Source organism: Rosa rugosa, chromosome 7, assembly GCF_958449725.1.
Source record: "Rosa rugosa chromosome 7, drRosRugo1.1, whole genome shotgun sequence".
NCBI classification, from domain to species: Eukaryota; Viridiplantae; Streptophyta; class Magnoliopsida; order Rosales; family Rosaceae; genus Rosa; species Rosa rugosa.
The window spans coordinates 35,312,225-35,384,313 of NC_084826.1; the positions used below are offsets into that span (position 1 = coordinate 35,312,225).

At 37.5% G+C, this 72,089-nt stretch overlaps 3 protein-coding genes and 1 long non-coding RNA gene across 8 annotated transcripts; 2 read left to right on the forward strand and 2 right to left on the reverse strand.

Moving 5' to 3' along the window:
• Nucleotides 1–4,657: 4,657 nt before the first annotated feature.
• Nucleotides 4,658–17,692, forward strand: LOC133721572 (4-alpha-glucanotransferase DPE2). Of its 4 annotated transcripts, none has more exons than XM_062148226.1 (23): nucleotides 4,658–4,678; nucleotides 5,054–5,435; nucleotides 5,768–5,885; nucleotides 5,985–6,040; nucleotides 6,145–6,272; nucleotides 6,470–6,596; nucleotides 6,737–6,933; nucleotides 7,683–7,761; nucleotides 7,926–7,964; nucleotides 8,809–8,928; nucleotides 9,104–9,205; nucleotides 9,383–9,466; nucleotides 9,559–9,801; nucleotides 9,885–10,010; nucleotides 10,313–10,387; nucleotides 10,544–10,615; nucleotides 13,628–13,744; nucleotides 13,914–14,011; nucleotides 14,402–14,561; nucleotides 14,651–14,749; nucleotides 15,096–15,293; nucleotides 15,473–15,566; nucleotides 15,670–16,254. In XM_062148226.1, the coding sequence occupies exons 2-23, from the start codon at nucleotides 5,085–5,087 to the stop codon at nucleotides 15,906–15,908; spliced, it is 2,922 nt and encodes a 973-aa protein (XP_062004210.1). In that variant the 5' UTR covers nucleotides 4,658–4,678; nucleotides 5,054–5,084; the 3' UTR covers nucleotides 15,909–16,254. The 4 variants fall into 4 exon arrangements, with proteins under 4 accessions (XP_062004210.1, XP_062004209.1, XP_062004211.1 ...); XM_062148225.1 differs by lacking the exon at nucleotides 4,658–4,678 and adding an exon at nucleotides 4,767–4,915; XM_062148227.1 differs by lacking the exon at nucleotides 4,658–4,678 and adding an exon at nucleotides 16,400–17,692 and having other exon boundaries at nucleotides 4,922–5,435; nucleotides 15,670–15,936.
• Nucleotides 17,693–28,962: 11,270 nt separating this feature from the next.
• On the reverse strand, nucleotides 28,963–30,025 carry LOC133723226 (uncharacterized). The gene is made up of 2 exons (XM_062150043.1): nucleotides 29,452–30,025; nucleotides 28,963–29,420 (listed from the first exon to the last, which is right to left on the reverse strand). Exons 1-2 carry the CDS (start codon nucleotides 30,023–30,025, stop codon nucleotides 28,963–28,965), a joined length of 1,032 nt encoding a protein of 343 aa, XP_062006027.1.
• Nucleotides 30,026–30,554: 529 nt separating this feature from the next.
• LOC133723743 (uncharacterized) lies at nucleotides 30,555–32,786 on the reverse strand. The gene is made up of 3 exons (XR_009853234.1): nucleotides 32,229–32,786; nucleotides 31,449–31,525; nucleotides 30,555–30,738 (listed from the first exon to the last, which is right to left on the reverse strand). It is a non-coding gene; the product is annotated as an uncharacterized LOC133723743 (long non-coding RNA).
• Nucleotides 32,787–51,925: 19,139 nt separating this feature from the next.
• LOC133719961 (phosphatidylinositol 4-kinase gamma 8-like) lies at nucleotides 51,926–55,625 on the forward strand. Of its 2 annotated transcripts, XM_062146158.1 has the most exons (5): nucleotides 51,926–52,171; nucleotides 52,267–52,345; nucleotides 52,424–52,534; nucleotides 53,620–55,129; nucleotides 55,232–55,625. In XM_062146158.1, exons 4-5 carry the CDS (start codon nucleotides 53,728–53,730, stop codon nucleotides 55,372–55,374), a joined length of 1,545 nt encoding a protein of 514 aa, XP_062002142.1. In that variant the 5' UTR covers nucleotides 51,926–52,171; nucleotides 52,267–52,345; nucleotides 52,424–52,534; nucleotides 53,620–53,727; the 3' UTR covers nucleotides 55,375–55,625. The 2 variants fall into 2 exon arrangements, with proteins under 2 accessions (XP_062002142.1, XP_062002141.1); XM_062146157.1 differs by having other exon boundaries at nucleotides 53,620–55,625.
• Nucleotides 55,626–72,089: the final 16,464 nt, after the last annotated feature.

Below are 72,089 nucleotides of genomic sequence, written 5' to 3' on the forward strand. Positions count from 1 at the left end.
CAAGGTGTAAGGGCCGAGAGATGGTCCTTAAGTATGCCTAGTCGGAGTGGAGATTGGGTGCTTCCAGCATTCGAATTTGGTTCGTAGGGATTCAGATGGGAAGGTGAGAAGGGCTGGCGGTGTTTCGTGGGTTGGCAAAGAAGGTTAGGGTCAGGGAGAGATCGTGCAGCCCATTGTCTCATTTTGTTATCAGTGGGGATCCATCCAGGGGACGCATTAGGAGGGAGGAGGGCTTGGGAATGGATAGCGGTTGGTCTGGCCTTGGTATAGATCATGGTGGCGCGCCGAATTTTATCTGCCCCAGTTCGGAGCTGGTTTGGTCGGCCCAGGTAGCGGAAGGCGGAGGTAAGGGTGGGGAGGGTGGAAGGTGGCGGCGAGAATCTAATCGAGCCACCGGTACGCTGGAGTATGTACATTTCGACATGGGCTTGGCCTAAGGTTTATGTGGGCTTGGGCTTTTGCTTTGGGCCCAAGCTATTTTATTTTTAATTTTATGTTATGTTCTTCTTTTGATTAGACATGACTTTATGTCAGCAATAAGTTCCTACCGATTTGTGTTAAGGCGACATGGGCTTTATCCCGGACTGCACACCTTGTGTGCCTTGTCTGCTCTAGTGAGGTTGCGAGTTTCTTGCATCGTAAATGGTCGCAACCTTCTAGTGACAGGATGAAATGGAGTGCCGTTTGATTTACTTATGTACGGCAATATAATAGGAAAGCTGTGCATTTGTAATGATGCTTCTTTGTAATGGAGTTATCTTTCCCTTATGTCACCACTTTGTTAAAGCAAATGGAGTAGCCAGTCGAGCACTCTTTGCTAATTGGTGCTTGCTAGAATACATAATTTTGATGGAGAATGTTAGTATTATTTTAGGATGTTCTCTTGATGCTTACTGTAATTTGGGGTTTAGGCTCTATGTCCCCATGTTGTATTTTGCAATTTCATTAATCAAGACTTGTGGGCAGCTGCACCAGCCCTCTTTCAAAAAAAAAAAAAAAAAATCAATCTTGAAAATTCTCCATCTCCAAACCCAAAAACAACCAACGACAACTAGAACAAACCCAGACGCAACCTTTCAATTCAAACCCAGAAACCTAGTCTGATTCATAATGTTGCGCATGATTTTGAGGCCATTAGAGCGGTGTTTTGGGTTGAGAATTGGGACTAGCGGCGTTGATGGGCTGCTTGGCATACCAACTTGAAGCCTCACGCCTCCGGTGACTACTCGATGCTATGGTTCAGGCTAATTCGAGCCTTGATGATTAGGGTAGTGTTTACCTCTCCCTCTGCCATCGACGTTGGGGTCTATGTTGGTCACGACGGACCGGAAGCTTCTACCTTCTAGATTCGTCAATTCAAAGTGACAGGACACATCATAAAATTCACTATGAAATCCAAGGTGACCATGCGTCGCCCACTGTTCGAGAAAATTCTACCAAAAATTCGGCAGAATTTCTTCTAAAAGTAGACAACCCAAAATTCAGTGAATCCTGAGGCGGGTCCTGTCACTGAGTCTTTAGATTGAACTAGGTATTCCAGCCCGCGCGATGCTACGGGTATATTATTAATATGTTCAGCTTAATAATACAACATTTACAAACATTAAATACATTACATACCTACAAATGGTATTGTTTTACATTTTCCAAAATCTGGTGTCTCAACCAATTGGTCATAGAACTGAACCAAGTTAAGTACTATGGTAAATAAGTGAGGGCTTAGGCTGGTGATTAAGCAATTGTAGGGGTCGATTCAAAAAAGAAAATCCCCATAAAAATACTAAAAATCTTGCGAATTCCATATCAATTGGTGTAGTCCTTTAAGCTCAGCCAAAGTCTGCTGGCCGGAACATCTGGAATGTAAGCCTGCAAAAGTGAAGTCAGGAGACCTTATGAGATAATTTTCATATCCAATCATAACACTATACATTATTCAAGGTTTATGTAGAACCAATAAAGAGGTCAGATACTCGTTAAAAGTTGTATAGCTAGCGGATACTTGATCAATTTTAGAGATTGAAAGAAGCTTAACATGTTATCAGTGCCATTCAATAGGGTTGCCCAAATATGTTTTCGCTCGATAACACCATTTTAAAACAACCAAAGACATTCTTAAATGTAAGAAGAAGAACCAATTAAAGACAGAACTACACTTACCAGGAGTGTCTTTTCACAATATTTTATTACTGTAAAAAACTATCCAAAACTTTTCTAAAGCACTCTGCCCTATACTTGTTAAGAAATGCTTAACAATCCATAAACCTTGAAAAAAAACTACCCAATATAAAGCTATTAGCTCTCAGTTTTCCCATCCAAAGACAAAGTCTGGATGCATATAAATTGAACCTTCACAGAAATCCTATTATATCCAAAACGATGTTCAATAAGATTTTGCTGCTACTACATACCAAATTCTTTTATTTTTGAAAGGGCCCATACATGATTAAGCTGACCATTTCTGTAAGTCGTTTTAAATAAGAACACTAAACTCCTAAACCCATAACCGTACATTCCCCAACATACTGTGAATATGTTGTACACAGCGTTATTCATGCAATCAATGCAATAACACATTTCAGTTTCAGTGTTTGTTTTGTTCTGAAGCCTAAAAGTAGAAAATGCAGGCATATGAGTTCATAAAAAAACATTGAGAAGTGAACAATTGATTTAGCTAACCACAAATTAATTGGAATAAATGCTAACACTTCCCAAGAAAGCAAAAGGCAGCAATCCAAAAATTAGAAACCAAAGTACGTAGTACTATTAGCTACGCTTGTTTGTTGAAATCCCAAGCAGATGCAGACATTGTTATATTACTAAAATCAAAACAGAAAACTGATGAGTATCTTCCTGAATCCTGATAGTACAAAGAATTAAACAAATCTGAAATGGTTATTTAATTTAGTTTTATTAAGATGCTTTCAATATTTTTCTAAACAAACCTATGTCTATTAAGCTTCCATTTGTAAACAAACCTAGAACTAATAATTTTTTATAAGACTTTCAAACTATAGTCTTAATTGCTGACCGAAAATTACATAAAACTGATCAGCAAGCTTGAACAAAGATGGGTCATTGGGTAAAGAAGTAGTTCAATGAAAGAGTAAACGACCTTGAAGAAATCAGATAGAAATAAAAGAGTAAACAGCGTTAATCCTCAATTAGAGGTAGCGATACGTGTCAGAAATATAAGAAGAGGCAGAATTGGGATAGGGGATTCAGGCCTCCCACAAATGAGAGAGCTCTTCTTTCTTTTTAGTTTTTAAATTCTTTCCATAACCTTTTAGACGAAAAGAAAAAGAAAAGTGACTTTTTCTTCGGTGATGTGATCGTAGGGGATATGCGTTTCTTTTGCTAAAAATATTGTGGCTCGTTCGTTAGTTTTTTCATGTAAATGAACATGAAAAATGAGCGGCTATAAGGATGTGTGAGAGGTTTGCCGACGTTTGTTTGGTTCCGGACAGAGATTGAGAAAGACTTGTTCCTACTCACACTCGCTCACACTTTTCTCTTCTCTCCTCTTCTGGAAATGCACAACATGGCAGGACGTGGTTCATGTGAGGTGTCACTCTTTCACCGTCTCACTCTCTCGTGATTTTGGATCTCTCTCTCCAAAATATCATGGCATGAAGGAAGTAGCAATCACGACGTTGTGTCCTTTTGCCAAAAGATCTGCTTAATAAACAAGAAAACAAACGAACAAACAAACAAATAGTGATTCTTGGAACCAAACAACACTACCCATTGATAGGTCATATCTCAATTTCTGCAGGTTGAGTTTCGTCTCTTAATTTTCTCCATAAAAAAATAATATTGATGATAAAGTGACTAGCGAATGCTTCTTCTTCACTCATCTCTCTCTCTCTCTCTCTTTGAATGTTAACAATTTCCCTTGATTGCGTTGGGCCAGACATTGATTGATCGATCGATATTGAGGAGTTAAGAGCTTGATCTTGAAAATGGTAGAATTGGGAATGAGCAAGGCCAGCAAACCGGTGAGTGTGAGCTTCAGAATACCATATTACACTCAGTGGGGCCAAAGCCTGGTGGTGTGCGGCTCCGAACCGGTGCTTGGTTCATGGAATGTGAAGAGGGGTCTGCAGTTGAGTCCTGTTCACCAGGGTGATGAGCTCATATGGTTTGGCACCATTTCTGTCCCCAAAGGGTTTGGATCCAAGAGTAAACGGTCTCGAAAAAATTAGATAAAAATAAAAGAGTAAACGGCGTTAATCCTGAGTTAAATATTGAGATACGTGTCAGAAATATAAGAATAGACAGAATTAGAGGTAGTGACACGTGTCACAAATATAAGAAGTAGGATTGGGGATTCAGAGGGACACGTGATCTCCTCCCACAAATGAGAGAGCTCTTCTTTCTTTTTAGTTTTTAAATTCTTTCCATAACTTTTTAGACGGAAAAAAAAAAAAGAAAAGTGACTTTTTATTCGGTGATGTGATCGTAGGGGATGCGTTTCTTTTGCTAAAAATATTGTGGCTCGTTCGTTAGTTTTTCAATGCAGTGAGAAGAAAAAAAAAAAAAAATGAGCGGCTATAAGGATGTGAGGATTGCCTACCTTGGTTTGGTTCCGGACATAGATTGAGAAAGACGTGACTTTTCTCTTCTCTCGTCTTCTGTAAATGCACAACACACAGACATAGCAGGAGGTGGTTCATGTGAGGTGTCACTCTTTCACTCTGTATCTCGTGATTTTGGATCTCTCTCTCTCTCTCTCTCTCTCTCTCACTCCAAAATATCAAGGCAATGAGCATCTGCCACATGAAGTTAGCAATCACGACGTTGTGTCCTTTTGCCAAAAGATCTGCTTAATAAACAAACAAACAAACAAATAGTGATTCTTGGAACCAAACAACACTACCCATTGATATTTTTCCTTCCATTTCATCATATCTTGCAGGTTGAGTTTCGTCTCTTAATTTTCTCCATAAAAAAATAATATTGTTGATAAAGTGATCAGTGAATGCTTCTTCTTCACTCATCTCTCTCTCTCTGTCTCTTTGAATGTTAACAATTTCCCTTGATTGCGTTGGGCCAGACATATCGAGGAGTTTAGTCTGATCTTGAAAATGGTAGAATTGGGAATGAGCAAGGCCAGCAAACCCGTGAGTGTGAGCTTCAGAATACCATATTACACACAGTGGGGCCAAAGCCTGGTGGTGTGCGGCTCCGAACCGGTGCTTGGTTCATGGAATGTCAAGAGGGGTCTGCTGTTGAGTCCCGTTCATCAGGGTGATGAGCTCATATGGTTCGGCACCATTTCTGTCCCCAAAGGGTTTGGATCGTGCGAGTACAGTTACTACGTTGTGGATGCTGATGATCGAAGTGTTCTTCGATGGGAGATGGGAAACAAGCGTCGGCTTCTTTTGCCTCAGGCCATTCAGGAAGGAGAGCTGCTTCACTTCCATGACTTTTGGCAGGTACTTTCTCGCTTTTTAACCTTTCCACTCAGAATCTTTCTTTTCCCATATGCTATTGCTTGCTGGTACTATGTTGCTCACTGTCGCAGAAGAAAGTAAACAGATTAAGTTTCCGAATTTGTTTCATAGTTTCGATACCCTTTTCCGCTACAATTAACAACCTAACATGTTTCCGACCTAAGCCATTGCTATTTTCTACTCACCTCTGCTTTCTTAGCTAGGCTGTCTGGTTGATTGAGTTTCTGTGGCTGGTACATACATACTCAGACTGACGACTTGTATTAGTTTTATGACAATATGATAAAAGTTCTGTTGTGGGTGGTCATATCCAGGTTGGTGCCGATGCACTTCCTTTCAGAAGTGCCTTCAAGGACGTCATCTTTCGTAGAGAGTGGAGTTTGGAGATTGAGAAACCTCTAGGAGTCATCCAAAATTCATTGCAGAATGATGGTAATTGTACTCCAATTCAACTTTGTAAGTGTAATGTTACATTCACAAATTGTCCGTCATATCTAATTCTGGTAACATGTGAATCCTGATTGTTAACAGATTCTGTTCTCGTCCATTTCAAAATTTGCTGTCCAAATATAGAAGAAGGAACATCGGTAAACACCTCATTTATCCAGTAGATTCTTCATATTCATCTGAAACTATGCTGATTAGGTAGTCACATATTGGTTCATAGTCTTGATGAAGTCTGATTCTGCAGATTTACATTATTGGTAGTACCTCAAAGTTGGGGAACTGGAAGGCACAGGATGGGCTTAAACTAAGCTATTCTGGTGAATCAACTTGGCATGCAGACTGTGTCGTGCCGAAAGGGGACTTCCCGATAAAATATCCTTTTGGAGCCTTTAATCTTTAAAAGTTTGATGCCGTCTTTTTCATTTCCATTTGATTTTTTATTAATTTTGTGTCTTGTGGCTATTGTTGTTAAGTCACCCCTACCCCTCCCCCTCCCCCTCTTTTAATCTTTTGATTTTCTGAAGATGCCCATATCTGTCTCTGCCCCTCTTCCTTAACGGGTGTTCCACATATAAGTACTGTAAATATAGCAAAGGAGGAAACATTTCTTCTGAAACTGGTCCAAACCGCGAAATTGCTCTTGACTCGTTAAGTACTGAACCAAGATACCTTTTCCGTTCAGATGGCATGTTGCGAGTAAGCTAGCGAATTTGTATTGATCAATATTTATGATTATGTAAACAATCCATTGCATCCTAGAGCAAATAGTATTAACAGAGCTGAGTAGCAAACGTTTTCTGGTGAGATTATCATAATATTCTGCTTGTATGTGTTAGGAAATGCCTTGGCGGGGGGCTGGTGTTGCAATCCCAATGTTCTCTGTTAGATCAGAAACTGATCTTGGTGTTGGAGAGTTTCTTGACCTGAAATTACTTGTTGACTGGGCTGCAGAGTCTGGCTTTCATTTAGTTCAGCTTTTACCCATTAATGATACATCTGTGTATGGAATGTGGTGGGATTCATATCCTTACAGGTACGTCAATACATCAATACTCAGACTACTAGTTATGTTCCTGGTGCTGCTGGCTATTCTTTAGTGCTCATTCAAAGTTTGAAGCATAAAGATTGCTGGAAATAATGTATGAGAATGGATTCTCGGTTCTCTGCCACTTTTGTCTGGATCATATCTGCATTCCTATTTTCATATTTTTCTGACATTAATCCATAGTCCATTACCAGAAATGGAAAAGCCGTCTTATTCTTTTTTTAATAGGATTCCTGTAAAAAACTAGATCCCGTTTGCTGGTTTTATCTTGTCTGGCTTCCTAACCGAGACAGTAATACTGTGTCTGGAAGGATGAGTGGAAGGAGATATTACAGTGCAAGGGTAAACAGGAGAAAAAAATAATACAATTATCCTTCATGTGTGAGGTGGAAGGCAATGAAAAGCAGAAAGGAAAGGAAATAAGAGCAAAAATGTTATTTTGCAGATTTGCCTAAACAGTGTTTGGTAGAGGGTAATAAGATGAAAGAATAAATTGAGATGACGTTCACATTTCCTTTCACTTATATTTGTTCCTACTACAAATAAAAAGGATCTATATTCTCCCCACTTTTGCCTCTCTGTCTTGATTATCCTCTCCCATCAGACTTGATTCAAGTAATACTGCCTTGTGCTCCGACACTTACTGTTCAAAGAATAAACCACATATCAATATTAGTCCCTTCTTGTATTTAAATGTGTTATGCCATTCATTCTTCTAAATTTTTTTCATTATGCAGCTCACTTTCTGTATATGCATTGCATCCTTTATACTTGAGAGTACAGGCACTTTCAGAAAACATCCCCAAGGATATCAAGGTGATTGATAAATGCTGTCCTATTCTTCTTTACTAAGGAAAAGCAAAATAATCCGATTCCTGTACTGTAAAAGATACTAAGTTTTCTTCCCTGAAGAATTATAGATTCATATTTCGTATTAGTTGAAGTCTTTGTTTGGATTTTGTTTTTTTTCATTCTTACAGGTAGAGATTCAGAAGGCAAAAGAAGAATTGGAGGGAAAGGTAGTTCCTTAAGAGATTATATATTTCTTCATACCATCATGGATAAGTTATACAATTCTACATTTGAAGGACAAGTCAGTAGGAAGCTCTAGCAGTTGTATAAGGTCCTCTTTTGACACAACAATTGATAGGCATATTAGTTGTTTGGCAGATCTTTTTTTTTTTTTTTAATTTTTTAATTTTTTAAACAATTGTTAGCTAAATCTTTTGGTTTTAGGTTTTTTTGGCATTATTTAATTATTTACTTTTTTTATTTTTCGCCAACTGCTTTTTATTGTTCTGATATGAAATAATGATGGTCTTTTGTAATGTGGGGAGTGATAAAGTATTGTGTGTGTGTAATTGGATTATACAATTCAACATTTGAATTACAAGTCAGTAGGTAGCTCCAGCAGTTCTATAAGGTCCTCTTTTGACACAATAGTTGTGCAAGCTTTTTTTTTTTTTTTTTGTTAACATAGGCATATCTGTTGTTATCTATGTCGAGTTAGTAGGAAGTGCTAGCAGTTGTTTAAGGTCCTCTTTTGACACAACAGTTGTAATAAGCATTTAATTTATTATCTGTCTTTTCCGCTAATATTGTTCTAAACTTCTGATATCAACTAATGATGGTCTTGTGTAATGTGGGGACGGATGACACACACACACACAATTGGGTTACTGACTGAAAGGACAAATCTAGGATAGTTTTTGTTCACCCAATTTTTGGGAATCTTTGATCACTATTTGCGGTTACAAACCGACGAATATTATTAACAATTTTCATTGGCATAGTTATGATGGTGATTGTAGTGAGTACATATGTGGTATTTAATTTAATATATTTTGATTTTGTTTTTTCTAGGATGTTGATTACGAGGCTACCTTGACCACTAAACTCTCAATTGCAAAGAAAATATTTGCCCAAGAGAAGAATAAGATTCTCAGCTCCAATTCCTTCCAGAAATTTTTCTCTGAGAATCAGGTCATACAGAGCTTGCCTCTTCTTATTATTACCTTAATATTGCAACAATCCCTAACTTTCTTTTTGCTTACAGTTGAACTGTCTTTTGCTCATTGATTTGTATTAATTTAACATATTGGTCATTCCATTTTGAACTGCAAGTGCAACTCTGAGTCTTGTTAATTATTGATCATAGGAATGGTTAAAACCCTATGCGGCCTTCTGTTTTTTGCGGGACTTCTTTGAAACATCAGATCACAGTCAATGGGGTCGGTTTTCCCAGTTTTCAATAGAAAAGGTGATCATTCTGTCAGACTTTTCTATTAAGTTGGGGTAATTGGAGGTTTTTCGTTTAAATTTGATATTTTCTTTTCAGTACATACCTGTCATATATACAGGTTAATAATCTGTTAACAGCTTATAATATTATAAATATCAAAACTTTTGACAACTTTTTTTTTTCTCTTTCTTACAGCTAGAGAAACTCATCTCTAAAGACAGCATTCACTATCGTGAAATTTGCTTCCATTATTACATCCAATTTCATTTGCATATGCAGGCAAGTACTATTCAGTCTTGTAAGAATGATCTGCACTTATGCTAAACAAATGCATCAATTGTTGAATTCTTTGATAAATTCATGAACTACAGCTGTCGGAAGCTGCAGAATATGCAAGAAAGAAGGGAGTAATATTGAAAGGAGACTTGCCTATTGGTGTTGGTAGAGACAGTGTAGATACATGGGTCTATCCAAATCTGTTTCGCATGAACACATCTACTGGAGCTCCTCCAGATTATTTTGATAAAAATGGGCAGAACTGGGGTTTCCCCACTTACAATTGGGACGAGATGGCCAAAGACAATTATGCCTGGTGGCGTGCTCGATTGACACAGGTTTTGGAGGCTTTATTCCTATTGCATCATTTTTGCTGAGTTTTATGGGAGATAAATATAACTTCTCTCTGTTTTTATGACAGATGGCAAAATACTTTACAGCTTACCGGATTGACCATATATTGGGGTTCTTTCGTATCTGGGAACTCCCAGAGCATGCCATCACTGGTCTCGTTGGAAAATTTCGTCCTTCCATTCCTCTAAGTCAGGTACACTTCTATCTCCCTTAATCAAAATATTAGTTTGCCCAGATAATAACAAAGGCTAAACCATTGTGACTGTTAATCAAGAAGCATCTTTTTATTTTATTTTAGAAATTACCAAAAATAGCACCTAAACGGCAAAATTATATTTTTATTTTTATTTTTAATTTTTTTTTGATAAGATCACTTTTGTTACCATGTCTTGTATGATTTGATTATGAAAGTGCCTATTTTGTGATCCCCCCTCATCTTTTTTTTTTTTTTTCCTTTAATTGTCTTGTCAACTTTAAATGAATGCTTCTGTGTAGGAAGAACTTGAAAAAGAGGGCATATGGGACTTTGATCGTTTAGCTCGTCCATATATCCCACAGGAAATTTTACAGGTTACTGAACTTTTACAGCTTGGGATATTTTTGCATCTTATTATGACTGCTAAGATACTAGTTTCCTTTTTTCCTTCAACCCTTATGTTATGGCGTTATGCTTCTCTATATGTGCCATAGTTTCTGTTTCTTCCAACTTTTAGTTTGCTGTTTCAGATTAAGTTTGGAGATTCATGGACTTTTATTGCTTCGAGTTTTCTGAATGAATATCAGAAGAACCACTATGAGGTGAAATTATTGTTTATTTCTTGATTTTTTTATTATTATCTGTTTTTGCATTGATTATCAGTCAGTATTGATCTTCTAGCATGTTCTGAACTTTATGTTCTATGTCATTGCACCTGAAGGAATGTGGATAAATGAATATATTGATATTATTATATAGGTACATGTTAGTGGTTCATGCTGCTACTGTAAGTATAGATAATTCAAAATCGTTGATAAAATATATTGCTCTTAGACCAAATCCTAGCATGAGCAACAATATGGTAGCTTGTACGTCACCTTGTTGCATGGAAGAGTTGCTAAGATTTCGAGGCTGAAGCTTCCTTCTCTGCTAGAAAAATATTAATAGGTTTTACAACGCTTGAGACATTTGGAAATATATGCCGCAATGTCAACATATATTATCAGCACTGGGCTTACAATGTGCATGCTCCTCCCATACTTATTTTTCATTGACCCAGAACCTTGACAAGCCTCTGCCTATATCGACATAGAGCTGATACATTCGCTGATCACATGAGCATAGACTAGTGTTAAAATTTTTCCAGTGACCAGCAACTGTATCAAAGTTAGACTATCCAATCGGAAACCAATTGGTGGGAGAGGCCCAAGATTGTAGAGTATGATGCAAAGGCTTCAAATACTTGATGTAGAATTTTTAAGTTTTCAATTATCTGCATGTGATTATTGCATTTAGCAGGATGTACTAAGAAAACACCATACCTCCCTTAGAATCAATGCATCTTCGAGACTTGTTTTATTCGCTCCAATCTTAGAAACTAATCACAGCTAATAGCCAGACAAAGAGATATGATGAGAACAGAATCTTCAAAAAGACAACAACGAGATAAGACCTAAAGAATTGCTCAGAAAAGCTCTTGGTGAAAAATGAAGAAAGCAACAGCAAGAACCAATCTAACTGGAAAACCATGGAAGAGTCCAAACAACAAGAGAACTCAAACACTGCATATATTTCTCCATCCATAAAACCCCATAGAGTTCCTAGCAGACACAACAGCAGCCATGAGGATGAAAAAGACAATCTGATTTAACCAACTTTGTAAACTTGACAGAACAAAAGTTGTCAAAATCCTGCAAGCATTCCAGAGATACAGGGACCGGAAAACTCATGACATCTTGAGAGACATGAAAGTAGTTGTCAATTGCTTAGAATGGGAAATCTAAAATAACAAATAAGGCACATCACGCCAAGAAAATACAAAAACACAGATATAACGTGGTTCAGCGAATTTGCCTACGTCCACAGGGCAGCAACCGGTCTTTCACTATACTTATAAAGGGTATACAATCCTACCAACCCTCTAATACAAGACTTGATGTACAACTAGAAAGAATAAGAAAAACACGGACTAGGATTCTCTCCTCTTCTTTACTCTCTTTTCTTCACCCTAACTCAGTCTGTCATTGAGAATGGAACACACCATTGCTCTCTCTGACTTTGTACAATCTTCATCACTTTCTTCGAGTCGTATTCTCAGGTTCTAACTCCTAGACTGTCATTCTCTCACCCCCTGCTTGGGGAGGGAGGGATTCCCTTTCACCAGCCGTTGCTCTCATTCGGAGTGAGTTCCCTGGCAGCCCGCTGAATCAATGAGCCCAATGCCTCTATGTAGGCACAATCTGTTAGCCTTCATCAATTAGGATTAGGGGATAATTATTCCGTCCTTATTGGCACCACATCCATCAAGAGGATTTCCAATTCGTATTGGTAATACACTTCTTGTCTTCTAAGGCAACAGTACTAATTGCTTTAGGAAAAACTCATGGGCTGAACCTTTGCCCGCAAAACAAAACTCACCCCTACGGAGTACAAATTTAGTTGAAAGGTTGCTTTGGGGTGACAACTAGTTTATGCTGGTTTTCTCTTTCCTTAATGTGGATGGTGACAACAGTTGTATGGAGGCAGCCATAGGATGGGGGCAGGGATTTTTGTTAGTCTTGTTCCACAGGGGGTGAGGCTCTTATACCAAATTGCTAAGTGATTTAACAATTTCATGACTCAATCTGTTATACATAGTATACACGACTGACACGATACAGAAAGTCAGGTAACCAGAAGTGATAGTAGAGGAGAATAAACAAAGTCAACTGAAAGGTGCTAAACATGGTTTCTTACATATAGACAGAAGTCATGTGCAAGCACCTTGTTTCTCTGGACATTATTTCCCATTGAAACCAACTTTGGCTCAATATGGTTGTATGCTCTATTTGGCAATAGCCAAAGTTCTTAGGCCTCGTTTGGTTCACGGAATGGATTTCTTGGGAAAATTGTTCCTTTGTATTTCCATGGGATGGGAAATCAAGATTCTTACCGATGTGTTTAGTAACACTAAGCGAATCAATTATTAACAAAATGTAGGAAGAAAATTGAATTAATATTTTTATAGGATTATTTTAGTCATGATAGTGTAATAATTGTGTAATTAATGCTAAAAGGATCGATCCCCCACCCTCTCTTTTTCTCCAATTTTCCCTTCAAGGAGGAACCATTTTCCCAACCCTGCACTTACTCATGGGAAAGGTAGCACTTTCTGTGTCCTGAGCTTCAAATCCATGATACAAACGAGGCCTTACAGCTAATGGCCCTGCACCTAGCCTTTTGTCTACTCTGTATTAGAAAAATGAAAAATAAATAAATAAATAAAAAATAAATAATAAATTCTTTTCATTGTGTACTATCTATCATCATTGATATCTTTCCTGTCATTAGATTCCTCTTTGTCTATTACTCTATTAGGTTTTGACTCTAGCATTATTTCATTTCTGACTCGTTTTAGAATTGATTTGTCAATTTAGGAAACGTGTGACATGTTATTTGTCTGTTTCCGCAGGACATTTAGTTCCAAGTGTGTTGGTGAAAATTTGAAATTCTTGAGTTGTCTGAGTTCCACTAGTTCTGTGTCATTCTTATGTGTTAATATTACTGCTAATATTTTTGTGATAGTATGATGAGGATCTGAAGTTAACTTTGATTTTTCCATTCATGATTATCAGTTTAAGGAGGACTGCAATACAGAGAAAAAAATTGCTTCCAAGCTGAAGTCATTTTCAGGAAGATCGTTGTTGCAGAATGAAGACCACATTAGGCATGAGCTCTTTGATATTTTACAGGTAGGATTTTTTAATAAAATTTCAAAATGATTAATTTTATTCTATACTAGCAAACCTTTCTTGTAATCGTGAACCTCTGCTAAAGCTTTTATTGTGTCTTAAGGGTTTTATAGAGACTGCCATTAGTAAGCCTGTGCATAGGTTTTTATATAATTAATTTGTATTGCAGAATATAGTTCTGATAAGAGATCCAGAAAATCCAAGGAACTTCTATCCTCGCTTCAATCTCGAAGAGACTTCAAGTTTTAAGGATTTGGATGATCACTGGTATGTTTGTTTTTGGTATCAGGAAAATGAGGTTTAGCTTTTTGTTTTCTTGTAAGTTTTAATGATTGGGAAAAACAATTGGTTACGGCTAAAATGTATCTCCAATGTCTCATATCTAAATGATCTGGCATGATCTTACTCGTTTTGGTATCAGGAAAATGAGTTTTAGCCTTTTGTTTTTGCTTGTCATTTTCAATGGTCAGGGAAAATACCTCGTTAGGGCTAAAAACTTTGTCCAACATTCTTGTAATTTTGAATACTCATATGATTTGCCATGCTGTTGTTCATGGTCTATAACAAAAATAAATAAATAATAATAAATAAAAAACAACAGATTTATTCCCAAAATAGAATCTTTTTTTTGTTCTGAAAGTGTTCTATGTTATACAGCAAGAATGTACTGAAACGGTTATACTATGATTACTACTTCCATCGACAAGAAAATCTTTGGCGTCAAAATGCGTTGAAGACACTGCCTGCTCTGCTGAACTCATCGGATATGCTAGCTTGTGGGGAAGATCTGGGGCTTATTCCTTCTTGTGTTTATCCTGTATGTTTGCTCAACCCAAGTAAACACTATAAATCCTATTCTTTATATATCTTCCAAAAATTGATATTGTGACTGGTTTTGTGGATCAGGTGATGCAAGAACTGGGATTAATAGGTTTACGCATTCAACGTATGCCTAGTGAACCTGATCTGGAGTTTGGTATCCCTTCTCGATACAGTTATATGACAGTAAGTATTTATTGCCTTTGGAGTTACGTTAAGATTTTTGGACCTAATCTCAAGGCATACTTGAAGGTTTCCATTCAGAGAAACCAAAACAGTGACGAAGTACTTCAATATACATTTTGTTTCTCTCTCTCCTTTTTTTTTTTTTTTGATCTGGACATTTTGTTTCTCTGCATAACATTATGAGATTATGGACATTGAATTTCAGTCATCTGGTTCACATGCATGTACTTCAACGTTAATGATTATTTCTTACTTGGTAATAATGCATGTCAGTTGGTCCCTTCGTTCGTTCTTATTTGTCATTTGAATATGTTAAAACAGGTTTAAATGCATGAATGTATTTCAGGTGTGTGCTCCATCATGCCATGACTGTTCAACATTGCGTGCTTGGTGGGAAGAAGATGAAGAAAGGAGGCAGCGATTTTTTAGCAGTATGGTGGGATCTGACTTGTTGCCACCCAGTCGCTGTGTTCCAGAGATTGCAAATTTCATAATAAGGCAACATTTTGAAGCTCCATCAATGTGGGCAATTTTCCCTCTTCAGGTACTGTGATGTACATCTTAATCTGCTCTCCTATATTCTCAACTGGAGATTGGGCGTTGACCCTTTGTTAAATGAGATGGCCTGGGAAGGACAAGATATAACATATTGAACTTTTGGCTCCTTGTCCGTTGCATCTCATACAATTAATAAATGAATCCTGCACTTTGTTTGATTGGTAGGATTTGTTGATTTTGAAAGAAGAATACACAACACGCCCTGCAAAAGAGGAGACAATCAATGACCCCACAAATCCGAAGCATTATTGGAGATACCGTATGTGAAGATTATGAGTCTTCAAGATTTGATTAAGTTTGCTAATGTTTTCAAAACTGAGAATAATTCATGTTGGAAACTGACAATTCTGTTGCATACTCAGGTGTACATGTGACATTGGAGGCTTTGATCAAGGATAAAGAGCTCACATCGATCATCAAAGACCTCGTGCGTGGAAGTGGAAGATCACATCCGGGGAAACAAGCTGAGAAACAAGTGATTGAGGAATCATCTGTTGCAACCACAGAGAAGAAGCAGATTGCCAGCAGCAAAGAAAAGGCTCAAGTGGCAACTCCACTGAACGGAGTACCGCGGAAGGAGGCTGTTGCTGTTCCTAATTAATAAATCATGCGCATTATGGCAAAATAAGGTGATTCTGGAATCCACCGCGTACTATAGTATTCAACGAAGGTCGCAATGAGAGCTGAAAATAAGCTGACTGTCAACAAGAATCTGCATGTTGCTTCGCAGAGTCATAAGCCATAGTAGACAACATATTGCATATACTTGTTGAGACATCAAATAATAATGTATTTTGCCAATTAATTGCCAATTAATTGCATATAGGAAATTCTTACGCATGACCGCCTAAGTCATATTGTGAGTGGACTTGATTTTAATTGATGCATGCATTTATATTCTTTCAAATTAGCGATTTATTTAATTATCATATCATTCATTGAGCTTATGATTTGCGTTGGAATACGGATTTGAGTTTGGATTATGATTTTGGTTTCAGATTTTATTTTAGTTTATTATTTGGATTTATGATTTATGTTGATATTCGATGAATTGTACAAGGATCTTATTGGCAAATAGGAACTGGAATGCAGGTTAGAGTATGGTCGGATCCATGGATCCCAGGCATTCCCAATTACACTCCAGTTGTTCCCGCTCCTGTGCTAAACACATCCCTACAGGTGAGTGCTTTAATTACTGATCATTCAACTTGGAATGAAGTTATCGTTCGTGACTTATTTTCTATTGAGGAGGCGGAGGCTATTCTGAGGATTCCATTAAGTTGTAGAATGGTTGATGACCGGGGCGTTTGGAGAATGGAAAGGAATGGGAAGTTTTCGGTTAAAACTGCCTATAGGCATTCCTTTGTCAATTCTCCTTCTAGAAAACCTAGCTCTCTCAATATGTCGGGTGATTTTTGGAAAGAAGGTTTGGAAAGGGGTACTTCCTAGTACGGCTAAGCTGCATATGTGGAGGGTGTGCAATGATATTCTCCCTTCGCTGGAACGGTTGGCTTCTAAACATGTGGTTTTGGATTCTCAACTTTGTGTTCTATGTACTGTTGAAGTTGAGTCTACATTGCATTTGTGCCGACATTGCAAAGTTGGTGTTTCAAACTAATAGTAGGGTGCTTCAAGTGGCTTTGGCAATACAAACTGATGGTTTTGATATGGTTGGATGGTTGAGTCATTGTGCTAACCATTTGCAGAAAGGTGATTTTGAGGATCTTATGTATATGTTGTGGAGTGTTTGGAAAGAAAGAAACCTTAGGGTTTGGGAGCAGAAACATTCTAACACAAGTGATGTTGCGTTACGTGCGAGTACGAGGTTAGCAGAGTTCAGGCTTCACAACGGGAAGTTTGGGGTTAATGTACAGCATTCTAGAGTGGCAAAATGGTGTCACCCCCCATCTGGGATGCTTAAAGTTAATCTTGATGGCTCCTTCCTAGCTGCATCAAGGAAGGGAGGGCCTTCCTAGCTGCATCAAGGAAGGGAGGGCTAGGCTTTGTGATTCGTGATTCGGTGGGAATTATGCTTGCTGGAGGAGCTTGTCCGCTTCGAAATTTATTATCAGCTGAACATGCTGAAGCTTTGGCATGTCAGGCAGCAGTGCAGTTTGTGTTACAACACAACATGATGCCAGTTCTTTTTGAGACAGACTCGATGTTAGTACAAAGACAAGTCTCTGGCCATGGGAGTTTGAATACAGATGTCTTGGGAAGAATATATGATGCTATAGGGGAGATGTTGGCCTCTACTCCAAATGTGAGAATTAGTTATACGAAGAGGGGTGCCAATACTGTGGCTCACCTTCTTGCTGATTATGCAAAGTCTCTTCAGCAAGAGATTTTTTTCTGTTCTGCACCTATCTTTTTACAAGCTGCCCTTGCAGCTGACTCTACTTTTGTATAATTGTTCCAATTTTCAATAAAGGGATGACATCATTTTACTAAAAAAAAAAAAGCGAGATTAAATTATAAATTGTAAATCATAAACAATAACAAACCGAAATCATTGCTAAAGCATTCCCAATGCCAAAACTGAAAGCCGATAAATAATCGAGAAATATAAATCCATTGAAAGTCCCATTTTCGAAAATCTTTCAGAAATTTCAAAATCGACGAATAAAAATATAATATTTAATTTCGAAAATCACCTCGAAAACTAATTCATCGAATATCAACATAAATCATAAATCCAAATAATAAACTAAAATAAAATCTGAAACCAAAATCATAATCCAAACTCAAATCCGTATTCCAATGCAAATCATAAGCTCAATGAATGATATGATAATTAAATAAATCGCTAATTTGAAAGAATATAAATGCATGCATCAATTAAAATCAAGTCCACTCACAATATGGCTTAGGCGGTCATGTGTAAGAATTTCCTCATCGAGCAGTGGCTCGGTACGTCGTTCTATACACAATATGACAATAATACATCTTAAATAACCGAACGGAAGTTCCGAAATAAATTCATAATAAATAAACCGAAAACTCGATAACTTTGCCCCTCCGAAACCTACAAGTTCCAAAACTCCTCGAAATCAAACCAAACTTCACCAACAACATCGTTTCATCAATTCTAGAACAGAAACGAAGGAAATCTAACGGTCGGATTTCCAGAAATCAACACCCGAAACTCTGAAACTTCGTAAATTCCTAATCGATACCAAACTTCCTCCGATTTCCATCAAACTCATACTCACAAGTTCTACACGCTACAAGGAACCCAACTAGCGAAAATAGATGGCCGAAAACGGTCGCACGCGCCCCCCACGCGCCGTCGGGCAACCCCCGAATTGGGTCACCAAACTTACATCCAAATCTTCCTCTCAACATCCCAAACAACTTCGTCAACTACCACAAAGTCAGATTTCAAAGGATAAGGCCGGAATTTACCTAGAAAGCCGAAGAACCCTAGAAATCCTAAATTTCCTTCCGATCGTCGATTCTTCCTTCCCCAAGCAAATTGAAGCTGGTAGCTGATGGGTTCGAACAACGAAGGAGAGAGCTTTAAGATATGGGTGGTGGCGCGGCCTGAGTCGGCGAACCGACCGGAAGAAGAAAACGAGTTGGCTGTAAACGTTTCGAGCTTCGATTCTTCTTCCACGGGCCAAATCAACTTCAAACTCCTCCCTAGACTTCAAGAGGACGGCAGAGCGGTCCGAACGGCACCGGTGGCGCAGCCGGAGGATGCAAAAAAAGGCGGGTGAAGTAAACCGGGTCTGGTTGTGTTCCCGTGTCGGAGAGAGAGAAAATGAAGAGTGATAAAAAGGTGATTTTTCGGAAATGGCAAGTTACTGAGGTGATTTTTCTATTTATAGGCAATTTACCGAAACAATAACTTTTACATTTTTTAATATAACTTTCGCATACGAACTCCGATTTGGGCGTGCCACTTGTCTACGGACTCGGTTTGACGTCCTCTACAAGTTCCGTGAAGAAAATTTTCTCAAATGACGAGCGATACAAAAAGTCAACTTTTAGGGCCCCATAAAAGATCAAAACAGAGTCAAAAGTAAAAGTAAATGTCGTTTACGACACGAATGACTAGTAAACCTGTAACTTGAGATCCAAGTCCTTCTTGTTATATAAAAGTTGGATGTAGTCGCGCATCTTTTCTTATTAACTGCGGTCCATTTGATTTTTTTAATAGTCTATTTTACCCTTAGAACCGAATTAGGTAAATTAATTTCAAATTCACTGATTGAATTACAATTTTAGTTCAATTTTAAATTTCAAATTCAAATTCCAAAATCTACAATTCATTAATGAACAATTTTTAGATATATAAGACTAAATGCATTCCTATGAAATCAATATATATACCTAAGATGTAGGTTTAGAAATATCCAATAGTTATATACCTATATTATAGGACGAAAAACATTAGAATAAAAATTCAAACATTATTATTTCAATTGTATCTATATAGTAGGTATTTAAAGTTGTATAGTAGAGATTTGACCTACGTAGACATATAAAGCAGAAAAAAAAAACATAGAATATATTACCAATCTAATCAAAAGGTACAAATGTACATGTAGAACCTATACCTAATTAAAAGATAAAAACTATGAAAGAGAAAGTGGAAGATAATGAGAGAACCTTATATATAGAGATATAGAGAAACTTGAATTTTTTCAAACTTGTGAAACCTTACCTATAAATAAGGCATGTAAATATGAAATAAAAATGTCTAATCAAATTCTAGGACAAATCTTACCTATAACACCATGATCGATTCTATATCAAAGGTAAGCAAAAACTTCTTACCAAGTCTATAATAAGACCTAAAAACGAACTAAGAAGGGAGAAGCCACACAAAAATATAGATATGAGAGAAAAATAAATAAACAAAGAAATGAGAAGTATGTGTTGGAAAGAAGATATGCATGGAAGAAGGAGAGGAAAAAAGAGATGATTCAGTAGAAAAAAGAGGAGAAGAAGAAGAAGAAGAAGAAGAAGAAGAAGAAGAAGAAGAAGAAGAAGGAGACAATACGTAATAGGCAAGATCAAGGAAGAATAATGTCATAATATATATAGATTCTTTTTTTGAATTCAATCAAGAAATACTAATAATATAAATTAAAGTCAACATATTAAAATTGCAAATTTTACATTAATAAGATTGCAATAATTTAGGATTACAATTAATATATTAATTTTTACTGTTTATTGTGCAAAATATATTAAATAAGGGTATGTTAGGAATAAAAAATTTAGGTGTTGAGTCAGCAAGATAGGATAGGAAATAAATCCAATATGGCAACTGAGTCATAGGACCGCGATTAACTAAAAAATTCATCCGGACTATATCCAATACGGGGGGTGGGTGTGAGTTTTGGACTTAGATCTAATTAACTCTATTTTTATTAGAAAATTACTCATAGGTGTCATTTTGAAATTTTATTAGACATAAGGCCACCTAATTTTTCTTGTACACAAAAAGCCACTAGCATCTTCAAATTATTTCATAGTCTCTGGGAGTAGTTTTTGTTCTTCTTGGTAGTAGTTTTTGGTGGTCAGAGTAGCTTTTGTTGTTGGTCAAAGTAACTTTTGTTGTTAGTCAGAGTAACTTTTGGGGTTATGAGAGTAGCTTTTGTTGTTAGTGAAAGTAGCTTTCTGGTGTTGTTGACATTAGCTTTTGTTGGTGACAATAGCCAATAGCTTTCGTTGCTGGTGAGAGTAGCTTTCTGGTGTTAGTGACTGTAGCTTTTAGTGTTGGTGACAGTAACTTTTATTTTTCGCCGAAGGCCTCCAGAAATCTTACCGAGGTCGCCGGAGAGCTCGCCAGAGGTTATTGGAGACCTTGCCAGAAAGAAGAGAGAGAATCATTGGTGACTTTTTACTTTAGTGGTATTTTCATAAATATGTTAGTTTTGGTATCCAAAATTTAAGACAATTTTTAATCTAATGGTCTTAAGAGGGAAAAAGAGTTGGTGGCACTTTGGCTAATAAAACATTCGAAAATGGCCTTATATGTAATTGATCATGACCTTATTTTTATTTGTAATGCAAGATACTATCATTATTTTTTTTGAAGGGTAAAATGGTTCATTGGATAAATGAAAACCACCTCAAGGTTGGAATAGTACATACACCAATATAAGACATAGGCCTACACCTACATTCATACACAAACTACTCCAAAAAACATTAAAGCACAAAAGTCTAAACCTAACTAAAGAACTTCACCTTGGAAGGAAAATATAGACTGTTCCTTAACTTACATTGAGCACGCAATTGTGATACGCACATTGAGCAACACTTCTAAGAAAACTCATAGAAGATCTTCAGTTAGGCTAGACTAGACCAAGACTAAACTCTAGACAAGCACCATCTCCTTCCCCTTAGAGTTGGAGTGCCCATCTTCATTAGGATAGCTAAACATTAGCTCTCTCTTCTTCTTCTTGTTCTGGCCCACAACAACAGTCATGAGCCCAAATCCAAGAGCCCTAATCACAATGGGGTCCACAAGCCCAAAAGTTAGCCTTAGACAGCTTGGGCTCAACACCAATACCACCGAGGCAGCAACACAACTATCATTAGTTTGAATAAACTTGAGAAATATATATTTGGAGACAAAATTTTCATCCACACATAAAAAGAAAAATTACCTAGCACGTCTCATTATCAAATAACTTGCCAAACTTATATTATTTATTATATATTTACTTTCCTCTCTTTTTATGTTATTATTATTATTTACTGACTTATGTGGATTACCACCATGTAGTTAATTGAAGATTTCCTTCATTTACAGTAAAGTATGTGCTCAGATTTTTATTTTTTATTTTTTGGTGAAGAGTTTAGTAGTTTTTATAATTACATAAAATTTGGCTATTTAAGATTGGGTTGTGTTTCTTGACCCTTCAAGACTTTCAAATAGTTCCGCCCCTGGGTGAAGGCAATCAATCAATCATACAAGCTTGTAGAGACTACTTTTGCTCAGAGTATAAATAACTCTCGAACTAAGGCAAGGTTCAAAACCAAATTGCTAGTAAGTACGTGGTTTCTAGTTAAAGTCTTTTGTGGCACCTGAGGGACCGCGAGGTTTCTCATGTTAAAAGTCCTTATTTTCATAAGGTAAGAGGAAGAACTTCGTTTTGAGTTAATCCCATTCCAAGTTTGTAGTCGCTTGGACAAGAAGTCAGACACGCAGATCTAAGCTCTAACAACATCAACAACACTGCACCAGCGATGTGCTGGCAAGCCCACAAGCATAGGCCAAAATGACAGTATGTTTTGGGACTGCGACATGCCAAACATTTTAGCATGCCTAGTGGGACCTATAGAACCTTTTCATATCTACCATAGGGAAGGGAAAGCAAACAGTTTTTTTTTTTTTTTTGATCAATCCTGAAACAGGTTTTAATTTCATTCATCACAAGCCAAAGTGGCCATTACATACCCTCATACTACCTTCTTTCCAGACAAATCAAGAAGTTGTGGTAATACCCACGTTGATACATAGAAATAGGTCCACTTATTAGACATCAAATACATAGACGTAGCGGGAATCCTCCTTTGGTACTACTTTAGAGGCGCAAGCGGTACATAGAGCGCATACAGGTACATAGCTTCGTAAATACAAGGAAATTATTGTAATTAGATGAAAACTAAAAACATAGAGATGGGCCTAGGGCAAAAAGCTCGAGCCCAAAATTTTGCAGTCCAAAGTAGCGCAAGAGAAGGCACACTCAAGGCCTAGTAGGCTTGGCTTGGCCCAGGTCCAGCCTCCACCTCCAGACCACCAAACCTTCCAGCGCAGCTCCGCCCCTGTGACAGCATGTTGGTTGCATCACGAGTAGAAAAATATGTGCAAATTTGTGTGTGATGTTACCTACTCCCAAGATTAGGAGGTCAAGTTTTAGTAAAGGGGAAAAGTAAGAGTATCATACCCAAGGGATTGAGTAACTCCACCCTAAGCTAGATTACGGCGAAAACAAAACCTAGAAAACACATGCAAGTCTACCTTTTTACAAATTAATGGTCTAGGCCCTTTGGAAGCCAACACCACCAAAATGATGATATTAACAATGATAATAGTGGGTCGAATTTGTGTTGATTAATTTAAAACTATATTAAAGTAAAGTGCTAAAAAGTAAACTAAACTAAACTAACAAGCATAGAGCTTTGATCAAATGAGATAAAAGGGTAACAAGGCATCGCACCTAGACTCCTTTTGTGCCAATCTTTGTGACAAAATGCAAATTGGACAAGCTTTTGATGAAATCCCCCTCGGCTCCAACAAGTAGATCCCGAGAAACATTATGCTTTTACATGTATTCTAAACTACTATTGGCTATCAGACATAGCCATCCCACATGCTAATTGTTTTTACCCATCCCTTGGTTATCGGCTAAATGTAAAATCTACGTAAATGCAAACCTAGGTTCCTTGGTTATTGGTTTACCAAAGTTCATACATACATGCATTAAGATTCATTTGTAAGGAAATCAAGCAACTCACTTGGTTATCGTATAATCACCATTTCTATGTTGCACATTGATTTGGTGCATATACTAGCGCCTCACGCGTAATACAACATGGTCATCAAGTTTAGGGCAAGTAAATTAAGCTCCACGCATCGTACCCAAGGGAATAGGGAACCCCACTTGGTTACGGACAACTAAGCACAAATACAAATTATCCTAGCAACAAGTATCCGAAATTATATGTGTCCGAAATTGTGATTTTTAATTTTGAAAACTAAAGCTAAATTTGACAACCGAAAATAGAAAATTGCTGAAAATGAAAATGCAATGATAAAGTAGTTTGCAAAAAAAATCAAGACAAGAGTGTTGGGTACTAGGGAGGCTCCTTCACCCAAATCCTATGTGCTGGAAGCTATCTAATGTAGATGCAAAATTCTTGATTAGGTGGTAGTCGTATCCAAGGCTATTCAAGGCTCAAGGACCATATATTCTCAATTACGGTATTAATGTGCCATTTCAAGGGTTACACAAACTCAATTAGAGAGAGTTAGAGCCGGTTCAAGGGTCTTTAACACGCTCTAATTGGCATGAAGCTCAAGAATTAGACCACTAAGCGATTCACCCGTGCAATCACCCGGCGGGTGTAAATCACCATGCTTATAACCCCCTACAATACCAAATTGAGGGTTCTAGCTTAGGAATTAGGGGGTCAAGCCTCTAACTCCGTCCTAGACATGCTCAAAATATATACCCTATAGTTGACTAGGCTCCTAGACATGCATTTCAACCCAACAAAAATTAATATAAGCATCCATCATATGAAAATTGCATCATTACATTAAAATAAGCATCTTTTATACAAGATTTGGACTAGGGCACACAACCCTAGCCCCCAACAATAAAACTACTTACTACCCATCATTAAACTAACATCAATATACATAATTTAAAGAGGAAAAAGTGAAGAGAAGTGGGAAGTAACAAGAACAAGCCACAAGTTGCTATAGAGCAATTATGGCTATCCTTGATTTATGACTCCCCACCTTTACCCAAATTTGATAGTGATGAAGCTCTTGATGCTTGAGTTTCCCCTTTGAAATTTGTGAAATTGATGAGAATTGATGGAGTAGTGAGGAAAAGAAGAGAAAATATACAAAGTGGCTGTGATGGTGTGGTTCTCGGTGAGTTTGAGAGAATGGAATGGGTGTGCGGCTATCGAGAAAGAAGTAGGATGAGAATGAAATTAATAAGGGTGAGGTCGTTGTCTCGTGGGAGAAGAGAAAGAATGGGATAGTTCGAATGGGATAAGAGAAGTTCTTAGGTAGGGGTTTCCCTACCATGTGGCTTTAGGGCAAGCCAATCAGAAGAAAGAAACTTTTCTCCCTTTTCAGAAATTGTCCCTGCTTTTTAAAAGTGCAATACCCAAAATACCCCCCCTACTAATCCTTACTTGGTCAGCCGCACGTAAGATTCTCTCATGGGATAATTGTCTGGCTGGTCGTCAGAGAAAAGTAGAAGAGAGAGAAGGGACATGTGACCAAAAATGAGAGGAAGAGAGGAAAAAAGAAAAAAAGAAAAGGAAAAGAAAAAGAAAGGAAATGGCTGCACGAGGGAAGGATCAGCCATGCTGACATCATCATGACATCAGCAAAATTCAAAATTTTTTTTTCTTTTCTTCTTTCTTTCTTTTCCCCATTTTCTTTCTTTCTTCTTTCCTCTCTCTTCTCAATGCACTTCCACACATATTATCGGAGGTGATTGGATTCCGCCCCCTTGATGGTGTTGACCACGGTTGACCCGCATTGACTATTTCGTTCTTTTGTCATAAACTCCAATTTGCTCCAATTTCACACTATTTTATCTCGTTTCCGCAATTCCGCTTATTTTCTACAAAATAATAAAAATGAATTAATTACATATTAATTGACATGGGGATTGACTTATTTCTAGTGTTTTAGATATAATTACACGTATATAAATACGTGTAATCACACATGCTTTTAGTATACTAAGTTCATGACTCCTAGCAACCATTTCATGAGATTCTAACATTCATACACATAGATCATGACTTCTAATGGCATAAATGAAGAGAAAACTAAACTAGCAACATAGAAATTCAAAAGCATGCTCAAAACTACATCAAATCACATTGTTTGTTGATGCGGTGTCGGGATGCCGCTATCTACAGAAATGGATGACTGTGGGAGCAACCATCTTCAAGATCCATACCTGCCAACCATGAATAGAGGGTCAGAGGGAAGACCGGGGTAAGGATGTAAGCAGATGAATGAAGAGTGGTGGCTTACCTTGAATGAGAGGAGATGCATGTATTTATAGTCTAGATTAGGGCTTGGAACCCTTTGGTTTCCCATATGGACCTAACTGTAGGCTACCAATGTAAGGCCGCCCTGGTGTAATAGTGAGTGCTTATGGTGTTTCTACTCAGCGCATATGTCATGCCCCGATTTTCAAGCACAATTAATAAACAAATACAAATACACAGGGCGTGATGGTTCAAACATCAACACTAAATACCTGTAAAAAAATTCAACCTAAAACAAGTACATGATAATGTCCAGAACCTACAATGTCAATACAGACTCATTCTTTAGAGTCATATATTACATTACACAAAGTTTACGAATTAAGTTGCGTTAACAAAATAATAAGTAAACGCTCCCTCAGAGCTTACTACAAAACGGAAGTCTAAAGAAAGTTAAACAACAAAATTAGTTTATGAACACCTACAGTTACGACCACACGATTCCTACTTCAGCCACAGTTTCCCATACCTGCAGGATCAACCCCTACACCATTGAATAGTGCACTAGGTTGCAACAACAAACCCGGTAAGCTTTTGGCAGCTTGTATGAGTAAACTCAAACAAACAAGATCGAAGACCAAAATAATAAATTTAAATAAATCAAACAACATAGTAACCCCTGCATAAGATTTAGTTCAGGTGATTACATGCAATTAAAACAATACAGAAAAATGGTAATCTCTGAGTATGATTTAGTTCAAGAGATTACATGGAAATGGAAATGCTTAAATAACACATAACCTAATTTACTCAACAATATACTTCAAACACTTAATGAAATATGAATCACTATAAAGCTCATCGAAATCATCAATAGCATCATAACCAATCCATAATATTAATCACTACTTTGGTTATCACCACCTTGGTTACACTATATGACACCGCACACATTTATAAGAAATCACAATCACAACCATAACAATTCTACACCAAAGCTCAATTCTTCTTAAACATATACTAATTTATATATATATGTAGTCATTCTCTCAGGAATGCCACTAATACTAATTATAAATCACCATTAGCTAAAATCCGAAAATCATTTTATATTGAACCTCATTTTAACTTACCCATGAACCGTCGATGATCAAGTCCATATATTTCAAAACAAATATTTATTTCGATAAATAAGACTTCGTATGCTAATAAATAGTTCTAATACAAATGAAAACATATATAATTTATCAACCGAACACACGTGAGATTTACTCACCTCAAATCCAGCAGCGTCTTCAACGAAACAATATTAATTATAGAACACCCTCTGTCAAGCACCTAATAAAATGAGGTCACAACTCAACATAACGAATCACAAAGCAATTTAAAGTTTGAAACCCCAGTTTGAACTAAAAAAACCTCGAAAGTAACGCCAATCGAGTCGAAACCTCATCCGAGACCACCCAAAGTCTTCGGAATACTCCTACGATCAATACGTCAAAAGTACAAATCGATCGAACGGCTGGATCCTCATGGATCGAGAACCTAAATAATCAAAAACACCCAAAAACCCTAACATGCTCATACGATCTCCAAAAATTACAAGTCATATATCGAAATGCTCGTATCGACGAGTAGATGATAAATGAAGCAAGAAACTAGCCCAGACATGGCCGGACGCGCAGCCACAGACGGCTGCACGTGCACCGCCGGACCAAACTCAAAACCACCTTAATTTAATCGTCCAAAATGGAGGTAATACCAAGTGGAGCAACTTTAATACCTGGGGTTCAAGCCAACTCGGCCTATATCGCCGCTGTAAGCTAGAAATTACTGTTCACCTCGAGTTGCAGCACTACACTGAGATTCTATCAAAACCACCACCAAGGATCGAAAGAGGAGGCCTTTGCGAGCTCAACAAGATTGGTTTCACCTCTAGCCGTCGCCGGAATCAAGAGAACCAGTCAGGTCCGCTGCCACCAAGTTTCGCCGCCTTGCTGTGCCGCCGTGGGTGAGATTCGCCGCACCGCAGGGAGGACCGGAACAAGGAGAGGAATCAATATGGGTTGATTTCCCCGCCGGAGATCGCCAGAAAACGAAGTTACGACCGGGTCGGAAATCCGAATACGAGTCGGGTCAAACGTAAAGAGGAGAGAGAACGGGTGTTTCTGACTTTCTATTTTCGGAAGTTTCCAAAAATAACAATTATGAATTTCCAAAACCGAAAACTCCTAGTTATAGTAATTTCTAAAAATAGCAGAAACTTCCGCTGACCATAACTTTCTCATACGAACTCCGATTTACGCGTGCCACATATCCACGGACTCGTATCGACGCGTTCTACAACTTTCGTGAAGAAAGCTTTCAGAGAAACCTAACGAATAAAAATTCAACCCTTTGACCCATCAAAAATAGAACGTTTCGAGAATTTATTCGTCTGAAAATACTTCCACTCCACCCTCGAACCACGTAATAGTACTAACAACCCACTTAATAATTTTCAAAAATGATCATAAACTAATAATGAATTTCTGGGGTTTTACATTCTACCCTCCTTAAAGAAATTTCGTCATGAAATTTAAACACACAATCACAAAAGAGACAAGGATGGCAAGTTCACAATTAGTAACTATTTCAAAACACTGAAGATGAAACACATACTTCCAATGAATCACAATGACTACTATCTCAATAGACCAACAATCATAGATTTACCGCAATCACACTATTTCCAACACCAAAACAATACTACACACAATTCAAAATGCTCATGATTTCTACCATGCCAACATGAGCGATGCATCAAACAACAAACCACAATCCACATGCGACAAGAATGAAGCTACACATCATAATCTCTAGTCATAGGCAACAAAGTAGACTCAACACCACACCTTATAAATGGAAAGGAGGAATCTAATATCACACTTCACCCTAGCACCCTAGCAAAAGAATTTAAACACCGATAAGGTACCTTCCTCCCTTGCACCCTGCTGACAAAGAGCAAACACTCTGGCATTTCCTGGAGGTTGCTGATTCTGCTGATTCCTCTGTCTCATGACCCGAGGTTGGGTACACTCATTTGCTAGATGTCCTATCTGTCCACAATTAAAACATGACCTAGTTTTCAGCTTCAAGCACTGCCTTGCCAGATGACCCACTCCATTATAGTTATAACATGTTGGGGGCATAACCTGCCTAATAGGTTCAGCTGCAACTCCATTTGGAGCCTGCTGATGAGTCCTCTGCCTCTTCCAGGACCCACCTTGAGTACCTAGTGCACTCCTGCTCTCCGTAGCTGCTTTTCCCTTTCCTTGGGAGTCCTCCGTTGCTGACACCTCCTTCTGGTGAGCCTGAAGCTCTTGTTCAATTGCCATGGCAGTAGCAAGGATCAGTGCCACTGTAGGCAACCGATCGAAGGATAGTTACACCCATCTCATGATTCAGTCCTTGCTGGAACTTGTGAGCCAATGCCTCTGCATCCATCTTCCTAACAAACCGATGCAGTTGTGAGAACCGAGCCTCGTAGTCTCTGACACTCAATTCCCCTTGAACCAGCGCAAGGAATTCGATCTCTAACTGCTCTCTCACCGAAGCTGGAAAGTACTTGTCCCCAAAGCGTTTCACAAAACCCTCCCAGGTCATGATGGACACATCCTCTGCTCTTTGTGTGCAGTCCCACCATACCCGTGCTTCGTCTTGAAACAGAAAGGTAGCTATATCTCTCTTCTCGCTGTTGGTACAGACGACCATCCTAAAATAGTTTTCCATGTTTTTGATCCATTGATCTGGCGACATGTGGTCTGTACCTCCCTGAAAGGGAACTGCACCCAGCTTAATAACCTCTCTTGCCAACCTCGACAGACGAGTGACATCTACCATCTCAAGCACAGGTGGAACAGGTTGCACCACCTCCTCCTCTTGATAAAACTCCTCCTGAGGGGGAACCCTGCCTCTACCTCTGGCCCTACCCCCACCTCGGGGTCTGTCTGTCTGAATATCCATCACCTAACAAGTAGGTATCGTATCACCTGGTTAAAACACTCGTACCACTTCAAAATGCGAATATAGACCAACACCATGACTCTGAAACACAAAACAATGATAATAACAAAACCAAACCATTCTTATGAAATAATCTACGGTTACTAATCTGGAGTTTAGCCCAGAGGTTCCCATCCTCAAGGACTGTAACTCATAGGGCTACGCAAAACTCCAACACTTCACTTTTAGAGCAAACCAATGCCCTGATGACTCAATGCCCTGCCTAACACCTAACACTACTACATACCCAATGATTATATCAGTACTAAAGAGTGTCAGATGGGGATCCGCTGCAGACGAGCCATTACTCGGGTAATACTGATTATCACCAAATATGTGACCATACGCTCTGATACTAAACTGTTACGCCCTGATTTTCAAGGATAATTAATAAACAAATATAAATACACAGGGCGTGATGGTTCAAACATCAACACTAAATGTCACGCCCCGAATTTTGAATAATAAATTCAAATCCGAAACATGAATAATTACAATTACAAAATCCAAATCTCGAAACTTCGAGTTCATTATTACAATTCACTCTCACAAGCAATATTGTAAAGCTCAAATGAGCATAACACACCTCACAACGTACAATTGCTGTAAAACTCTAACAATTGCTCTAACCGCACGATCACCGTCCTGGTTCTCCTGTCCTGTAGGATTACCCGCTACACAATTTGAATAGTGTACCGGGAGTTGCAACAACACAAAACCCGGTAAGCTTTTTACAGCCAGTATGAGTAAACAAGAAGAACTGTTGATTTAATAAAATACATTTCCTTTAACTCAAGTATAGAAATGTAGAAACATCACAATTACAATGATCACCACAAAACCACTTCACTTTCTCACTCTCATATATATATAAATATATATATATATAAATATTATACACTTATGAGTCACTCCCCGTTACCCTCATAAGGTCACTCAACATTTGGCAGACAGACTAGAGCTCTAACTGATCGTTTCCACCTACCCGGCGCGAGGGCGTGGTTCACGATTTAATGCTATTAGTTTCCACCTACCCGGTACAAGGGCGTGGTTCACTAATAGATGCCATGGTCACCCCCGTGACCTATTGATCTCCACAGATCAATATATCTCAACAAATCAACAATTTATTGTTTCTCAACAATAAATTTAATACCTCTCACAATATTGTTGCTTTTCAACAATAAACTCAACACAACCATAACAGTACATAATATCTCACAATTTCAACAATACATATTATTTCACATAAATAATATATATATAGATAGACATTCACACAGGAATGCCCATTAATACCAACTATAGCTCACACAATGACGACAAAAAATAAATTAATTAAAAGTACTCGGTTCGTAATATGAACCACGTGAGGTTTACTCACCTCGATAATCCCGCTGCGTCTTCAATTCCGCTCAAAATACGATCCACAATCATCCACTAACTCAAACCGTCAATCACCTAGTCAGATACGATCTTAACTTAGCAATCATTCATAAACCACACATATACGGAAATCCAACGGTCGGATTCTAATTTAATGATGATCCAACGGCCAGATCGAATTTATATGATGATCCAACGGTCGGATCCTCACGGATCGCCCTTAGGATCATCCTCCAAAATTATCACGAAGATCCAACGGTCAGATCTTCTTGAATCACTCTAACAAACATCTCCTCAAAATTATACGAAAATCCGACGGTTAGATTCTCACGAATCGCCTTCCGAATCACTATTTCACAATTATACGAAGATCCAACGGTCGGATCTTCGCCCATGACCACACAAAGCCACTGGGACAGTCATAAGATCAACATAACAAAACTACAAGTCCATCGGACGGTCTGATCTTCACAGATCACAAATCGAACGATCGAAATCGATCGAAACTTAAAAATTCATAACTTAATCATACGACATCCAAAAATTATGAATTATATATGCAAACGATCGTATCGACACGTAGAACACAAAAATGGACAGAAACTGTCCTTGGGGTGGCCGGAGGTCGCCGGAAACCACCATCACAGTGGCGGCACCGCCACCCATCCAAAGTCAAAATTAGACAAAACTCCCAACACGAAAGTTCTTCATCTTAACTCGAATTGAAACTTTCATAACTACACCAAAGTCAGATTATAAGCCAAAAGTAGAATTTTACCTTATAAGGTTTGAAACCCGAAGAACCCTAGTTTTGAATTCGTTCCAATTCGATCTCTACAGATGAAATCGATGCAATCCACCTTAGGGGAAATGATCTACATCCTCAGAAGTGCAGAATCCTCTCAAGAATCACGGCAAAAGGTGGCCGGAGGAGGGAGAACGACGGTGGGGAAAGGAGGTGATTTCCAGCTCGACTGCACCGTGTTCTTCGACTTGTAGCGGCTACCACGTTGGTTATTTCCCCTCGATGTCTTCTACAAAGTTGTAATATAGCTCAGGCCCAGCAAAATCCCTTTTGGAATCAACTCGATTCGAGGTTGGATGAGAGAGATATCGGCCGGTGAAGGAAGAGCAGCATCGGGCGAATTCCAGCTCGAGCTGTGCAGCTTCTCGGCCTCCTAGCACCTTCCATGGTTCTTTTCTCACTTTGATGTCTTCTAGGAAGTTTTAACTGACTTCAAGACGAATGAAAATACTTTTGGAATCAAGTCGATCGGAGGTCTGTGGAGGGAGATATGGCCGGTGGAAGAGAGAGGAACAAATCTGGGCTCGGGAGAGAATTGGGGAGAAAATATAGGTTTCTGAAATTTCTGTCCTCCAATGCAATTTCCGGAACTTTTTTTTGTATTTATAGAATTTTCCCGATTTTCAATCGCTTATAACTTTCTCATACGAACTCCGATTTTCGCATTCCATATGTCCACGAACTCGTATCGACGCGCTCTACAACTTTCATGAATGAAGTTTTCCCAAATTCCCAATGTATAAAAAGTCACTTTTTGAGACCTCCTAAATAACGTTCGTTTTCGAAAATTAATCGTCCGAACTAATTCCATAACTTCTCCAAGCCTCGTACTCGCTCCCACTATCGTGAAATCATTTCTAAAAATCCACGGAAATTAATTTGGATTTTTCGGGGTATTACACTAAATACCTGTAAAAAAATTCAACTCAAAACAAGTACATAATAATGTTTAGAACCTACAATGTGAATACAGACTCGTTCTTTAGAGTCATATATTACATTACACAAAGTTTACGAATTAAGTTGCGTTAACAAAATAATAAGTAAACGCTCCCTCAGAGCTTACTACAAAACGGAAGCCTAAAGAAAGTTAAACAACAAAATTAGCTTCCGAACACCTATTGTTACGGCCGCACGATTCCTACTTCAGCCACGCTTTCCCTAATCTACAGGATCAACCCCTACACCATTGAATAGTGTACCGGGTTGCAACAACAAACCCAGTAAGCTTTTGACAGCTTGTATGAGTAAACTCAAACAAACAAGATAGAAGACCAAAATAATAAATTTAAATAAATAAAACAACATGGTAACCCCTACATAAGATTTAGTTTAGGTGATTATATACAATTAAAACAATACAAAAAAATGGTAATCCCTGCGTATGATTTAGTTCTGGAGATTATGTGGAAATGGAAATGCTTAAATAATAACACATAACCTAATTTACTCAACAATCTACTTCAAACACTTAATGAAATATGAATCACTATAAAGCTCATCGAAATCATCAATAGCATCATAACCAATCCATAATATTAATCACTACTTTGGTTATCACCACCTTGGTTACACTATATGACACCGCACACATTTATAAGAAATCACAATCACAACCATAACAATTCTACACCAAAGCTCAATTCTTCTTAAACATATACTAATTTATATATATACGTAGTTATTCTCTCAGGAATGCCACTAATACCAACTATAAATCACCATTAGCTAAAATCCGAAAATTATTTTATAATAAACCTCATTTTAACTTACCCATGAACCGTTGACGATCAAGTCCATATATTTCAAAACAATTATTTATTTCGATAAATAAGAGTTCGTACGCTAATAAATAGTTCTAATACAAATTAAAACATATCTAATTTATCAGCCGAACACAAGTGAGATTCACTCACCTCAAATCCAGCTGGGTCTTCAACGAAACAATATTAATTATAGAACACCCTCTATCAAGCACCTAATAAAATGAGGTCACAACTCAGCATAACGAATCATAAAGCAATTTAAAGTTCGAAACCTCATCCGAGACCACCCAAAATCTTCAGAATACTCCCACAATCAATACATCAAAGCTACAAGTCGATTGAACAGCCGGATCCTCACGGATCAAGAACCGAAATAATCGAAAACACCCAAAAACCCTAACATGCTCATACGATCTCCAAAAATTACAAATCATATATCGAAATGCTCGTATCGACATGTAGATGATAAATGAAGCAAGAAACTGCCCCAGACATGGCCGGACCCGCCGCCACAAATGGCTACACGTGCACTGCATGCGCCGCCGGACCAAACTCAAAACCACCTTAATTCAAATGTCCAAAATGGAGGTAATAGCAAGTGGAGCAACTTTAATACCTGGGGTTCAAGCCAACTCGGCCTAAATCGCCGCTGCAAGCTAGAAATTACTGTTCACCTCGAGTTGCAGCAGTACATTGAGATTCTATCAAAACCACCACCAAGGATCGAAAGAGGAGGCCTTTGCGAGCTCAACAAGATTGGTTTCACCTCTAGCCGTTGCCGGAATCAAGAGAACCAGTCAGGTTTGCTGCCACCAAGTTTCGCCGCCTTGCTGCGCCGCCGTGGGTGAGAATCGCCGCTTGAGACCACCGCAGGGAGGACCGGAACAAGGAGAGGAATCAATCTAGGTTTATTTCCCCACCAGAGATCGCCAGAAAACGAAGTTACGACCGGGTCGGGTCAAACGCAAAGAGGAGAGAGAATAGAGCATTTCTGACTTTCTATTTTCGGAAGTTCCAAAAATAACAATTATGAATTTCCAAAACCGGAAACTCCTATTTGTAGTAATTTCTAAAAATAGTAGAAACTTCTGCTGACCATAACTGTCACTCCTCTGATTTTTAACACAATAAAAATCGATATATATTCCCATAATTATACATGCGTGAATGGTTCAGCCATCAATACAAAATACCTGGAAATTTTTTTCCTTTTAAACCAAGTACATACTGATGCCCTGAACCCACAATATCAATATACACTCGCTCCACAAAGTTATATATTACACAAGCTTACGAATTAAATTGTCAACAACAAAATAAAACGTAAATGCTCCTCAGAGCTCACTACAAGCGGAAGTCTTAATAACGGTAAAGTCACAAAACTGGCTTCCTACCGTAAAGCTGCAAGTACGCTATCTCACCCTCAACCACGATTACCCTGACCTGCAGGATTAACCCCTACACCATTGAATAGTGCACCGGGTTGCCAACACAACAAACCCTGTAAGCTTATGAAAGCTCGTATGAGTAACTCAAAACAAAACACCACACAACTCACGCCAAAACGAGGAAAACCTTTCAACTCGAGAAAAAGGAAACATACCATGCTTCCCAAAAAAATATTCTTTTCCCAAAAGAAAACACCGAAAGTCACACCGTGACAAAATCAAATAGATCGTTAACCTAACAATTCAAATATGATAAATCGATCCAACCTGGATAATAAAAGTCAACTCACAACAAAACATATCTATTGTTAACCTAACAATAGAATATGAAACTTCGGTCCAACCTGGACAAAACATCAAACACACATCAAATCATATCTATCGTTAACCTAACAAATAGAATATGATACTTCAGTCCAACAGAGACAAAACATCAAACACACATCAAATCATATCTATCGTTAACCTAACAAATAGAATATGATACTTCAGTCCAACCTGGACAAAACATGTACCCAGGGGTCATAAGTAACGTACTTAGATCCATGAGATACGATGGCAGACAGACTAGAGCTCTAACTGAATCGTAACCTTACGATATACATTGCCTGAGGATGCAACCTGCAACCCCGGATCCTTAGGCCAACCTGACCCTCAGATCAAAACATTAAACAAGTCGCACTAGACCCAAATGTTAAACCAAATCAAAAGGAGACATCACAACCTGTGACTCTCAAATCCTCAGACCACTGGTCGTCAGAATAAAACATTTAAAATGGTCATACCGGACCTGAAAATGTTATTCAACCCAAAAAGAGAAATCACAACCTGTCAATAGAAAATACCATTTCCCCTAATCATTGTTTCCCGAAAAGTCACATCACAAAACAATAATGAACTCACTCACACATAAAGTTGTATCACAACAAAACACCAAACGATCCGTTCGTAAATGAACATTGTGAGATTACTCACCTCGAAATTCCCGCTGCATCTTCACACCACTAGACTGCTCACAGAACGCTCTCTGTCAAGCACCTAAGGAAGTACAGCTTTGATTCAGTCAACGAATCACAAATAATTAAAGTTCGAATCCCCAAATCGAACCACAATCCCAAAGTAACGCCAAATTAAGCGAAACCACTTCCAAGACCTCCCAAAGTCTCCGGAATACTTCCACGATCGATGTGTCCAAACCACAACTCGATCGGACGCTCGAATCCTCACGGATCGAATAAATCGACCGGTATGAAACCGTAAAAATCATAACAATTCCATACGAACTCCAAAAATTGCGTATTATATATCGAAACGCTCGTATCGACGAGTAGAAGATATATAGTACCAAAAACAGTCCATTACATAGCCGGAACTCCGCCAGAACGCCGCCACAGGCGGTGGCGCACCTCCGCCGGCCAAACCTCAATATTTCACAAAACTCCCAACATCAAAGTTGTTCATCTAAGCATGCTTGACAATTTTCATAACTAGCTCGAAGTCAGAAAACAAGTATTAAGGGTCGAAAACTACCTCACAAGCTTTAAATTTTTGCTCAATCCGAGTTGAACCGATTTCCACGTAAATCGATCCAAAAAAACACCATAGATCGATCCAGGAGGCTCCCACGAACCCAAAGAAGGAAGCTTGAAGCCGGAGCAAGGATTTCCGGTCGGGTCCGAAAACCTCAAACTTTGTCGCCTTGCAGCGCCGCCGTGAAGGAGAATCGCTGCTAGAGGACACCAGAGGGAGGAGCAGACAGCTGAGACGAGCTGGTCTGGAAATTTTCACGGCTGGAGGCCGCAGGAGATCGCCAAAAAAGCCGGGTCGGGTCAGAAGAAAAACTTTGATAGCGAAGGTATCAGTCGAGACAGAAGAGAGAGGAAAAGAGTTTCCAAAACTGGAAATATGAAATTATGAAGATATTTTCGGAAATTCCATATTTATACTAAAACGAAAACGTTTTCTGAAGCCATAACTTCCTCATACGAACTTCGATTTTCGCGTTCCACATGTCCACGAGCTCGTATCGACGCGCTCTACAACTTTCGTGAAAGACGTTTTTGGAGAATCCCAACAAATAAAAAGTCAACCTTTGTGAACCCCCTAAAACCATACTTTTTGAATAAATAATTCGTTCGAAACACTTCCGCTCCTTCCACGAGCCACGAAACCGTCCAATAACCACACATTTGTTTCCGGAAAATCCTCGGAAAATAAATACGAATTTCTGGGGCATCACAATAACTTTCTCATACGAACTCCGATTTATGCGTGCCACATGTCCACAGACTCATGAAGACGCGCTCTAAGAATTTCATGATGGAAGTTTTTTGAGAATCCTAACGAATAAAAAGTCAACCCTTTGACCCCTCGAAAATAGAACGTTTTGAGAATTTATTTGTCCGAAATACTTCCACTCCACCCCCGAACCACGTATTCATACTAACAACCCACTTAATAATTTTTAGAAATCATGATAAACTAATAATGAATTTCCGCGGTATTACAGCATAGCTGGTATCAACATTGTTCATACACAAGTTTGGCTAGGGCTAAACCGTAGCCCCAAATTTATTCTGCTCACAATCTATCGTTACACACATCAAAGTCATAAACATAATAAACATCAAGAAAAAGAGAGGAAGAGTGGAGAAATTGGTTGGTTAGCAAACCGAAACGTCAAGACCTCTATCTAGCTCCTCTTGATGCAAAACTAGTGAGAGATGTTTCAAAGTATGGAAATTTAAGTTCTTTCAACCCAATTTGCCATACAAATCCACAAAACTCTTAGAAACTATGAAGGACAAGGCTCGAATATATGAAAACTAGAGTGTAATTGATTAAAGATTGGAGGATCCATTGTGTTGGGAAAATTAATAGAATGGAAATAATAACTCCAACCACAAAAGGATAATATGCAAAGAAATAAAAAAAGTAATGGAAAGAGAACACCGGATATAACGTGGTTCGGCAAGGTGCCTACGTCCACGGGGCAGCAACAACAAGAACTTCCACTACGATAAGATGGGTACAAGAGATACACAACTTCAAGAACACTACTTGAAGGAAACTCTCTCTCTCACTTGTTTTGCTACCTAACAACTACAACACTCTCAACTTGAAGTGGACACTCTTCACTCTCTACTTGGATGAAGATGAGATTGGATTGATGATTAGAATGAGCAAATGACCTCTCCTTATATAGGCTAAGGATGAACCCTCTAGATGTCTTCATTAATGCTCCATTCAACTCTTCCAATGAATACTCCTTCATGAATCTTCCATATTCATGAATCCTTCAAGAAACTTGCATAGGAATGTGTAGAGACAATAACTATCTCTATGGGAGAACCCAAAAGTCACATGGTCTAGAATATTCAACACATTGGAGGGCAAGTCTGCGCCAGACTTGCCCTCTAGAACAAACCCAAGGAGCTACACACTTTTCTCTACACAAAAACTCTAAGAACTAACTAAAAAATGAAGAACTAAGGAAAATGGAGAGGAAATGAAGAGAAAGAAGATGAAATGGATGAAGGAAAATATGTAAAACGTCCAAAGTGAGGAGGAGTTCTATATATAGGCAAAAGGTGATGAATAGAGGGTGGAGATCAAAGAAAATGAAGGGTTGGCTGTAATGGACATAGGTGTAAGCATGAAATGTGGATCTAGTCCTTGTCATGGCTTCCCAATTACCTAGATACCCTAAGATATTTTTTTAGAAATGGAAAATAAGGGGAAGTGGGTAATTGGCTAAGGAGACAAGGGTCAACATCATGCACATAGACTTGTCATCTTCTCTTTTGAAAATCAAAACCCAAACACATTTTCCCTCCTTTGCCTTTTGACTTATTGATCACTAGCCACCACCATTTGCTGCTGTGGTGGCCGGAATCTGGCTGGGTTCCGGTGTTACAGATATTTGTCTTTTTGCGCAGTTTTCTTCTCCTTTCTTCCTTCAATCGTATCTCCACCAACAATTCAGAATTGGTCTTTTCTTTCTTCATACTAAATGTTTGTCCTTGAGTGTAGATCATCTTGGTATAATTTCAGGGATTAGTTCACCGTGGTTTGGCTGGAAATGGTGCCGGAATCCGTACAGGTCCGGTTTTACACTTGCACCGATCTTTTGAAGGCCTTCTACTTCGAACTAGCTTTTATAACATATATAAGAAATGATCCAAAGAATGTTTAGAATGCCTCTGAAAAATTTCAGTTCATTTGGAGTTCATTTGGTTAGGCTGCCGCTTCTCCCTCCTTGTCTAGCTCGGTTTCTCCTAGTCGGAGTAGGAAAATGTGCTAAAGTTGACTTTTTCGTGCATTTCCAAGCCTGTCCATCATTTCCTAGATGATAAGGAAAACATAATAAATATATATATATATATATATATATATATATATATATATATAAACAAAAAGGTTAAGCAAAACTGCAAGATTAGGGGAATAATTACTAGGTAATAATGGACCTAACACAACATCACCATGATCTTGCCGGCCCGAGTTCCCCACGACCTAAAGCACGATGAAACCACACCGCCACAAGCTGCTTCACCACGAACCCGCCTAGATTTCAGCATCCCCGATCCACGCCACCACCGATTTCGAATCACGCCGTCAATCCAAGCCGCCATCAACACCAGATCGGCCACCTCCCAGAGATCTTCTTCCAAAAACCTGAAGCCGAAGCTTCACCTTCCAGAAAGCTTTAAGCAACCTATTCACAAGGGACTACTCAACAGACCCATTCAGTCCCCGTCCGGCAGCAAAATCGCGTGACATCGGCGAGGCCAAGGACAACCGAGATGTGTTGGATCATAATTCATATATATATTTGTGCCCTAAAGCATGGAAATTACTTGTTCTAAAAGTTTGATCTAGTGTTGACTAATCTAATTTCATGTTTTGTAGAAAATCTTGACAAGAGGAGAAAAAGTGAAATTCCGACAAATTTTCCATGCACCACCACTTTTAGCGGCACAAGTACTTCGTGAAGCAATTCCAGAAAAATAGGAGTTTAAATGGAGCAATAAAGCCATGACCATGAAGTACTGATGCAAAGGACTAAGTTTGATCACTCTTTTGGCCGGAAATTACAAGGGAAGTCCACGGAAATCGTTATGCAAAACAGTTCCTGCAAAGCAGAAAACTACAGTTTCAGAATCAGCTTTTCGGGAACAGTTTTGGAGAGCGTTTCTTGCATTTTTCCAACTGCAGATTTATAGAAAGGGATAGTATTTCTTGAATATATGATGTTGTACTTCAACATGAGCCAAATAAATAGTCAGAATCATCAATGAGGCAGCAGGAAATCAAGTGCAAAATAGGCTTCCCGATAAGGCAGAAACTGTCAGCTTTTCATGAAACTTTTTGGGAGATCTTTTCCAGCGACTTACTTGAAGTTTTTCTTGAAGGCTATTGATTATTCTTGAAAATATGATGTCATAGATCATGAATAATCAAGAACCATCCAGAATCATGGCAATATCAAGTCAATCCTTGTACAAGAAGGAAGATTCAGAGACCGGGCAGTTTGGCCAAAAATCTTCTTTGGGCGGATTTCTTGTGCATTTTTGGAAGATATATGATGCTGAAATTATCAAGGAGAGTCCTAGAAGAATCTTACAAGATTATGGCAAGATTAATCCATCAAATTATCTTTTGGATAATATCCCTATGCACTTTCTCTCCCATGCTTGTCACCTTGACTTTGGTGACCCAAAATTACTCCAACACTCTTCATTTTCAAACTTCCCATGCACAATAAAGAGAGCTAGCTGCTCCTCTCTTCTCCCTTAGCCATATTTTTCTACTCTACTCTCTTTAATAGCTCATCATTACTTCCCTTTTTTTACTTCATCTCTTCCATACCATTTTCCCTTGTTTTTGGGATCTATTACCACTCTCATACTCCACCTTCATGCTTCTTACAAGGCTATGGCTGTTTTCTTTGACTTCTAATCACCATTTCACACTTCTCTCTCCATCTATTTAAGCACCTCTTCTCACAAGGAAGAGGGCATCACCCATACCACCCCATTACATCTTCTTTCTATCTATCTACTCCACCACAAAACCTCCATCACCACCTCTCAAAATCCAAACCCATACTATCCATACTACTCTATCTCCTCCATCACCACCACCATTTCTTATCCTCTACCTCCATTAACACCACCACTACTACATCATTTCTCCACTCTCTTTTCTATCATCATTTTCTCCATCCACTCCACCTATTCACACAATACATAATACAAGCTTTACTATCTTTTATCATCAAATCTTCAAGAGCAAGAAGGAGAGGGAATCACCACCAAGACGTGAGCTTGGGGACCATCAAACACACCACTAAGCAAATTCTATCCCTTTTACTCTAGATTATATTTTGGTGTTTCATTTGATTATGAAGTTAGTATATGTAATTATGAGTGAGTAGTACTTTGTTGGGGCTAGGGTTGAAAGCCCGAGCCAATCTTGTATGGATTGATGTTATAATATTATGTGAGCAATTTTCTTTAATATGCCTACATGCTAGTTTAAGAGTTGAATGCATATGCTTAGAGTTTACCACTTTGAGTATGTGTGTTTGCTATGTCATGATATAATGTTTAGAGCTTGGTAACCTTTGAATGTTAAAGCATGAAAGAACACTAGGTGTGCATGTAGGGGTTGTGAATTACAATCACTTAGAGATAAGATTGGTTGGTTTGCGTGATTTCTTCATCTCCAAACTTTATGCACTTAGGGTAATGCACTAGATACCTAACCGAATTGAAATACATGACTTAAGTAGTTAAGTACTACTCCCGAGAGGGCTTGCTTGATATCACCGAAGGAGCATGTCTCTTGTTATACCTGAGAGGGATGCAAGGAGAGAAATTGGTTAATTGATTTAGCATCATTCATATTGAAATGCATCAATACATGCAAGGGAGGTTAGTGGTAGACAATCTAAATCCTAACTTTCATCCATTTGATCACTAGTTTAGTTTAGAGTAATTTAGTTTACATTTGAGCATCTAGTTGTTTTCAATTCAAAACTATCTTCAAAAACCAAAATCAAATCACTACTCCATCTTGCACATACTCACCATGAGTCTAGATTTCCTTGTGAATTTAGGTTTGTGATTGTACATTTGCATATTCTAGCTCTGTTTAGGCTCACACCCTAGCTAGTGAAAGGAATCCAATCCTCGTACGTGGGTTTGACAACCCTTCTTAAATCCCTATACTATTACTTGTACCCCTTATACTTGAGGGTGGCTATTTGGCATAACAAGATGCCAGGGCTACTGTCGGACGAGTGGTTTGCACAATTTGGCTGCAGCTGAGTTAGGGTTTCTCTCAAAGGGAGAGAGAGAAGAGTTAGAGGCTTGAAGGACTACTCAATGAATACAAAGCAAACAGTGCCTTGGAACCACCTTTCCTGGTGATATGTATAAGGATAATTTGCCTGTGCCATAATCCTCAGAATTAACAAAGTTCGCCATTTCTTCTTTTTTATTTTAATATTTATGATTATGTACTACCGCTAAGTAATTTTTATTTTCATCCTCCTTTAGAAAAAATCTATCTGATAATGAGTTCAATTTGTAAGAATGAAGCAAATGAAAATGGTGAGGAGAAAACCAAAGAGGACAAATTAAAGAAGCATGGAAAAGGATCAGATCTTTAACTAATTGTAATATTTTTATCAAAATAAATTTCATTCCAATAAATTGAAATTACAAAATTGGTGGCATAAATTAAAGTTTTTTTTGTTTGTTGTTTTTATATTTTTCATCTATGCAAGTTTTACAATATTTCAATTATTAAGAAAGAAACTTTATTTGGTTTCTGTGTCTTTCCACTAGGATGCATTGGAAGCCTAATTTTTCTTTTTCAAGCTAAATGTGGACGAGGCTGTGAATGTGGTTGATGGTTGTTGAGGATTCGGTGTTGTTATACGACGGTGGGACGGGGCTGTGTTGGTGATTGCTTCCCAATGTTTGGTTGGTATTTTTTCTCCAAGAGCTAGTTTGTTTGGGTTTGCAACCTGCTAAAAATGGTGGTCGATCTTTCTTATGTTCGTCTTGAGATAGATGCAAAGGAGGTGATGAAAGTTGTGTTGCGGATGGGCTCTTGTGGAAGTAGGTAGGACTATTTCAAAAGTTGGAGGTCTTTCTTTCTTTTGTACTATTTAATGTGTGTTTTCTCCACGTGAATGTAATCAGGCAGTGCATTTAGTGTCTAAACATGCGTTTATGATTCATGACTTCCACTTTGGATGTATAATAGGCCTACGTGGCTTAATGATGTACTATCTTTCAAGATTTAATCTCTAGTAACAAAAATAAATAAATAAATGTTATAAAGTAAGAAGAATATGAAGAGAGAATAGTTGGGAGGAAGTAGAAGTGTTCTCATTCAGTCTCATTAGCCTCCTTTATATAGAGGTAGGGTTTACATCAAAGTACATAACTAATGAGTATTTACATGGACATCCACATAGATAATAATATTTACAATACTCCCCCTTGGATGTCCACCAATGAATGATGGTATTGGACGCGCTTATTGTTGCCTCGTTAAAAAACCTTGCCAGGTAACAAAAACCCAGTGGGACAAAAATAACCCTGGTCGAAGGACAAAAAGAGCACAACGCGCATATGTCCTAGGTAGCATGCTTCTGGATGCTCCCCCTGATTGTTGCAAGCCTCATTAATGTATGCGATAAGCTACATGTACCATGTATAGTAGTTTGATGTGTCTATCACTGAAGTGAGACCATGTGTGCTTTGCATATAGAGCCTCATCACAAATTTTCATACCTGCAAAGTTAAAGCAATACCAACAAAGCTAGATCATTTTCAACAAGCCTTACCTCATTTAATAAGGTTAGAAACAATCTCATATGCTCAAATTCATACACCAAGTAATAGCAAAACAATATAAAGAAATTAACACATTTAACTTTGTATAGTTTAAAACATTGAAAATCATCATGGCATACCTAGCCTTACACATCAATATCTTTGTGTATTGATACGTTTCATCTAAGCTCTTCAAGAGCTCTAAATAATTCATAACTTTGTGAAAGTTAGAATATGTTTCAACATTATAATCATAATTCGAATTCGATAGTAGTCTCGTCATAGTACTCATTAAGGCAATTTAGATTACGTTGACTAGAATGAAATGAGTACATATGAGTCAGCTTTAGACTCTTTGATTCCACGAGTGAGCTTCAGGCTCTTTCAACCATTCATGGACTTGCATTTGAATTCTTCAAGGATTTGATAAGCAATAGGCTTATAATGACACTTTATTTTTGAGATTTTGCTTTTAGCAATATATCTTTAAGATCTTCATAATATACGGTGACAACATGCCATAAATCTCTCGTCAATATAACAGCTATATGTAACACTGTACTTATAGAAAATTGTCATTCGTATAAGGGAAGATATTCATAATCTCATGTCTCGATAAATAGACATTGTGTCATAGTGATTTTTCTTCACTTTAATAAATACCCTTTTGTAACTTGTAGGGTTAAAGGTCAAAGAATTCCATCACGTTTGAAATATCCAATTTCATTGGAATTGCCTCTTTTCAATTTGGCCAATAATATACTTTGTCGACATTCATAATGAAACGTGGTATAGCGTCAATACAACCCTTAATGATTTTTGGTAGCTACCAAATGTAAATTATCATCGATGATCATTACTCATAGATCCCACACATTCTAATATGCATGCATTAGCTATAATAAGCTTATTGATATTGGGTACCCATGCCACTTCTGGGGCATATATTGTCACTTCCAGAACAATCATCTCTCATAGATGAATTATGTAGAATGTGGATCTTTTTACGTATAATCTCATGTCGAGCACTATAGGGGCTTGTATGATCTTCCCTTTTTTGGAGTTTAAAAATTTAGACCTGGTGGATATAATCCACACAAATTCACGCCATTCTTTTAATAACATTAGTTTTCTCTCCCCCTAATGGCGGGGATACTTTCTTATTTTGACCACTTGTAAACATGTTTTTGATAATATCACTTCCTTAGAGTGAAGAAATCTATTGGTTGGTGGCGAACCCATACCAAGTTTTAGACCAAAAACATTTAGTTTATAAGCATATACTATACTGATAAATAGTCTCACCAAGACATCATCGATTTTACAAGGGACCAACATTGGTCTATGTCATTCTTTTCAAACGACCATATCATTTGGACCAACATGTCTGCTACCATGCATAGTTGGTCTAGATTGTCTATGCAATCATGTTATGCTTTAAGGATTTTAATCCAAGTAAATTCTTTTGCAAGTAATATCATTATCACTTTAGGTACAAAGCTCAAAATGAGACATGGTGGAAAAAGTCTCACACCAATTCATACCGTTCTTCAGGAACAATATTTCTCCCCCTTATAGCAGGAGGATTGTCTCATTAAAGTGACAACTCGCAAATATGTGGTAAATAAACAATTTGATTGTGAGTAAGGTTAGCAGTCATCAAAACTTGTAAGTGATTCCATGCAACATGGCCAACAAAGATGACATAACTGGTCAAGCCAAAATAGTGTATTTGGTTCAATGAACTTCTGGTTCATGACATTATATGCCTAAATTTACTGTATAAATTTGACACAGTATATATGAGGTAGCAAAACAGTCTTCTCCAACCATATTGAAGGTACTTAGTGCGTTAATATTTCAAATTTGGTAACATGATAGTAGCTCAGTTAGAGCCATAGATCAAGATCTACAACTCTTGATATGAGTGTTACCTTAGCTTGAGTAAACATCAATTGTGAAATATTGACAATTGGAATGGACCAAATTCATTTTTAACTGCTGGCCAGAATGATATACTCAAAATTTTGAGTTGAAGACTACAATCCATAATAAAAGAGTAACTTTATCACGTGGAGAACCTCAAGTTCACTGTCACGTATATATTTGTGTAGTCATAAAGAGGAGGGACTTCAGGCCCTCATATAATTGGAGATCCAAGAAACTTCAGGTTTCAATTTTTTCAATTTATAACAATCTCTTCAGGAACATCAGGTTCCTAGATAATCGGATTAAGAAGCATTTAGTTTCAATGGGGACTCAGAGGTTACAATAAATCTGAGGAATAACACAATAGTGCTTTCAACTTTGCTTATTGTAAGCAAAAGACATCAGGGATGTGTGATAATCTCAATGTTCTTATTAGTCAATGCAATTTAATTTGACTAGTGACATTTTGAAAATGGCTTGATAAACATCCACATATAGTGTACCACAGGTCACACACGCCCAATTTTTAATTTCCTCACATCTGTGGATGTTAGGCAGTATTTACATTGTCTCCTGATTTCTCTCTTGCCATGATCCACTTCTGGTGGCATTTCATGGTATAGCCATGGCAATCGGCTTTCTTACTATACTGGAGGCACAAAATGCAACGAGACAATATATGTGTGCTCTTCTGGAGCCATCAATCAGATATGTAAGATCTGAGATGATTGTTATATTAGCCTCATAAGCATAAGCCTTAATAATGTTTTCTGGACACCATGGATAAAATTGCATTGCCTGAAAGTCACTCAAAACATAAGTTTGAAGATGACACAAATCAATTTGTAAGAATTGAACAGTGGATCTCATAGGATATACACGAAGCTTCTAGTCCGTGTTATACAGGTAAAACATGACGTTTAATTATTGTATTGTTGTTTGATGTAGATTAACATCAAATGCATTTTGAACTTCTGGCCAAAATAATATACTCAAAATGTCGAGTTTAAACTTCATGACCATAACTTATGAGTGAAGGACTTTAGATGGTCATCTAGTTAGTATGATCATTAAGGAACTTCAGGTCCTCATATAATTAAGGATCAAGGAACTACAAGTTCTGATCTCTTTTAATTACAAAAGTCACGATCACAAATTTGGGGTATACTCATACTCATTCGTCATAAACCAACGGTCAAATATCTGCTTACTTTTAAATTTGTGTCAATAAAATCCCCTCAAAACTTCAGGTTTGAGGTTGATCAAGATTAAAGCTATTTGATAAATTGTCCATATACTCGAAACTTACGGCCCGAGTCTGCACAATTAGAACTTCAGGTTCTAAGGTGGAATGCTTTAAGCAAGCATAAAGAAGAATGTATCGATCGACATATGAAAATTTACTCGAAACTTCTAGTTCGAGTTGACATAAAGTCAAATAAACTATGAATGAATTATATGTGTAATCGAAGCTTCAGGTTCGAATTTTTTTTGCTATGAACTGCAGTTCCAAGATTTTGTAATTTGAACTTCGGGTTCAAATAAATTTGGTGCTCGAAACTTCAGGCTCGAGGTGACTAAAGTGAATCTTCAAGTTCACTTTTAACTAATTTATATTTTATACTCAAAGCTTCGAGTTTGAGTTTTACTGTTAGAACTTCAGGTTCTACTACGAAATTTTGAACTTCTGGTTCAAAAATATTACACTAAAAATTTATATGTTCGAGGTATAGGACTGCTGGTCCGTATGAGTAACAAAAAAATAATTTAAAAGATAAGTACTGTAACAAAAGTATATAACAGAATAGGAAAATTGCAGGGAAGAAAAATAAACAAATAAATAGTGGAAACTTCTGGTTCCGTGAATGAATAAAGTACACAGAACTTCTGGTCTGCTTAACTTTACAAATATGATAATCTTGTGTCACTCCTCTAATTGCACAAGAACATAATATCAAAATGAGATGAGGAACTTCAAAATCACATTGTCGTGCGGAGGAGGGAACCCCAATACCTAAAAATTTTGAGGAACTTCCGGCCTCTTATAATTATTGGGGATCAAAAATATGTAAGTTCATATATTACATCGAGGATCTTCTGGCCCTCGTTAATTGCATAATTGTGATGAACTCCATGTCATGATTTCAATTTACATTTCATGACCCTTGAGGAACTTCAGGTCCCCCATATGACCAGGGATCACTACATGTGGTCATTGTATAACTTTGAGGAACTTCTGGCCCTCGTTAAATGTATAGGCTCTGAGAAACTTCAGGTTGCAATTTTGATAATATAACCCTCTAGAAACTCCAGGCCCTCATGTTTTCGGATCAAGAAACTTCAGGTTTCGATCTCGTTGGATTACAGTATTCATAATCACAAATGTAAATTGAAGGATTTAGAAAACAAATAAAGTCCCAATCATAATAATGAAACATACCTGAATATATTTCCTTTAATGAGAGATTGATATTTACATCTCGAATGATTTTCATATATACAATGAAATAGTAACATAATTATCATGCTAGAAGACAAATCAGTCATGGTTTATGCTCCTGGCCATTGATAGTGGAGAAGGATGTAACAAAAAAAAAAAACATAACTATTCAAAGAGTCCATACATGACGATTGATAAACAAATATAACGGCAGCTTTGTAACAAAACAATATAAACAAATGGAATATCGGCCTGTGTATTGAACAATTTATTAGGTACAATAAACTTCGTAGCATACTAGAGACATAATTATGTAACTGATATCTTATCGAACCAAACAAGCATAGTCATGATCATATACGGGTTGCTATATATAGGCATATAAGTGCATGATCTTCTGATGCAAATTGCATATCTAGAAGCATAGACAGGTAAATACTTATCATTCAAACAAATTTGCCTAATCATGATGTATCTCGAACATAATAAAGAAAACCCATGAAATAAAGTAATTCGCAGAAAACATAATAAGAGATCAGTGTATCAAAGATCCACATCGTACTCAAAAATTGAAATTGCATACATGCTGTTGTAGCATTCAAAGTGTGTGCAGGTGTATAATCAAATTACAAGTACAGAAATATGAGTACACTCATAGATCAAGAGTATTGGTCAAAGCAACAAAGTTGCACCATCGAACTCGTAGATCATCATGGAGTTATTAGAAAAAGAAGAAAAAATAATATATAGAGCAAAACGTGCTGATAACGTGTTATAAAGTAGGAAGAATTGATAGGAGCATTTTAATGCGACATTTTAACTGCATTTCCCTACATTTTTCTGCGCCATTTCCTTGAAAAATCCTTGTTTTGGAAAGTTTTCATTCTTTGATTGGGAAAGTTCCTTATTGTAGAAAGTTTCCATTTTTGTAGTTTTCATTTCTCATTTCTGGCAAGTTTCCATTTTCAGTTTAGGAAAGTTTCTATTTTTCATTTTTAGTAACTTTCTATTTTTCATTTTTAGTAACTTTCTATTTTTCATTTTTAGTAAGTTTCTATTTTCATACTAGTTTCTATTTTCAGGACCTCCGAGCTAAAAAGGGGAAATGAACGCACGAATGGAAAGAGGAGCCTGCGAACATCAAGACGAACGAATATGAGAGAAAACGGCCCACACATTTGAGCAGAAATGAAGAAATAAGCTTTCCTAGTCCAACCAGGAAATCCTACGAAATGGAGGAAGGCTTCCCTAGCAAGTTTCCAACGCAACTATGAAAACGAAATGGAAAAATAATGTGTTTTGCGTTGGAAAATGAGAAGGCTTGAAGATGAAGCAACGAGGCCCAAGAACTCTATGGATTTTCGGCAAAATGGATCAAGGCCCATCAAAGCCCATGACATTAGGGTTTGTGACGCAAAACCCTAACCCTAGGGATGTTTTGCCGTGAAAACCAAAGGGAGGAGAGGCAAAGTGGCGTGAAAATCAAAGAAAGAATAAAAGATTATGCAAGAGATTTTCTAGGGTGAAGTTTATGGAAAGAATTCATTCCTAGAAACCCTAAGCATGTTTTGGCCGAAATATCAAGAAGAAAATCAGAAAATATTCAAGGAATTTCGGCAAGAATATATTAGGGTATCTTCTTGGAGTTTTATGATTGGTTGGATGACACACTAGGGCTTACTTGGCAATTTCTCATTCGTGGAAGCTATGTGGAATTATTAATTTAATTCCTTGGAAAATAAATCAGAAATTCACGGCTTGGAGGCCAAGACTTGACGTCTCCTATATATACTACACCCTAGACGTCTCAAAGGGACCACTACACAATTCAGAAAATTCTCTCTACGCGCGGAAGCTCTCTCCATTCTCTAGTTCAACTTTTGGCGTTTTCAAGCAAGGAAGGAAGAAGCAAGACTAGGCCGTGAGCATCATCATCCATTCCACCTTGAAGCCGTGCACTTTGAAGCTTGCTTTCAAGTTTCATTCGTTCGTCATTCAAGTCATTCATCCATCTCTCCATTCACGGTGTAATTCAACCTTCTTTCTTGTAATCACTTTTGATTCTCCTTGTTTGATTTCGTTGGATGTTGTTCTAGTTAACATTGATGTTTGAACAAGGTTTATAATCTGAAATTTTATGGTTGAATAAAGGATTTCGAATTCTATGTTGTGATTCTAAAGTTGCTTATGTGTGATTGTTCGATTGAATTTGCTTTATAGATATCTCTTGTATGTTAATCTTAATTGGTTCGAAACTTTTAGGGTTTATGTATGAGTGGTGCTAGATTTAAGAACATGATTCAACTTTTTGTGTTATGAACTTAAATCAAAAGTAGTAAAGGTTTTGAACAAAAATCGAATTCAATTGAAAAAGGATTGCAATTAGATGAACTTATTCATACTAAGTTGTACACTTGAGTTGATAGCCTTTCTATGTGTTTCTTGCGTTGAATATGTATGATTGACTAGCTTTCTAGAGCTTGATTACATGTTTGATAGGATTAATCTTTATGCTTTCACTTAGGTTAATTAGCGTTGAAAGTAAAATATGGGGAATCGTTTGCTTTTGAATGTTTCACATGATCAACTCCTTTCACATGACTTGGAAGAACAATGTAGCGTTAATTCGAATTTAATCATGAACTTGGTTTTAATCTTTGTTTCTTACATTTCATTCTTGTATTTGTGTTTTTGTTTACACTTAGTTTTAATTCTTTTTATTTTTCGAAAAACAAACCAAAAATCTAAAAACCCCCCTAAATTCGTGAATAGTGTTTATATGTGTAAATATTATACTTTTTTTATTTTAATTGTTTAAATTGTCTTACATTGACAGGTGTACCCTCAATCCCCGGAATAGAACGATCCCTACTTGCTTATACTACTAATGATATTTCTAGGGTTAAATTATATGCTTGCTTTGAGCGTATCAAGAATATGAAGAGAGAATAGTTGGGAGGAAGTAGAAGTGTTCTCATTCAGTCTCATTAGCCTCCTTTATATAGAGGTATGGTTTACATCAAAGTACATAACTAATGAGTATTTACATGGACATCCACATAGATAATAATATTTACAAGAATAAATACATTAATAGTGTCTGTTAGGTTCACATTGCAAACCCACCACACACGAAGAGCCTTGAAATAGAAAAACGTTGGCGCATGAATCGTAACAGAAAATAACTACGAAGAAAGGAAGGAAAAGCGAAATACCAAAAAAATAAAAATAGTCCAAAATAGGAAAAAGTAGGGAGTGGGGGATCGAGTAGAGAAGGAGAGGGAGAGAGGTTACGGGTGCCTGGGGTGGTTGAAACCAATTAGGTTTGTTCATTATCAAAAGAGAGTGGGAGGGAGAGAGTGGGAGGAGATTAATAACAATATATACATTGTTCAAACATTATTGGGTGACGAATTGTTGTCGTCTCTCACGCTCCCCCCTTCTGTTCGTCTCCCTGAATGCCTTACCAGTGTTCAGGGTACGTACCCATCTTATCTCTCTCTGTCTCTCTAGCTACTTCTTTCATTTATGATACATTATCAGTTTTAACTTGTTCTTAATTATTTGTTTCAGAATATCGTGGCGATTTGTGTGCGGTGGAGCGAGGGGAAAATAGGTTCTTCTTTTACTATCAAAGCTAAACAAGCAAGAGGTTGGTTATTCTTATTCGAGTAGTTTAAGGCTTTTCTTTTTCCTTTCTTGTTGTGATTTCTGGATTTGAAATGTGCAGGTTGTGAAGGGTTCCTGCAAAATGAAGAATACAGTTTGGGCTGAATGTTCTTTGCTCATTCACAAATTATGGTATTAAATCCAGCATTTGCCACCTGTATCCCACTCTTTGGTATGATTTTTTAACTTTTCCTTCCCAAATGTTTTGTTTTATTTGTCTTTTTCTCATGAATTACTTCATTTACTACAGTGAAACTCGTTTATTCAATTTCCTTTATGTTCAAAAGTACCTGATGCATGTGGATTTTGACATTTCTAAAAACCCTTCTGAAAAATTAGACAAAAGGATGACCAATGAATAAATTTCACTAATACTAATTTAAAGATATGGCGTTATTGAAATCATGGAGGTCATGAGTTGCTCGGTGCATTTGCTCTTACGAGGATGAGTGGGGTGGGTGGAGATCCACAATCGCTACTTTTTAATAAGAAAAAGAAATTATAAAAGAAAATAATACTGGTTGTATCATGTAATGTAATTTCTTACCAGGGTGTGTGTGTTTGGTGGGGTGGTAAGGCTTTGGTCTCATATATAAGAGGTCAGGAGTTCGAGCCCTATCAAGGGTGGGAATGGGGTGGGGTTTTTTAAAAAAAAAATAAAAAAAAATAATAAAAAAAATAAAAAAAAAATTTCTTACCAAGATATATGCATATGTTGGTAACCTAGTAATGCGCTTAACCATCCACTTTTTAGGTATTTTTAAGATACTAACAAAGGATAAGTGGGAATGGGGTGCATGAAATGTGACCTGTTGGTAAGTCAGTGAGCTGTGACCTGTTGGTAAGTTATAATTCCAACTAAAGGTCATGAGTTCGATTCTCACTGACATATGTAAGGGTGAAGTAAGCTAAGGTTGCTTTTTTTTTTTTTTTTTTTTTTTAAATGTGGGAATGGTGCGTGCTATGGATTGCTAGAGTTTCATTTTCTTTAAAGATTGGAGAGTTTCGCAAGTGGGTCAACAGTCCTAAAACAACGGACTAGGAGAAGTGGATACTATATTGACCAATTTAAAATCCATAATATTTTCCTCTAAACCACTTGGTAACGAGGAGTGGATAGTTAAAAATCTCTTATTCTTTTTTAATTTATTTTATACATTCACTATTTTTTTATACGATTTATTATTATTATTTCACGCAGAAATGGGAAACTAATCCAAAATTAATCATAAGTGTGCCTTCTTGTACGCCATGCAGATATATGATGTCTAATCTCCCAGGGAAGACTAATTCTCAAGGGATATTGTGAAAAAATAAAATATAAATAAAGTGCCCCTGGCATGCACTGCTTCCATTCTTACCTGCATGAGATTCGTCCAAATGGCTGTAGCAGTTGATCAACATCACGTAATCAAGCCATTAAGCCGATCCCAGATATGCAGATTACAATCCTACACCCATCTTGATTACAGCATATTTCCCCACTCCTTTATAAATACATGCGGAGTTGCTAATATTCACAAAAGCTTTTCCACCCCATGTCTCTCCCAAACTACTGCACTGGAGGACGACTTTGACACTAATCCACGGATTGAGATTGTTGGTGGTAGCAGAATTCCTAGGGTACATGCTCTTGTAGTTGAGGTTGCCATAGCTATGGCTTCCGGTGCTGATCTATTGCCAGTGCCAAGCGGACTAGGGGGGGCCTACTTCTTATGTAGTCGAAATGGTGACAATATTGCTGTAGCTAAGCCCATAGATGAAGAACCCTTAGCCTTCAATAATCCTAAAGGCTTCGGAGGTAGGATGCTGGGCCAACCTGGTTTAAAACGCTCAGTTCGGATTGGTGAATCTGGAATTCGAGAATTAGCAGCTTATCTCCTTGACCATGGTGGATTCGCTGGTGTTCCTCCAACTGCTTTAGTAAAAATTTCTCATGTTGCATTCCGCGTTAATAATAATGCAGCTACAATTTCTGCTACTCCCTACAAGATTGCTTCACTTCAGCGGTTTGTAGATCATGACTTTGATGCAGGAGAGTTGGGTTTCTCTGGCTTCTCAATAGCTTCAGTTCATCACATTGGAATTTTTGATGTAAGAGTCCTAAATCTTGATAGGCACGCAGGTAATATGCTTGTTAAGAAGTACAAGCAGAACAACTATGCAGTTGGTGTGGCTGAGCTTGTGCCTATTGACCATGGGCTTTGCCTTCCTGAGTGGCTTGATGATCCATACTTTGAATGGCTGCACTGGCCTCAAGCTTCAATTCCATTTTCTGAGTCTGAGATTGAGTACATATCCAATCTCAATCCCTCTAAAGATGCGGAGCTTTTACGAACTCAGATTCCTTCTTTACGTGAGGCTGCTATCCGTGTTCTTGTGCTCTGCACCATCTTCCTGAAGCGGGCTACAGCTGCTGGGCTTTGTCTTGCTGATATAGGTGAAATGATGACTCGACAATTCTGCGCTGGCGAAGAAAGATTGAGTACATTAGAAAATCTTTGCTTACAAGTTAAAGCTACAATGTCTGGTACAGATGACAAAAACAGAGAAACAATTGGAGAAGGTGAAATATTTCAACTTCAGAATGATATTAAAGAAAGTTTCGATGAGAATTTTGATCTTCCTCAACTCTTACAGATCTATCCTGGAATGTCAAGGTTTTCATCTGTAGGATCAATTACTGAGTTGACCGATGCATATATCTATCCACCATTTAAGGAAAGCAATCATGGCAATGATGATTCTGATAGTAAGAATATGAAAGGTAATAGTGGTTATGTTGATGGTAGTACTAGTGGTAGTCATAAGGTAGGGGGTCTGATGGAGAGAGTGAGTTTCTCAGTAAATAACTTCAATTGTGAAACAGGGGCAATTTCTTTCGGAGACATGAGTAAAGATGAATGGGATTTGTTCTTGGACAATTTTGAGAAGCTTTTGCCCGACATCCTCCTCAAGGGCACAAATTACTTGAGCTTGAAGAAAAGGTTGAGAACTTCCTGCAAGTTTTAATAGTTCGACAGATGAAAAGAAAACAAAAATACCTTTGCCACTTAGAACTAGTATTAAATAACTGTACATTATTGCCAAATGACATTAGAGTAAATTGTAAATAACACTCTTTAAGTACGGAAGGAAATGTGAATGGTAAAACGCCATCCTTTCTGTGTACTTTTCGATATGTTTCCTTATCTTGTATAATTGTTGTACAATTATATGGAATTGGTTTCTAGCAGACGATAAATTATTTTAAATGTTCAAAACATATGGTGTTCAAGTTATCTAGAATATGTGTCTGACCCAAATTCGAGGTTACTTGTTCTAGTTGAAATAGGGTTTATATTAGAGATATTCTCGGAGAATCTTAATAGATATCCAATTAATGTACGATTATGTTTCCATGTACAAACTCTATCTCTATGCTTGTAATCCTCTATATAAAGAGACCCCTATTATCAATGAAAACACGACTCAATTCTCTCCCAATTTTAGTCTTCCTTAAGCACGTTATCAGCACGACGTCCTAACCCTAAAACCTAATAGCCAAAACCCTATAAATCCGAATACAAAACCTTGAAACCCTTTCAGCCCCCACCATACACCTTGAAGCCCTCGACACCAAGTAGAGGTGGCAAACGGGCCGGCCCGGCCGGACCCGACCCATTTTAAGCGGGCCTAGTCGTGCTTCATGCCGTGCTTGGGCCGGCCCATTTATTATCGTGCCGGGCTCGTGCCAGCCCATTTACTTAAACATTAAGCCCGGTCCGGCCCATGGCCCGAGCCCATATCGTGCCGGGCCGTGCTCGTGCCGGACCAATAAATGGGCCGTGCTCGTGCCTACCCACTATAAAGCACGATTTTAAAATCTTAATTTGAATAAATAAAAAATAATTTTATTTAATTATTTAAAAAATTCAAATAAATTAAGTCCTATAATGTTTTTCTCAATCTTAGCTTTTTAAGATTAGTTTTCTAATAATTTTTTATATTACACTACAAGAAAGAAAGAAAGAAAGAAATAACTCAAAATATATTGCTTTTAGTATATTATTGTGAGATTAATCTTTATTAATATAATGAATATTTAGTATCATATTATTCTTTCCTTCATTCTATAGTTGTATTATTATGAGATTAGTCTTTATTAATAAACATATATTTAATATTTAGAAAAAATACTTTATGTCAAAACAGGGATATAATGTTTTATTTCACTATTTTGATAACATCAAAGAAATAACATTGGTGGAATTGTCATGAGATTTTAAATAAAAAGTCTAATATTCAAATCTCATCATTGTGGTTTTTTAATATTTTTAAAAACAAAATGAAATTTTGTGTTTGTAACGGGCCGGCCCACAATATGTCGTGCTCGGGCCATGCCGGGCCCATTACGGGCTCGAGCCGGGCCGGGCCAATGGGCTAATATTCCTAGGCCCAACCCGACCCGCTATTCTAACGTGCTCGGATCATGCCGGGCCACTAACGGGCTTGGGCAGTGCCAGGCCGCTTTTAAGCGTGCCGTGCTCGTGCTTAACGGCCCGTTTGCCACCTCTAACACCAAGAGTCCATAACCTGCGGCAGAACAATCAGAACCGGCCGAAAACCTACCGAACCGGCCACTGGAAGCTCCCAACCACCCGCAACAAATACTCCACCGGTTCACCACCTTCTGGAGCTCTGATTGCTACCAAATTTTGCCAGCAACAGCGTCTCGATCCCAGGATTCAGGAACCGGAAGCAGAACCCAAAAAACCGGTCTAGAAGTTACTGAACTGGCAGTGACAGGACCCACCCCGAATTTCACCTTGAATTCCTAGGTGGCCCTGTAGGGCCCACCTTAGGAATAACTCTACCAAAAATTCGGCAGAGTCACCCCTAAAAAGGACTATCCAAAACCTGTAGAAACACATTCACACTTCTAATAAGCCATCCTTATTCTTCTGGAGCCGCCCTACTCCCCAAATCACAACAACTCCACAATTAACAACTGAAATCCAAACCATACAACATAATCCAAATACAACATATTTAGTACACAAGTGTAACTCCCAAACTTTACAACATTTGTCCCACAGGTTATCAGAGCAATCTAAAAGAGAAAAAGAATTCATAATACAAGTAGGTTCAGCGATTAACCTACAATATGAAAACAACAGCAGCAGATGCTATGCCCCGAATCCTACCATGCTGAACCAGCTACTCTGCAGACTGGGCAAATGATACCGAAGGGCCCAGGGGAAAGTACATAAAAACGTTAGCGCAAGTGGACAAAAATAAGTAATTGTAAAGAAAAAGGAGTTTATACTTTCCCACGTTTATTCCTTTAAAACCCCGATGCATGCAACAATTAAGGAAAACAAACCGACTGATGTTTAGCTCAAGAAAATCGACTAGCCCCGCTAGTCACAAACAACCAAGTAAAAAGATTGAAACTCCAATACTCAAGAAAAAATAAGGCCAGCCCCGCTGGTTAAACAAGATCAGACTAGTCCCACTAGTCAAGTAACAGAAGGATATGGGGAAGAAAAAATATCACCTGCAATGAAGGGAGCCTCCCAGGCTCGGGTCGGAGCCTCCCAGGCTCTATGCTCAACTCACCCACAAACACATAGTAAGCCGGGAGGAGTACTAATAATGCTCGACTACACCCACGTGAGGAGGAGAACTAAATAAATCGACCCATGGTGAAGAAAACAATAGAAAACCAAAAACAAGTAAAGCTTCCCCAACATCTCGCAAATGAAAACACGCGGAGGTAGGCATGGCGCCAATGCCATAGAGAGTGGCACTTTGGCGTTACAAGCCATGGCCCCAGCTAGGATGCGTGGCAAGCCAGTGGGTTCGAATGATATTTTGACACAATTCAATCCTTTGATCATTGACACTCAAAATCCGTCTCATGAGAATCTTCCGGATTATGGTTATCGTTGGGCGACGCCTCAACGTCAGAACCTATTCCTGAGAATATAGAGCTCTTTGAAAATTACACTACTATACATGAGACGTGGAATATAAACTCCATCATGATTAATGATGTATTTACGCATTTCATAGCCATGAGTTTGTTGAGTCTGATAATATCGAACCACGCGCCGTTGATGAATGAATGTCTGTTAGGTCCATAATTACCTAGTAATTATTCCCCTAATATTGCACTTTTGCTTAACCTTTGTGTTTATTTATATATATTTATTATGTTTTCCTTATCATGCTAGGAAATAATGGAAAAGCTTGGAAATGCCCTAAAAACTCAACTTTAGCACATTTTCCTACTCCGGTTAGGAGAAACCGAGCTAGGCAATGAAGGAGGAGCGGAAGACTGACTAAATGAACTCCAAATGAGTTGAAACTTTCCATATCCATTATAGACATCCTAAGGATCATTTGTTATGAAGAGTGAAAGAGCTAGTTCGGAATGGAAAGCCTTCAAAAGATTGGTGCAAATTTCTGCACTAGAAGACAAAAATTGCAAAACCGGACCTGTACGGATTCCGGCATTATTTCCCACCACACCACGACGAACTAAGCTCTGAAATTTTACGAGGATGATGTAGACTCATGGAGGAACATTTGGTATGAAGAAACCAAAGGTTAATTCAGAAGTCTTAGTGGAGATTAAATTGGAGGAAGAAAGTGCGAAAACATGACGAAATGAGAGTCAACGCCGGATTCCTCCCAAGTTGGCCGGCCAAGACCATGTGTGGAGGAGAAAGAAGAGCTGATTAGGGTTAGAGACTTTAGGTGGGAAGACTTTAGGTCTACATTATTTTGAAATTCAAAATTTGAAAGATGACAAGTAGTCCCATTCTTACACCTTACACCTTTGTCTCCTATTTATTACATTGTTCCCTTATACAATGACCCTTGATACACCTAAAATAGGCGTAATAATTTAACCCTGCAATCACAAATATTAGTCAATCGTAGTATAGGAAAGAAGGGGTCTCCCGCAGAGGATTGTGCTTAGTATGCAAATCTAGACTCGAAAACAGACAAAACACTAAAACTGACCTATAATAAAGATGAAATTAAAAATCATATCTAGACTCAACGAAAAATTATGAAAATTAACAGAAATTAACGAAATAGACACGCTAAGAACGACTCACACAAAATTTCAGGGGAATCGAAGTTCATTTACTATACTAAATAAACAAAACAAAAAAAAGAACAGAAAGTGACGAAAATAAAGAATTGTTTTTGGGTTTTTATTTTAGGTGAGATTAACAATAGCTAGGAACAACCATACACCACTAGACCATGTTTCACCTAAGATTTGTTAACCTATATGCTTCTTTTCAATTGAATGTCTTTACTCAAGCTAAGCCAATGATGTGTTGAACTTAACCTATTAACCTTTCATACTTGATATGTTAAGTGCATGATGTCTGCATCCTAACCTAGATTCTAACATGGAACCTAGAGTGAGATATTCTCGCACAACTCTCAAGTCAAAAGTCATTAAGAACAAAAAGATTGTGAATAAAGCTAGGCAATTTCGGTACTGATGTTGTGCTAATCTACCTAGATGCTAAATCATATGAATGGGGCTCAAATCACTCATGTGCTACTCTAGATAACATGCTTGACATGATGATCTAAACACGAAATCATAGAAATAAAATCCTAGCATGCTTACTACGTTTGCAACCATAATAAACGAAACCAGAATTTATCAATGAGAAACCAATGAATTAACAAACATTCAATATCCAAATTCTATAAAATTAACGCCAAAATCTTAGTTTACACATGTCTAGGGCTTAGGCAGCCCCTAACTATGAAAAACTAGTAGGAATACATAAAAGAAATAAAATAAAACATGAAAAGAGAGGGAGGAGAGGATGGCGGCAATGGACTGATGTTGTGCGTCCAAAGATGTCTCCAATGATGCCCAAGACCCTTTTTTATATAGTTATTGCGTCAAGACTTCTTCTCCTCCAAGAATTAAGGAATTTGATCTCTAATTAAAGAATGACTTTTAATTCTTCTTCCCTTATAGCTCTAGGAGACAATCTTACTTGTAACTACTTACCTTGTATATGTTGTGTAGTACAGTAGTACACAATAGTTGTAGTACGTTGTAGTACGATTGTAATATGTTTATATACACCACAGAATGGGTGTAATAATGTGGTGACCCGAGAGGGGGGTCCCACAGCGCCGCGACTCCGAGCCAATGAGGAATCGACATGTCACGAATGGCATCTCGATAGCTCATCAACCCGAAACCACAAGGCCTTTTGAGTTTAGGTTGTTGGTTTACAAAACACTTTCTTGGACAAAAGTCACAAAACATTCTAGCAACCGAACAACATATTTTCGCGAGCGGAATTTAAAGTGAGCTAAAAGATTTTGTAATAACCCGAAACTTAGTATCACTGTAGAGCACTCTAAGATACCTTAAACTTAGAAGTAATCCAAGTATCTTCTAAGCACTTTTTTTAGAAACCAATGATACCACATGCTATACTTACAAGTTATATAGGTAAATTTTTAGAGTTCTAGTAAACTTTCTAAAATACGTTAGTTCGTATTACTTGTGTACACTCGATATTTGTTTTCAAACCCAAGACTATTATCTATGTTATTTTTGTGATGCATGTTATTTTAGTACTAATTATTGCTATTTTTTTTACCTTAAGAAAGCACTAAAGTTCTTTACTTATTAATTGGGTAAATGTGCATATGGATATGTGTGTACATACATACATACATATATATATATATATATAGCAAGCTGATTTATGCTTTCTTTCTTTTATTATCTTTTTAATTTTATTTTTCTCATTTATCCTAATTAGACACTCACCTTAGTGGATTAGCCATTCACCTTACAATAATTAGTCACTTACTTATTTTATGCTTAATTCTAGCCTATTTAAGCATATGATCTGATCATACTTCCTACAAGCTTGAAGATCAAATGCAAAATTGATCTAAAACTCCCTTAGTTGAAGAGAAAACCCAACTAGAAGTTCTTCACACAAATCCTTCATCCTATTTCTCTTAAGAAGTTTCCTTTTTGTGAAAGAAGTCCAAAGTTTGATCACAAGACCTTCTGATTTCCTTAAGTAAGTACATGATTACATTTCTATATTCTTTTGTCTTTAAGATTTATCAAATTGCATAATCAATGATAAAATGGAAAATGATCTGCTTTGCTGCAAACCCGTATTTTCGTATATAACAAATTCTGTTTTCTCAAAAATAATTACAGTATTAAATTCCTCATCAAAAGTTCTTCAATTTAGGCTTTTGAATCACTCAAAAAGGTTAAGAAATGAAGAAGTTATGGCTAATCAAAGTTTTCAACTTTTAAACTCGCTGGAAATCTCATACAGCCATCACAACTTCAAAAATTCATATCTCCCTCATTTCTTATCCGTTTTCTACAAACTTTATATCAATTTGAAGCTTAGGACCTCTACTTGTGATCTGGAAAGTTTGAGAATTAATGGTAAAATACACCGTACGTAAAGACTTAAACATCAAAGGTCAGTATCAAAAATATCGGTTTCTGTACTGTTATGGTTCTTCACCCTTTCTGGACTATATCCCTCTGATCTGGACTACATGACTTATTCCATTGAATTCCTTGTGAAAAATCCTTTGAAATGGTGTACTCATTTGACTAATTCGGACTTGTGATGGACAATATAACACATTTTGAAGTTTGATGACTCTAATCGGAGAATCATGAACATGGTTGATGAACTTCAATGGATTTGGACATAAGAACTGAAATACTAACTATAATATAATTTTGTTAAATTGTGTATACTTATTTAATGCTTGCACTTTATTATTTTACTTTATTTCAGTTATTTACAAGCTTATTAATTGTGTATAGTTACTCATTTAATGTTTGTGCTTTATTATTTTACTTGATTTCAATTATGTATAAGCTTATTTATTTTATTATATATGTTGCTTGCAAGTGAATTTACTTATTTGTGTTATACAATTATGTTACATATGTTTTCATATGAGATTATTGCTAAATATATGTATCTATATGTGTGCGTACATATACATATATATTACGATATATAATTCATAAAGATTGTATTTTGTGAATTTGATTATGTTTGAGAAGTACAATTGTGAAGCCGGGTGATTAGTACTACCCCGTGCTTAAGTGAATTACTGGTAAACGTGTTTTGGTGTTATGTGGAAGTTAGCTTTGGGCCCTAGTCCCTACAGATAGTGCACTATTATACTCTTAGGAAGGGTGCTTACTTTGAGTATACATGCCTTGGTTGTGTCCTTGGTATGCTGCGGCTTACCCGTACTTTGGGAATAGTACGTCGGTCCCTAGTACGTGGATTTATGATTTGATACCAGTCAACCTGGTTTTCCCGTGTTTTGGGTATAGTACGTCGGACCCTAACACGTGGATTTGTGTTTTGTTACCAGTTAATCCGAAAATTCACTAAGAAGAGAAGTGTACTTATATTATTTTGATCAAATATCTGTCTGCGATATATTTTATCAATATGTTATGATGCTAAGTGAAAAGAGAATCAAGCATGTATTGCTTAAAGTTTATTTCACATATTAATGCTGCAATATTTGTTGGTTCAATAAGGAGATGTGATTAAGTGATTTATTACCAGTCTCATAAACCATTCACACGAATGAATATATTTGTATATATGTGTGTGTGTATTGTGTGTATACATATACATATTTAAGAATTCGTATTAACTTATAAATGGTTCTTGGTACATTTTAACTTGGTTGTCCAAGTTTGATTTCTTATAAGACACATTAATATAAGAATGTAAGTTGTGTACTTACTGGGCTTGTGTTGCTCATGATGCTACACCTTCTTGTTTTCAGGTAACGAGTAGACGCTTGGGGAAAGTGGGGTGATTCTCTAAATAAATGAATGTTTTATTTTCTACTACTATTTCAAGAGAAATAATGTAATATATTTTTGTTCAACTTCAGTATTGTAAAAATAATAATTTCAATTCCTAATAAAAGCACTATTCAGACTTATTTACAAATTCTCTTACTTTAATTTATTCTTTGAGGAAGTTTTGTTTGAAACAACCCACATCACGAATTCGGGTACCATATTTCAATATAATATTGGTCTCGGGTTTGGGGTGTGACAGATTGGTATCAGAGCTTTCGTTCTCTTAAGTTTTGCCAACAAAAAAAAAATTTAACTTTATTTTTGGAAAACTTAACAAGAACGGGGAGGGTTATATTTATGTGTATCGTTCAGCACGTAAAAGTTGTGTATAAATTCTTATTTATATATAGTTTGTTGCATCTTGAAGTTTTGTGTTTGAATCATATTAATATCATTAATGTTTTAGTTTGAATTTTGTTACTTATGTATCTATTTATCAATGATCACTTAACAGTATGGATTATCGATACGTAGAAGCTTTGCGAAGTGATGTCCAATATGGGAATGAGTATTCGGAACTACATGCCAAGGCTAGGCAACTAGCATATAACATGTGTATTGACATCTCCCAAAACAACCCTGGCATCAACCTTGATGATAAGTACTACATGGCAACTTTGTATGTTAATGAAGGAATTAATCTATACATGGAAGCTAGATGGATTTTAAGTAATCCCGAAAACATGAGGATTCTGCATGATGAGGCCATTGCAAATGGGATGCTTAGGACGAAAGATTGGGGGCCACCCAATTACCAACAAGTAACTCAATCTGAAGAGTCAGTAAAATCTCCTAGTGTTGAACCTGTCAATGATGTTGCTGCACCAACATCTTCTCATGTTCATACACATATTAGATCAAAGCCATACATAAGTGTGCGCCCCCATGTGTCTATTCCTTTTGGTTTTATGCCTACTCCTGGTTTAAATGACGGAATGGAGGAAACAAATACCTCTAGTCCTAATGTGGTCCTGGAGAAGGGTAGTTCTTAAAATAAGGAGAGACCCTAGAAATTTGTTGTTTGGATTTTCCTTCCATGTTGTTTATTTCAATAATACTTGTAAGTCAAGTTGATGTTAGAAAATAGCTCTTAGAAGCCTTTTCTGACCTATGTGTAATATGTTTAATATAAAATATTTGATTTAAGAATATTTTGGTTTAGAGTATAACTATGTAGATCATTTTCTTTAAATAGGACCATGGCCGATAGAAGAAATCCACCTGTCGACGCAGATGAGTTCGTCGAAGCCTTCGCAAGAAGGATGGAGGCAAATCAAGTCGGTGGGAGGCTAGGACGACTAGTAACACACATAAGAAGTCTAGGAGCAAGGAAATTTACTGGAGGGAAACCTCACGAGGCTGAAGAATGGATTTACAATCTGGAAATCCACTTTGAAATGATGGACTGTACCCACGTAGAGTTACGAAGAGTGGCTACTTGTCTTTTAGAAGGAGATGCTCGTTTCTGGTGGGACACGGTCAAACGTGTCACACTCCCTGCAGCAATGGAACTCATGGAATGGGCTGTCTTCAAAGAGAAATTTCTGGAAAAATATTTTCCACAAGTTGAGAGAGACAAGAAAGAATTAGAGTTTATTCAACTTACCCAAGGAAAGATGACTGTGATTGAGTACGAGACCAAGTTCACTAAACTTTCTCGTTTTGCTCCACACATGGTAGATACCGACGATAAAAAGGCAAGACGATTCATTGGAGGACTGAATTCCAATATTCGAAGAATGGTCACTCAACGTGGAATCACGTACGAGGAAGCTGTGGACAAGGCCCTAACTCAAGAGGAAGAAAATCAAAAATACCGCATAGAGAAGGAGCGAGAGAATGGCTTCCGAGGAAAGAGAAGTCATCCAATGTCTAACCAGAAAAGCAGACAACCATGGAAGCAGCAAAAAGGGAGGGACTCATTTCGGAAGCCGACATCATCAACTGAAAAGGGAAAGGAAGTGGCAAGAGGGCCAATTCAGTGTTACAACTGTGGGGAAACGGGACACATGTCTAATGCTTGTCCAAAGCGACGTCGCATTCCAGAATCTTGTTTCAATTGTGGGAAGGTGGGACATTTCTCAAATCAGTGCGATGCACCAAGGCAAAAAAATAACCCACCACCTCGTCCTGTCCAGCTAAATGCCATAGCTCGTGAGAACATCGTGATGGAAGGTACGCTAATAGCATATAGTACTCATGCTCATATACTATTTGATACTGGCGCATCCGATTTGCTTATATCTGCTGCATTTGTCACAACCTTGGGACTGACACCAACTGAGCATGATGAAATTTTAACAGTCTCAACACCATTAGAAAAATCTACCACTTTAACCAAAGTGTGCAAATCATGTCCTATACATGTTCTAGATACAGAATTTCCCATGGACCTCATAGTCATAAATTTGAGGCGATTTGACATAATTCTAGGATTTGATTGGTTAAGCAAATATCATGCCTTTATAGGCTGTCGTGAGAAAACCATCACCTTCACTATTCCTGGCCAACCCATTCGAAAAATTCAGTGTGACTCGCCCAAAAAATTCATATCTTCCAAAATTCTTGCCAATGTCGAATTAAAGAGTTCAAAACCTTTAATAGACCAAATCCCTATGGTAAACTCATTTAAAGATGTTTTCCAAGAAATCACCCATTTACCTCCAAGCCGAGATATTGAATTCAGCATTGACCTCATACCTGAAGCCAGACCAATTTCTGTTACTCCCTATAGAATGGCACCAAAGGAATTGAAGGAGTTACAGACACAAATCAAAGAGTTGCTCAACCTCGGATTTATCCGGCCTAGTGCTTCTAGCTGGGGAGCACCTGTGTTGTTCGTAAAGAAGAAAGACGGATCTCTCCGACTATGCATCGACTATCGGCAACTAAACAAGGTGACTATCAAAAATAAGTATCCATTGCCGCGAATCGATGATTTGTTTGATCAACTACAAGGAGCTCGAATATTTTCAAAGATCGACTTGCGCTCTGGGTACCATCAACTTCTGGTCAAGGAGGATGATATCCATAAAACCGCCTTTAACACACGGTATGGACATTATGAGTGGTTGGTGATGTCCTTTGGATTAACCAATGCACCAGCCATATTCATGGATTTAATGAACCGAGTGTTCAGTCCATTTCTGGATAAATTCATTATCGTCTTCATTGATGATATTTTGATTTATTCTAAAAATGAAGCGGATCATACACAACACTTGGAGACTACCTTACAAGTGCTTAGGGAACACAAGTTATGTGCGAAACTTGAAAAGTGTGATTTCTGGCAACACCAAGTGAAGTTCTTAGGCCACGTAGTCTCTCAATTGGGGATAGCAATGGACCCTGCAAAGATTGAAGCTGTGTTAGAATGGGAAGCTCCTACCACTCCAACGGAAGTACGAAGCTTTCTTGGCCTTGCTGGATATTATCGAAGGTTCATAGAAGGATTTTCAAAACTTGCTCTCCCAATGACGAGGTTGACTCGAAAGAATGTGAAGTACATTTGGGATGACAATTGTGAACGAGCATTCCAAAAGCTAAAGGAAAGGTTGACAACAGCACCCATCCTCACCATCCCAGAAAGTGGAGTTCCTTTCGTCATATATACTGATGCATCACATCAAGGGCTCGGTTGTGTACTCATGCAAAGTGGGAAGGTGGTAGCATACGCATCTCGACAATTGAAGGCGCATGAGAAGAACTATCCAACCCACGATCTTGAACTAGCAGCCGTAGTTTTTGCTTTGAAAGTTTGGAGGCATTATTTGTATGGAGAACGATTCGATCTATTCTCCGACCACAAAAGTCTCAAGTACATTTTCTCCCAGAAGGATTTAAACATGCGACAACGAAGATGGATGGAGCTTATCAAGGACTATGACTTCACGCTACAATACCACCCTGGAAAAGCAAATGTGGTGGCTGACGCTTTGAGTAGGAAACCTCAATGTCACCTTGCCTCCATTATAAGAGATCATTGGAGCGTGTTGGAAATTCTAATCGAATGCAATCTTACTCCTTCAGTGAACATGAATGGAGTTTTTATTGGAAATTTAGTGGTGCAACCCACCATAATTAGTCAAATCATTCAAGCTCAAGGGGAAGATGAAGAGCTCGTGAAATATGTTCAAGGAATGAAGGAAAAGCACCCTGAAGATTGGAGCACTCAAGCAAAAGAAGGAATGCGTTTTAGAGGGAGGCTCTGCGTGCCAAACGTTGCATCATTAAAAGATGATATAATGCAGGAGGCACATCGTTCCAAATTTACAATCCACCCAGGAGAAATGAAGATGTATAAAGATCTGAGGAAAAACTATTGGTGGAACAACATGAAGAGAGACATTGCCGCATATGTCTCTAGGTGCCTTACATGTCAAATGGTGAAAGCTGAGCACTTGCGAAAGGGAGGATTATTACAACCACTCAAGATTCCAGAATGGAAGTGGGAACACATCACGATGGACTTCATCACTGGATTACCAAAGACACAAAGAGGCAATGATGCAATTTGGGTCATTGTTGATCGTCTTACAAAGTCTGCACATTTCCTACCGATCAAAATAACAGATTCCATTGACGTCTTAAGTAAACTGTACTTGAGAGAAGTTGTGCGACTACACGGAGTTCCTGTTTCAATAGTTTCTGATCGTGATGCCCGATTCACATCAAGATTTTGGGTTAGTCTACAAACGGCAATGAAGACGAAGTTAGACATGAGCACCGCATTCCACCCTCAAACTGATGGGCAAACCGAGAGAGTCAATCAAGTGATAGAAGACATGCTTAGATCATGCATTTTGGATTTTGGAGGGAGTTGGGAGGATCACTTATATTTGATTGAGTTTGCTTACAACAATAGTTATCACTCAAGCCTAGGGATGGCACCTTTTGAAGCTCTCTATGGAAGACCGTGTCGTACTCCAATATGTTGGGCTGAGGTTGGAGAAGCCATTCTTCCCGGACCTGATATAGTTAAGCAATCGGCAGAGGTTATCACTACAATTAAGGAGCGCTTGAAGACTGCACAAAGTCGCCAGAAGAGTTATGCGGATCGACATAGGAGAAGTGTAGAATTTCTGGTTGGAGATCATGTCTTGCTGAAAGTCTCACCGATGAGGGGAGTTATTCGTTTCGGGAGAAAGATTGCCAAGTTGTCACCACGGTTTATTGGGCCTTTCAAGATCATTGAGAAAGTTGGTAATTTAGCTTACCGACTAGATCTACCCCAAAACTTATCCAACGTGCACAACGTTTTCATGTATCCATGCTACGGAAATACAAACCAGACAATTCCCATGTCATCGACCATAGTACCATAGAACTCTCAGAAGATGTCACATACGAGGAAGCACCTGTTCGTATCTTGGATCGAGAAGTACGGAAGCTCCGCACTAAGGAGATCCCACTAGTAAAGATACAATGGAATAGACATGACGAAAACGAGGCTTCGTGGGAACTAGAATCAGAAATGAGAAAGAAACATCCGCAATTGTTCATAGAACAAGGTACGTAAAATTCGAGGACGAATTTTCTTTTAAGGTGGGTAGACTGTAATAACCCGAAACTTAGTATCACTGTAGAGCACTCTAAGATACCTTAAACTTAGAAGTAATCCAAGTATCTTCTAAGCACTTTTTTTAGAAACCAATGATACCACATGCTATACTTACAAGTTATATAGGTAAATTTTTAGAGTTCTAGTAAACTTTCTAAAATACGTTAGTTCGTATTACTTGTGTACACTCGATATTTGTTTTCAAACCCAAGACTATTATCTATGTTATTTTTGTGATGCATGTTATTTTAGTACTAATTATTGCTATTTTTTTTACCTTAAGAAAGCACTAAAGTTCTTTACTTATTAATTGGGTAAATGTGCATATGGATATGTGTGTACATACATACATACATATATATATATATATATAGCAAGCTGATTTATGCTTTCTTTCTTTTATTATCTTTTTAATTTTATTTTTCTCATTTATCCTAATTAGACACTCACCTTAGTGGATTAGCCATTCACCTTACAATAATTAGTCACTTACTTATTTTATGCTTAATTCTAGCCTATTTAAGCATATGATCTGATCATACTTCCTACAAGCTTGAAGATCAAATGCAAAATTGATCTAAAACTCCCTTAGTTGAAGAGAAAACCCAACTAGAAGTTCTTCACACAAATCCTTCATCCTATTTCTCTTAAGAAGTTTCCTTTTTGTGAAAGAAGTCCAAAGTTTGATCACAAGACCTTCTGATTTCCTTAAGTAAGTACATGATTACATTTCTATATTCTTTTGTCTTTAAGATTTATCAAATTGCATAATCAATGATAAAATGGAAAATGATCTGCTTTGCTGCAAACCCGTATTTTCGTATATAACAAATTCTGTTTTCTCAAAACTAATTACAGTATTAAATTCCTCATCAAAAGTTCTTCAATTTAGGCTTTTGAATCACTCAAAAAGGTTAAGAAATGAAGAAGTTATGGCTAATCAAAGTTTTCAACTTTTAAACTCGCTGGAAATCTCATACAGCCATCACAACTTCAAAAATTCATATCTCCCTCATTTCTTATCCGTTTTCTACAAACTTTATATCAATTTGAAGCTTAGGACCTCTACTTGTGATCTGGAAAGTTTGAGAATTAATGGTAAAATACACCGTACGTAAAGACTTAAACATCAAAGGTCAGTATCAAAAATATCGGTTTCTGTACTGTTATGGTTCTTCACCCTTTCTGGACTATATCCCTCTGATCTGGACTACATGACTTATTCCATTGAATTCCTTGTGAAAAATCCTTTGAAATGGTGTACTCATTTGACTAATTCGGACTTGTGATGGACAATATAACACATTTTGAAGTTTGATGACTCTAATCGGAGAATCATGAACATGGTTGATGAACTTCAATGGATTTGGACATAAGAACTGAAATACTAACTATAATATAATTTTGTTAAATTGTGTATACTTATTTAATGCTTGCACTTTATTATTTTACTTTATTTCAGTTATTTACAAGCTTATTAATTGTGTATAGTTACTCATTTAATGTTTGTGCTTTATTATTTTACTTGATTTCAATTATGTATAAGCTTATTTATTTTATTATATATGTTGCTTGCAAGTGAATTTACTTATTTGTGTTATACAATTATGTTACATATGTTTTCATATGAGATTATTGCTAAATATATGTATCTATATGTGTGCGTACATATACATATATATTACGATATATAATTCATAAAGATTGTATTTTGTGAATTTGATTATGTTTGAGAAGTACAATTGTGAAGCCGGGTGATTAGTACTACCCCGTGCTTAAGTGAATTACTGGTAAACGTGTTTTGGTGTTATGTGGAAGTTAGCTTTGGGCCCTAGTCCCTACAGATAGTGCACTATTATACTCTTAGGAAGGGTGCTTACTTTGAGTATACATGCCTTGGTTGTGTCCTTGGTATGCTGCGGCTTACCCGTACTTTGGGAATAGTACGTCGGTCCCTAGTACGTGGATTTATGATTTGATACCAGTCAACCTGGTTTTCCCGTGTTTTGGGTATAGTACGTCGGACCCTAACACGTGGATTTGTGTTTTGTTACCAGTTAATCCGAAAATTCACTAAGAAGAGAAGTGTACTTATATTATTTTGATCAAATATCTGTCTGCGATATATTTTATCAATATGTTATGATGCTAAGTGAAAAGAGAATCAAGCATGTATTGCTTAAAGTTTATTTCACATATTAATGCTGCAATATTTGTTGGTTCAATAAGGAGATGTGATTAAGTGATTTATTACCAGTCTCATAAACCATTCACACGAATGAATATATTTGTATATATGTGTGTGTGTATTGTGTGTATACATATACATATTTAAGAATTCGTATTAACTTATAAATGGTTCTTGGTACATTTTAACTTGGTTGTCCAAGTTTGATTTCTTATAAGACACATTAATATAAGAATGTAAGTTGTGTACTTACTGGGCTTGTGTTGCTCATGATGCTACACCTTCTTGTTTTCAGGTAACGAGTAGACGCTTGGGGAAAGTGGGGTGATTCTCTAAATAAATGAATGTTTTATTTTCTACTACTATTTCAAGAGAAATAATGTAATATATTTTTGTTCAACTTCAGTATTGTAAAAATAATAATTTCAATTCCTAATAAAAGCACTATTCAGACTTATTTACAAATTCTCTTACTTTAATTTATTCTTTGAGGAAGTTTTGTTTGAAACAATCCACATCACGAATTCGGGTACCATATTTCAATATAATATTGGTCTCGGGTTTGGGGTGTGACAGATTTGGGCTTACAATAGGAGCCCAATTTGGAAAATAACAAATCACGAAGTAAAAACAAGTATGAGAAACGCGCCCCAGGGTTACGGGTCTCTCGAAATTTTGTAAATGAGCGAATAGAAAACAAATAAACAAATAAATTAGTAAGAATATAAATAACTAAGTTACTTCAAAATCCGATAAGGGACCAAAACCTTCCTTTTGATAAAACTAAAGAGAAATGCGTCAAGCCGGGCCATCTGCCTCCCCTGTACGCTTCCCGACCACATGCTCGAAACCTGCACACTATAGTAAGGGTGAGCTTTCGTCCTCGCATGCCCAATAGGGGCCGACCCAACCATGCTAGGTTTGAAAAATAATATGCTTGAAAATATTTACTACATAATATTGTGCACGTTTATCGAAAACACTTTTAAAATAGGCAACCACAAACATTTATTTCTTTTAATAAGCATATGCAGTATGCTTCACACACT

Bases quoted from the DNA above. Each gene is read 5' to 3' on its own strand.
- LOC133721572 (XM_062148226.1), top strand. From the start codon at position 5,085: ATGGTAGAATTGGGAATGAGCAAGGCCAGCAAACCCGTGAGTGTGAGC. The intron at 10,388-10,543 runs GTTACTGAACTT...TTGCTGTTTCAG, and splicing joins TCCCACAGGAAATTTTACAG to ATTAAGTTTGGAGATTCATG. The intron at 14,012-14,401 runs GTATGTTTGTTT...TATGTTATACAG, and splicing joins AAGGATTTGGATGATCACTG to CAAGAATGTACTGAAACGGT.
- LOC133723226 (XM_062150043.1), bottom strand. From the start codon at position 30,025: ATGGATATTCAGACAGACAGACCCCGAGGTGGGGGTAGGGCCAGAGGT. The intron at 29,421-29,451 runs GTGTAACTATCC...GGTTGCCTACAG, and splicing joins AGGACTGAATCATGAGATGG to TGGCACTGATCCTTGCTACT.
- LOC133719961 (XM_062146157.1), top strand. From the start codon at position 53,728: ATGAGATTCGTCCAAATGGCTGTAGCAGTTGATCAACATCACGTAATC.